The 57,289-nt window shown below is 41.6% G+C and overlaps 4 protein-coding genes across 4 annotated transcripts; 2 read left to right on the top strand and 2 right to left on the bottom strand.

Annotated features, from left to right (window-relative positions):
- Positions 1–16,545: 16,545 nt before the first annotated feature.
- LOC306696836 (retinol dehydrogenase 13) lies at positions 16,546–21,115 on the bottom strand. Its single transcript, XM_079160546.1, has 7 exons — positions 20,863–21,115; positions 20,195–20,335; positions 19,810–20,001; positions 19,351–19,512; positions 19,048–19,164; positions 18,610–18,814; positions 16,546–18,372 (listed from the first exon to the last, which is right to left on the bottom strand). Exons 1-7 carry the CDS (start codon positions 20,936–20,938, stop codon positions 18,276–18,278), a joined length of 990 nt encoding a protein of 329 aa, XP_079016672.1. The 5' UTR covers positions 20,939–21,115; the 3' UTR covers positions 16,546–18,275.
- Positions 21,116–22,286: 1,171 nt separating this feature from the next.
- Positions 22,287–25,337, top strand: tmed3 (transmembrane p24 trafficking protein 3). Its single transcript, XM_079163484.1, has 3 exons — positions 22,287–22,652; positions 23,057–23,302; positions 24,171–25,337. Exons 1-3 carry the CDS (start codon positions 22,509–22,511, stop codon positions 24,402–24,404), a joined length of 624 nt encoding a protein of 207 aa, XP_079019610.1. The 5' UTR covers positions 22,287–22,508; the 3' UTR covers positions 24,405–25,337.
- A 1,029-nt stretch (positions 25,338–26,366) lies between these two features.
- Positions 26,367–31,239, top strand: LOC306694278 (isocitrate dehydrogenase [NADP], mitochondrial-like). The gene is made up of 11 exons (XM_079157051.1): positions 26,367–26,553; positions 27,620–27,711; positions 27,870–28,035; positions 28,603–28,763; positions 28,866–29,009; positions 29,107–29,243; positions 29,451–29,602; positions 29,793–29,905; positions 30,361–30,458; positions 30,549–30,641; positions 30,781–31,239. The coding sequence occupies exons 1-11, from the start codon at positions 26,433–26,435 to the stop codon at positions 30,863–30,865; spliced, it is 1,362 nt and encodes a 453-aa protein (XP_079013177.1). The 5' UTR covers positions 26,367–26,432; the 3' UTR covers positions 30,866–31,239.
- A 1,797-nt stretch (positions 31,240–33,036) lies between these two features.
- On the bottom strand, positions 33,037–56,442 carry znf710b (zinc finger protein 710b). Its single transcript, XM_079165143.1, has 5 exons — positions 56,328–56,442; positions 39,098–40,672; positions 36,384–36,575; positions 35,824–35,995; positions 33,037–34,698 (listed from the first exon to the last, which is right to left on the bottom strand). Exons 2-5 carry the CDS (start codon positions 40,628–40,630, stop codon positions 34,517–34,519), a joined length of 2,079 nt encoding a protein of 692 aa, XP_079021269.1. The 5' UTR covers positions 40,631–40,672; positions 56,328–56,442; the 3' UTR covers positions 33,037–34,516.
- Between the last annotated feature and the right edge of the window lie 847 nt (positions 56,443–57,289).

The following is a 57,289-nucleotide window of genomic DNA, read 5'->3' as shown; positions in this document are numbered from 1 at the left end:
ATGAGCTGCAATTCAACCCATGCAGCCATTACCAGACTGAGCCACCAGGACGCCCCAGGCTCAGCTCTGTTGGTGGGTTCCTTCCATCCCATAATCAGCCCCTCAGACAGGGGTGGTAATGAGGTGGTGATTCTCCTCTCTGACTGGCAATGATAGTAAAGATTATTTTTATGGCTTCCTTTTATAGACGGTATAAAATGGAAAGTGACGCAGAAGATTGGAGAGACAGAGCGGTGATGACATTTGACAAAGGTCATGATGGGGATTCAAACCTGTGAAACTTTAGCCAATCAGAAAATAGCAGAGCCCACAGCTGGAGGTGATTTTGGACATATTGTGCAACATGATTTTCAAGCATTCTTTCTGGGTTTCTAGGTTGCTGTGTATCAATAAACACATTATTCATCAACAAAGCTGGGATGAAAGGGGGGTTAATGCAAGCTGACAATCTCCAGCTCGGACATATTATTGCCTTATACAATTATGTTATGTCATGGTGTGTTAGAAAAACAGTTGCAACACATTCAGCAAACAGAGTAAAATGCCTGACACATATAAATCCAATATTCACTCTTTCTAGCTTCGTTTTGGTCTCCACCTGAGAAAAATGTCAGGCTATTTAACTGCTCGATGCTAGACTTTCTTCACCAGCAAATGTCTGTCATGCTTTGTTGGCGGCAAAGGTAGTGCCTCAAAGCTTTCAACAGATTCTCTGTTTCATAACACATTTTGTTGTGTGCAGTATATTGCATCTGGAAAGTTAATTGTATGACGGATGTTCACATACTCCAGCTTTAGTTTCCTGAATGAATTATGAAGGTGGTATCTGGATTAATATTTCTGTACAAAAACAATGTCTAGCCAAAAATTATCCCAAAATATGAATCTTGAAATGTTTATTCAGGTCAGTTTTTTTTATGTAAACTGGCCTATATGAATTCCTGTGTGCACTTGCTTTTTGTAAATGTCTCCAAACATGTCAGTAAGTCAGTTTCGAGACTGTGAAGACCACTAATCTTGTCACGTTTGGCAACCATTCAACCACAGTAATTGTCTGAAGTCACATCCCGTTCGGGACGCTGTCAGTCTTCACAGGACATTGAAGTAATGAAAAGACTTGCTGGATTAGGGAAGCAGCCTTGACACTCAACTAACATTTGTAAATGAAAAGCCAATTTACAGTAGATGCATGTTAAGACCAGCTAACCACATATATATTTCTACTGCGGTTTGACATCTGAAAAATAAGTTCTGTTTGAATTATTACTAATAAATAATCACTGAATGTAAGCAACATTTGAGATTGGCCGAATGTTGCTAATTGAGACTAAACAATAGTTATTAAGTAGGCTGACTCTGTCTCTGTCTGACAGAAGTTGGCACCATGCAAAGAAAATTACGTTTGTTTCTTCTAAAACATTTTTTTAAGAAAGCAGTGAGTGTAGACTGTGATTTTTAGGGAACATCACAATTCAAATCCTTTCACATAAAATACAAAAATGAAAATGACAACTTTTATTCAACAAGGTGAAAGGGTAGCCCAAGTTATTGGATTATTATATATAAGCAATAACATAGCAATAACATAGCATTGAAAATGAGCTTTCAATAGTCCTACCAGAGTGTTTGTATGAGTGACTGTGTCTACTGCTCATTCCCTCTGATGGCAGATTGGCCAGTGTGGGCAGCTCTTAGACTCCACGCACTCCGCTCTGTGCCAGGTACTGCATGCAGGGTCACCACCTGGCTGCAGCATCCTCAGGCCAAGCAGCATCAGAACTGACCAAAAGCCTGCACTTTAGACAGGAACAAACGCAACGTACAGATCTCACCCACGTATTACCTGAACTGCCCCAACTAAAACAAAAACAAAAAGGAGTTGAATTGATTGGTTAAATGATGACTCAGACCCTCAGAACAGGAATTTAGATTTTTTTTTTTTTTGAGCAATGAGCTATTGGCAGTCTTAAACAGAGGAAGAACGTTTGCTAAAGCATTGGAGCCCTGTCATTGCTGTCCCTTTGTTTATACAATGAGTCATTATTTCAGATGCCGTACTGAATGAGAGAAGGCTTCACAACAATGGGACAAAGATGTGCAACAATTATTTGTTCTTTTTGAGAGAGCGTCATTTCTGGTGCGGATGTCTTTTTTTGCCAGCCAGGCCTCATTTGATAAAAACTATGCTTTCTCACCAGCGGGGAGACCACTGTAATGCCTGAAAATGCTCTCAGGATGAATTTTTGGTGATCCCTTCACTTTTCATGCATCACCATCATCATGTCAAAAGTATAATGTGTAATGCTTTGGTTTATCACCAAAGTAAAGAAAAACTGCATTCCCATCAGCTTCAGTTGCATATTACATTCAGTGTCAGCATTAAGCTCACAGGACCAGTGTGCCTTCTGTTCTGCTGCAGCAGGTTGGCTTAACGTTTTGGAAAAAAACAGTACCCACAATCTCTGGATAACCATCTATTTCATATATCATCTGAACTTCTAAAAAAAAAAAAATGTTTTATGCAATGTGTCACCATTTAAGAAAACTGCACCCAGATCCTTGGAAATATTTTTGTTATGGATTTGAGATCAGAGAAACTTTAACAAAACTAGAAAAAATCAAAGCAAAATGAACAGTGGAGTCATTTCTATTTGAATGTGAACTCCATGGTAACAAATAGAACTGCAACCAGTCCTAAATTATGTCTGCACATGTTCCCTTACGCCCCAAGAACTGTCTACACTCCCCTTGTCTTCCACCCTCTTCACCCAAACATCCACTGTGTGATCCTGCTAGAGTGGCACCTGCCTCTCTGTCTAACAAGTGTCACTCCCACAAGCTCCGCACACTGCAGCGTCAAACAGCTGGCCCAAAGATGTATGCTAAAGTCAAGCAAATGCCATGTAGCAGATCTGGAGGTGAGGCATATTAATGAAAGGCAAAGCATGATCATCAGCCAGAGAAGTGCACTGTCCTTGACAAGCGGGCCGTCGCATCTTCAAATGTTACTGAAGGTCAGCGGACAGCACATCACTGGAGAGACTGCTGAGGCTTTAGGCAACATCTGCTGTGACACGTGGCTGCACGGACACACGCGTGGGGTCATGTTTGCCCGTGAACATGCACACATTTGCGCTTACAGACACCGTCCACCATCACATGCACACACAGTCTTGGCTGTGGGATGAAGGAGGCTGACTCATGTAGGCATGTGTTCATTATTATAATGTAGTCAGTGTGGAAGCATCTTAAACTGATCATAATTCGGATCAGATGCAATATGTGACTGAGCGGTAGATTTGTACAGACTCTCACGGCTTCTTAAATGTGATGTCTGGATTGCACTGTTATCGATTCACCAGTCGACAAAAGACTTCTTCGGGATTTGTGTTCCACCGACATGCTCAGTGCCCACAGTGTGTGAAACACAAAGTCAGAGCAAAAGGTCAACTGCAGGTCAGTATGGCGCATTGCAGCACTACGGCATGCGAGGAACCAACAGGAAGAGGGTCCTCAGTTCAGCAGACAAAATGTCATTGAGTCACTCAACCTCCTTCTGCTCCAGGGGTCACGTATGGTGAAACTGCTCCTTAATCACAACTGCTTGAAATTTGTAACAATTGCTCAAAACTCCTAAAGAAATGTATATAAACTGGTGTGTGAGACTTTGGCTAAAAGTGGAGCTTTAAAGCAGCTAGAATTAATATTCTTGTGTCAACAACGCATCATATGACTATTTGTATGTGAACAGAAGGAGCATTTAGCAGCCAAAAAGCCAAATATTTATCGCAGGGGTTGAGGAGGAGACAAAAAAAAGAGCCATAAGAGAGTGAACATTTTACTTATATTTATCAGGTTGAGAAAAAGACGACTTCAAATGAATGGTAATGTTGCTCCCTATCAACTTAATGTGTAAATGGCCAACTGTTTCCTAAAAATGTGTGTTTCACAGCTTGTGGCCAAAATGTTTCATAGGCCTTATAATGATCAATAAAGCAATGGCGCTGAAAACGGGTGATTGTTTTGTTGCTGGAATCTAGTTAGCATGCAGATAAATTGGTAATGGGACTTTCCCATTCATATTTATTTCATCTTTGAACATGCAATCGCGACACCCTGATACTGCCGTGGTGGAGACATCAGAGCCTGTAAATTCTGCATTATCATTATTATGAGACAACATTTATCTGAGATCTGCCACACAAGCACAGATGATGCACATTTACTGTAGATACACACACAGTTGTAAGCAGGCACATGCCCACACTAAGACTCAGCTACAAACACTCAAAACATACACAAAGTGTCATCAACCATTCAGCCTCTCTTCTGTCTTGTTCCTTTTATAGAAGCTGTTTGGTGGAGAGGCCCAAAATTCGATCATGCATTCTCTCTTGACTGAAGCCCTCCATATTTAGAGAGTCTATTTGTGGCAATGTCTCTCCACAGTTGCCTTTGCCATGCCCTGAGGAGAGAGAGAGAGGGGGACTAATAAACCTCCCAGAGTATGCCTCTATTAGTTTCAAAACTGCAGCAGAACTGGCACTCACCGCCTGCAGTGCACAACAGTGCATGAACACACTGATAAACTGGAATAGGAACAGTGCTAAGGGCCGACATAACTGAAGGAATTGTTAGTCTGATCTGTGCAGATTGTTAAAATCCCTCCTTCTTGCTGTGTCATAGCAAGTTTAAGGCTATATACCTATATAATTAATAATATGCTTATAGTACAGTAGTTTTTTTTATTTTTAACAATGCATGAGGTAACTCATTTGTGTCTATAATTAGATTACTTCTGGGGGCATGCTGAATTAATCTTTCATATCATTCTCCTCCTTCGGGGTCATTTTTTCTATTGTGAAACTGAATTTAACAAGCTATATAGAGCACTGAATATATAATAATCCATGTTTTTCATTTTGCTGAGGAAGAACATAATTCATTGACAGAAAATAACCTTTTGACTTTAACTCCTTTTGACAGGACTTGTCTTAGCTGATATACAGCCATGTCAAACTAGTTCAAACAAATAAAGTTGCCGACAATTCACATTGTCACTTTTTTCAGAAAATAGGGATAACCTCTATACATCCCAGATCAGCATCTAGTCCCAGCAGATCAACAAGTAGAACAGGCTGATGGAAAACAAGGGCATGAAATAGCCTACTTTGTATTGGCCAGCTGTGATACAACTGGACAAATAAAACAAAATATAGCTCAACACTTGTGGGAAATGAGTCACAGCCAACTTACTGCTGTGTCTTCAAGCTGTAGTTTAATATGCAGCTGTTTACCCTTATCTCATCTGTTGTGTCTTGTAGCAATTAGTATTGACACTAGAGGTCACTGTTTATAAGGTAGAGGTAACACCTATACCAAACACGCAGTTGAACTGAGGTTTAAAGCAGTGTGTAGTGTGCGGTATAAGTCTAAGTTAACTGCACAGATCACATTAAAATAAAAATGTAAGATCTGACACATTTGTAAAATCTATACAGTAAGTACATGGGACGAAGACTAGAGGTTAAGGAATAAGGAGTTAACAATATTGTGTTTAAGAGGGACTTAATAAATTACACACAGTATGAGTAACGAAACAGGAACAATGGGGGGAAAGGAATAATAGTGTTAATATTCTAATTCATATTTTTAAATGATAAAATATTTACAAATAAATACTTTAGGAAATTATAACGTAAAGGTATTTTTAATATGTAGTATAATTACTATCTATATCATAAGTACAATACTAAGAAAATGAAGTGAACAATGTATAATATCAGAGAGAAAAGAAGCAGAAAACATGTGGTTCAAGAAAAGATACAGAAATGTTTGTGTTGCTGCTTAAAGACATAAATAAAAGTCAACTTTCTGGGTTAACCACAGAATTTGTCAACGGTTTTCACAGGGTCTACTTCCTTCAAAAGCAATACTTGCATTGTTTCTTGGATGACACATTGGTCCTGAATTTTCTGTTACAGAAATGCATTTCTTTCAATGCTACAAGCCCCACAAAACAAAATGCCATTAACACACACTGTATTAGGATGGAGTCATAGATTTCAGAGACAGATGTCTCAAAATATTAGCAAATTAAAGCAAACCTTATGAAAGTGCCTAAAGCAGGAACACTGAGAGGTCAATGTGTGTTGTCTTTGAAATGTGGATGAGGCAAAATGTTTGAAAATTAAAAAAGTTAGAAAAATGTATACTCAGATATTGTCATTTTTATATTTTAATATAAAATGTGATCTAATTTAGATTTTTTTTTAAAATGTTTCCAAAATGTTGAAAGAAAACTTATTTACACCATTAAAATATATACAAACCAGGCTGAAGATAATTTTAGAAAAAGCAAGAAAATCACTGGCAAGGTCTTTAAGGCCAAGCAATAAAACAAAAGACGGTAGATTTGCAATATTACTCTACATTTGTTACTGTGGCACCACTGACCAGGTGTCTCCAGCTCAAGCTTTAAGTGGATTCAACACAACTATTCTGCAGAGCCTGTAAAATTATTACGGTATTACATATTTCATATACACGGCAGACGATTGGGGCCACATGTGAAAAATGAGTTCAAAGTGAAAATTTTGCCCAAACTTCAGTTTTATTTCCCAGTTCTGTACCTCATTTTCTAAATGTCACCTGGTGACTATTAATCTGTTCTAAGGACTATTCTGGTCATTCATTCTTATTGTATATTTGAGGGTGCAAATGGTAGGGGTGCAAAATTAACTTGTAAAAAAAAAAAAAAGACAAGTCTCTCAAAACTTGTGGACATGAGGACTTATTGAACAAAGACTGTGTGCCAGATTCAAATACAACATGTTGAGCGTCTCTCCTGCTGGACAACCGGCCTGTTTCTTATTGTTGACTCTTGTAGACTGTGGAGACTTTTTTTATCACTTCAAAAGCTTTGAGGACTGAAAATTACCAGTTGATTTTTTCAGTTCCTATGTTTTTATGCAAGATGTGTCTTCACTGCTGGGCCCGACAGAATCCATTATCAAAGTAGATGCAGTGCTTGCCCTCTAGTGTTCATAGGCTGACAGTGACTGTGGAGACGCGTTAGATCTCAGTTTGCTGGCCTTGCCATTTCAACTGCCAGGTCCTGATGTGTGCTGGCAGCCCTCCATGATCACATTTCACCCTTCAGTGAACAGCAGGGGTGTAGCACAGCACAACAATAGCAGCAGCAGCAGCAGCAGCCCTGGAAGCTCCACCACAGTGTTGCTTCGCATCCGCTCAGGTCCCAGCGAGGTTGATCAGTTACAGATCACTTTCTCTATGCTTAAAACTGGAGCTTGTACTGTGTTGTTTCTCCCACACAGTAACATAATGATAATTAATTCAGTTACCTGGGAATCAACCTGCTATCTTGCTGCTAAGATTGTTATTAGAATCAAAGTTTTTTACAGTGCACATGATAAAAAAATCTAAAATCTAAAGAGTGCAATTGCTATTTTTCTAATCTTGATTTGTATTATATAACTGTCGCCCGTTATCTGTAACTATTTGTAAGCGCCTTGTCTTCTTTTGTAATGCTTTATTTTATAACTTTTGTAACATGGTAATGGTGTGCTCTTGGTCAGGTCTCCCTCAAAAAAGAGATTTTAATCTCAAGGTTGAATAAATATAAACATACAGTATTTCTGCCCAAAGTGTTGTACTGGCTAATGCTCACCTGTGGGTAAATCATGTTATGAGTCACATGAGTGCACACGCCTTGAGAAGCACCAACAAACCTCCACACAGGTACAGTAGGAACACACGTACACACAAACAAACAGAGAGCTGTAGTTTGTTTTCAAGGACACATTATTTCAAAACCCACATGATCTGTGTCCATGGCAACTGAGTGCTGTTTAGCCTGTCAAAGTGGAACGAGGACGGTCTGGAAGTGATAAGAAACTCAAAGATCATATGTGAAAACATGTGTGGAATCAGCCACAGAATTACAACGTTTCAGCCGATAAATCAAGTGCAACTCCACTGGTTCAAGTAAAGTCATCATTGTTTAATGATCTCCTGTATACAGAACTGCATGCTTAATTGTGTGTGATTGTGATATCCAAACACAGACTAAAATGTCCACATGGCTGCTTGTTTGAGGTGTCATAGAATGCATGTCCTTCACATAGAAACAACAATGTCTTATATCGCCATAGACTTTATATCCATCCGGAGATCAGCACCAACTGTACTGAACCACAAGCACAGCATGTATAAGTGTGTTTGTGTATTGTAATCTGTGGGTGTGAATGTGCTGTTTGTCTTTGTACAAAAACCAAACCCTAAGCAAATATGTAGAAATCCCGATTCAAAGTAGTTTGAAAAGTGGCGTGACAAAAGTTGAATCAATCCAATATTCTTTGAAAGTTGTGTTTAACAGTAGAAGATAAGCCATTTGAAATTTAAGTCAATCCTTTCAACTTTCATCAGGTCCGGTTGGTTCTCATCAGGAAATGGATGCATGGATATAAAGATGCAGCAGAGAAAGAGAGATAAGAATGAAATGAAGAGACCCAATGTGTCTCATAAAACAACGGCCTTTCCTTACTTCCCACTTAGTAAACATATTTAGTCAATTAGTAAAATATTTGTACCGTATTTTTCACTGCACACATCATCAGATGATCAAACATCAGGGCTGGTAATGAATGTGTTGAGGGAGTGTCTGAAGTCCAACACGGTCCTTTGTCGAAGCATTTGCTGTCTCTTGTGCCGGTCTCAATCTGTCAGAGCAGAACAACCCATCATCCAAATTACAGCTCTCAGTAAAAGGCACAAAGGAAGATTTAGAGACTCTTTCAAGGCTCAAACTCTTTAGAGGCCATTACTGGCCGTGACGTTGCCAAAAAATGTCTTGTGTCCGATTGCCTTACAGCCTGTGACACACTTTTGGTAATGTGATGGTGTATTTTTGCCAAGTTACCAATAGTGATTCTTCACCTTTTCCATTTTATTTAAAAGTCAAATCTTAGTCTGCTTTGTCAGTTTGCACTTTTGCCCACTAGAAGGCATTGCACCCTTGAAGATGATTCAAGTGATGTGATGTCTTTTTTTATTGCTATCTCTTTATAATACTGAGTTCACTTAAAAAAAATAATAAAATCATTTGCACAGTTTTAACCACATTGGTGCTGTAATGTTGGTAACCTTACGTCCAAAATACATGTTATGCATGCTCCAAAATAAACTCAATGATACAAGATTATGATTAATGTAAAATTTGTCTTTGTGTCTTTGACTATTTTTCATATAAACCTACATTTCATTTCAAAACCCATTATGAATAGGCAAAAGCTAAAGTAGCTTATATTTTGTCATGTACACGTCAATCTCTGTGACACTGAATACAGCCACAAAGCAAATGTTAAGAGAAATCTTATTATAGGAGTTAAAATTGGGACCAACAATATGTCAGTGTGTCCTGGGTAGTTTTGCTTGTACTATAGACACAATCAGACTCTCTTTTGAGAGATAATTGTACATCTGCGTCATCGTGACATGAGGCTTTATCCAGACAAGTTTCATCCAAATTGAACATATAGTAAATAGGGTCCTCAAATAGAAATATAAACACACACAGATTTGGTGCTTGAGACTAAGTTTAATATCAAGTTCATTCAGATGCCTCTCTTACTTTTTAGTTTATTGGAAATGTCTCACAACAGAGGCCACTGTTGAGCGTTATGTGGCTGCACTCTGCCGTTTTCATTGATGGACCATAAATAATTCCAGCAGCCTACTTTTCATTTTGAGGCATCGCCTTCCTTATGTGTCCTTCTCCTTCCAAATGAATAAAAACGCTTTGAATACCGGGAGGACAGTTTCACTCATTTCACCACAGGATGACATGTTGCATCATCGCAAGAGTTTATTGAAAAACTCACTGGTCTGCTCAGGGATCCCAACCGATCTATGTGAGACTGATGTGGATATATTTTCTGATCATTTAAGCACGACAATGTGAAGGATGAGATTAAAGGCCAGTGACAATCTAAATTCAAATCTTTAAACAATGGAAATGTGGGTAAGTGAAGTGCTCTCCTGTCCCAAGTATAGTTTGTGATGACTGTGAATAGAAAACCTGAGTTTGCAGTTCAGCTGGTGAATGTGTGTGTGTGTGTGTGTGTGTTTGTGTTGTTACAACTATCTTTTCTCTTCTGCTGCAACCACACACCAGAGCTTTTTATGTGTTGAGTACATTTCTGCTCCGTCCTGTATCCTTTTGAAATGAGTCCCGTTGCATCATGGTGTCACAAGAAAAGGAAAAGGTGTTACTAATGATGCTTCTGCATTTTCTGCCATGACAAGTCACAATGTCTGCCTTGAAAACAGTCTACTGGGTCAGTGCAAAAAAAATGTTTGCAGCGAGAAAAAGACCATACGAATGTGACAAGGTGATCATGTATACATCCAAAAGACAGCGGCATCGAGAAGGAGAACAAAATGTCTGTTGTCATCTATGTCACAACTTTTTCAATCAATGCCATTTTTTTGCTTTTCCTCACACACTGAAAGTGAATGCTCAGACAAGAGTATCAAAACCTTAACTTTTGTAACCATTTTCTTTGTTTGCACTACACACGGTTTCTTACATTAGACACACGCGTTCAACAAATGAAATATCAGACGCTCAATGGGAAAACACTTATCAAAATGCAAACATACCTGATTTAGCAACACGAACTTAACAGATGGCATATTGTATCGGTTAATGTCATTCTACTCTCTTTTGTGTTTTTTGTTGTTGTAAAAACCTGAATTTACATTAAAAAAAAGCTATTTGTATATATTTTTTCTTTTGAAATGTGAGTAGATGTACTGTACTGGAACAGTCTTACACAGAAGCTTGTATGGGAAAGTGAAAAATGTGTACACAGTACAAAGACAGCAGTGTTTTGTATAAAGTACATCAGTGCGTTGTTGCTGCTTTTGAAATTCAAACCACCCTTGTGTGAATGTGTGTATCATTTTGTTGCAAAAATGCCATTTTGAAAAAGTGATTGTACGGTTTTGATTGCAGTTTCACTTTGAGATAGAAGTGAGATGTTTATATCCAAGTCTTATTTGGCTTGTGTTTACGGTTTGGACCCAATGAGCCAAATTCTGAAAAAAATATTTTCGAAAAAAAAACCGACCTGTGAAATGAATTTCATGATCAAAATTCTCAAATCATTTTAGCAACCATTAAGAATGGTGGTTTCCCAAAAGTATACATTTCCTGCATACAGACTTAAAATCTTTAACATCAACCCTTTAGTCACTGCAGACATTTTGACTTGTCATAGTAGGAAAAGCACAGAAGTTACTGATAACATGAATGATCAGGACTTCTGACTTAACCACATCTGTTCTATTCAATTTCAATAAGTCATGGAACAGTGAGCCAACATGCACAGTATCAGATTAACCTGTTTTAACATCATTGATGTCAATATCTAAATTTGAGCTTTACCAACAGTGACATGTGAAATGTGTTTTCTGAAACCAGCCTATACCTCCATTAACGCAGATTGTAGCATGACGTGTTCATCCAGCAAGCACTGCCATTTAGGACAATTAACTTAAGCCATCACACCTGAACTTAATTAGCAGTCCATTCTCCAGGTCCAAACACAAACACGTTTTGTTTTTATTCTGGCCTGGTGTAGAAGGTGGAATCCCTGCAAGTTGGAAAACCTCATGCAATGCTGGAGGAAGCATGCGGTGACATTCCACTGGAGTCCACCCAGGGGAGGATTCGACACGCCAGGGGGTACTTCCCCCGCTGCCAGGCCCAACCTAACATTGCGTGTGATGAGTGGATGACATTTTATGGCAGAACCTTGAAGATGAGGAAAACAATTTGATGTGAATGAATATTTACAGTATTGTTTGCACTACTGCAGTTATGTGCTCTTTGGTGTTTTCTCTCATTTACTAAGTTTTAACCCAACATCAGTTTAGTGTACAGCAGTCATGAAATAAAGATTTTTAAATCTGGATTGACTGTTTTTGTTTTCTGTCATGCTAACTCGTGGATTGCAGATATATACAGTACAATGAACATATTTTTTATGGCAACTGGGTTGTGTAATTTCTATTGATTGCAGTAGAATGTTATTTTAAAGCACATCTGGTTTATTATAGTAACTTTAGGATGTGTTTTAAACTAAACATATTAGTGTGTTTTCTGATGGACTTGCCATTTGGAACAATGTGTGATTTTGATGTTTGACTTATGCAAGTACTTTTTTGCAAGTGATTTTGTCAGGTTGACTTTTGAATCACAAGTCATTGTCTTTGAATGCATGCTTACATATCTGAGTGTTCCTGTGTGAATGCGCACACATGGACACTAATACGTGTGAGCAGCGTGAAGCAGAGTGGTGGGAGCCGCAGAGCAGAGGGCCCAGGAATGTGTGCGCACTAATCCCAGTGAGGGACAGAAGATGTTTTAGCAGATCTCCTCTGGTCCACATGAGTGGCCCCTGCGTCGGATTTTTCCACAAACTCCGGAACTGGATAAAGAGAGGCAGACGCCTGTTTACTTAGCACCAGATTTTCACACTGACAAGAGGAACTCAACTAAATAATCGACAACAATGCCAGCAGAGATGGCTGCAGCCCTTCCTCTCCGGATGGTATGCTAAGACATCACAAAATATCAAGAGTAGAATGTCAAACCATGCGGAAGAGGGCTGCACATTCAGGCTGCATGGCACAATTTGAAGGAATACTTTAAGTAAAAAGTAAAGATTCAACAACTTTAAATGGTGGTAAGACAAACTAAGGGATTGATTCAAAACCTCATTGATTTCCTTTTGAAACTAAACTAAATTAGGTTTTTTATTTGAATCTTGAAATATGAGACGTTTAAGCTGACAAAGCAGTTGTCCTTTTTAACTACACTGCCCCTCAATGACATTTTAGAGGAAACAACTTTTCAAAAGCCTAATTTGTGTCATTTTTAACAGCATTTTCTTCCTAGTGTGCCTATTGATGTGACATATATTCGAATCTAAAATTGTAATTACTGAGTAAGTACTGAGTGTACAACATTATTATAAAGGAGTTTGGGGCCTCGATTCTATCTTTAAAATACATGTAATCAAAGTTCACAGTAGCCAACATTCAAAATCTATCTTTAGTTCCCATCACGCACCAGTCTCTGTATGAAGGAGAACATTTCTTCCATCCCGCTGTGCATTTAAATTTGCCTGTTTAAATAAAGCAGTCAGAATATTAAAATTGGCTTCGTTGAAAAGGAACGTTGTATTCGTGACTCCTGACTTGAGGAGCTGATGGGAACCGTGCGGCGAAGAGTCCGGAGCACCGCAGCGTGTGCTAAACCAGGAGGACAGCTGACTCAGCACCTCCCCTGTTGTCTTTGTGCTCATTCGACAATGTCTTCATCCCTGGCGACAGAATATAGCCGTAGGGCCCTGAACGCCTCAAACAACCCTCTAAAAATCCTCCTCCCATCCCAGGCCCTGGAATTCTTACAGACACCCCTGAACCTGATTCCGATCCGCCATCTCTCTCTCTCTCTCTTAACACTCACAAGCAGAATAAGAGGGCAGGTCTCGAAAATATTCGACTTTTGTTAACGTAGAAAAAATAATGACGGTTCAATGTTAAGTATGTCTTTTGAGCTGTTAAATAGGCCTCGGGGTCTCAAGGACCCCAAGCATAAGATATGTCTTAAAAGAAAAATATAGTCAAAATAAAAAAAAAAATTTTAATAATGGTGTTTGTGTTCGTACATCTACCCTTGAAATGAAGTCGGTTATCTACTTGTAGTTTCTTTCTTTGTTGAACTAAAGCACATTTAATGGTGCGATAGCTTCTAATTTTCCTAATACCATTTCAGAACCAAAATCTCCTCTTACTGATAATGCATAGTTTAATTTCACTACGCTACGCCTCTGCTTTTGGATATTTCTTTTCTTTTTCATATTTATTCACCTTTTCCTTACTTTGCACTGCAAACAAAATCTGTGTACCAACCGTAAAAACCATACTCTGGTTCGTAGTGTCACAGGAACATAACTCAGGAAATAATGAAAGCCAACATGGGACATGTCAGCATATCAAAATATATATATATATCAGTGACAAAAACAATATTTTTCTCAGTCTGCACACAATTTAAGCGACAGCTGTACAACTGGCGGGTATTTCGCACTTTGTTACTAAACTCCTGCATCACTTGGATTCCACGACAATTATCAGAAGTAAATATTGTGATATCATTATCATTATTATTGGTTGTAGTAGCAGCAGTATTATTTTAATAGTTTGATGCTACTATTAGAATATATTAAAGACACTCACTATATACCAGTTTCTTCTTGTCAAAGGGCACAACATGGGTTACAGGCCTGTTCCTGAGTTGAGTATTCTTTTGAAATAAAACAAGCAGCATCTGATGCGAGCTACAGCTAGATTATACTGCAGGTAAGTGATTGGCGACACAAAGGAGCATAGTCACTGTGGCTGCTCTGATACGGCTCAACACATGCACAGACTCGTCCAAAAGGTAATCACGGCATGGGCTGCACTGCACCCCTCTGCTCTGCTTTAGGCTTGCGAATGCTGCAAACCTGCATTCCCGCACCTGCCTGAGGCATACACTGTTCGTCTCTGTACTCTGAAAGAAAGAAATTGAGAGAGTGAGGGATACACCGCAAGATGAAGAAGGTGAAAGAGGGAAAGAGAGAGAGATGAAGACCGAGAAAGAAGTACAGAAAATGGACAGAGAAAGAAACAGAGAAAGAGACAGAGGGAGCAAACAACACAACTCTCCACTTCACACATTCTCGTTAAGGCTTTACGATCTCCAGAGGGAGAAAACAGGCACAGATGATCTGATGTTCTCTGCTGGGGGGGGGGGGGGGGGTACATGCCACTGCCTGCACCTGTGCGCTAACTGACTCCACATATCAGGGTGTTTCATGAAATGAGATATGACTATGTAAGTCTGTGGTTCCTGCAATACACTTTATTTACTGTGTCTTCTCACATAGTCCCATGAGTTTACACTCCAAACATCCTTCAAGCACAAAGGGAGCCTTTACTTTACCGATACATTGGCTGTATCATTGGTGGTATACATGTTGCTCATGAGCAATGATGTAGTAAAACAATGGGTTTGCTCCAGAATGGGACATCACTTTAAATGAAGTGCTTTCAGAATGACTTGAAGATACACACAGCATTTGTTTGTGCAACTAAAACAGGAGCTATTTCCTTCTCCCTCTGCATGGGCCCCCATGAGGAGGAGAGGGGAGAGCGAGTGGTCAACAGAGGACCTTCTAGGAGCAGCTGAATACCAGAGGAGCCGACGGGTATGTACATATTGGAATGTGCTTCTCAGACACACCTGTGGGGAACACACCCGCCTGGCCTCTCTCATCCCACTGGCTGATCTCCACATGATTGACAGCTGGAATAACTATTTGGCTCCAGTCCACAAGAGCCAGGGGGCAGGTATGGCGAGTCGTGAGCGTTAACCAATGGCAGCAGAGAAATCCCTCCGAGCCAGGCGGGGCTGCAGTGAAATAAAACTCATCAATGGGGTGTGTCTCAAAAGTTTGTCAGCAGTCAAACAGCGAGGGGCCACTGCTGCAGGAACCCACTCTGACTGGTTAAAGCTTAACTAGTTCCTCGCTGCGTGAGGATCTGAGCAGTTTTCAGCTGGCAGAGATGGTAGAAAAAGAGACGGGTTTACCTCTTCTGTGACCGTAGGATGGAAGTGAAAAGAATACAGATCTCATCTGCTCCGACTTCGAAACTCCTCTCTTTGGACCAGGACCTCGAGGGAAGGGACGGCAGTTCCAGGCTCTCCATGGATGGCGGCTTTTTAAACCGTTCAGGACTCTTCACTTTTGTCCCTGATCAATAGGTCCTCCATCACGGTTTGCTAGAGACTGTAACTATTGTTGTGGTACTCTGGTCGCTCACATCTCCTTATCACTTTTCCAGCCCAGCTATAGATTCTGTATCCGTTGGACGGAGAACTGATAAGGGCATGTGCATGACATTACCTACAGACACTGCAAGGGACAACATCTGAGTCAGAGAGCCTTGGGGTAATTCAGTCATTCAATGTATAATTGTTGATCGTGTTAAAGGCTGTTATTAGCTTTTGTGCTTTAGTCGTTTGCTTTTGCTACTATTTTCATTTTCAGAGGGAATTTTGAAGAGCTGTTAAGAAAATAAGAGCTGTATATGAAGTAAGTGAATAACACTAACATTTAGGTTGCATTGCAATCTTCTGATTTGTTTATAATGAAATGATCTTAAGTCCTTTTTAGATGATTTAGCGCTGGATACATTGGGTTGTACTTTACACCCATGGACTGAAAAGAGTAAAGTTGGTTTTGCGCTTCTGTCCCATAAAATGAGAGACTATTAACATAGATTCCCTTCGGGCAGCTCTGAGCACACCTGGTTTTCAGTCATATTTATGACAGAAATATGACAGAAAGCGACCATCTTTGTCAGGTTCGGCTTCAGGCAAGATCTATTTATTTTTTATTTTAAAAAGTTAGTGAAAGTGTTTTGACATTATCAGTTTGATCCATATAGATTAAAGACAGTTATTGTGCACAAACACAGTTTATACGTCAGGGGGGAGTATGTAGCATGTAAAATCAGTTCTCCTGACAGTCATTTTAGAAACCAGCGAGATAAAAGTGAACTTGAACACCCTGACATGATACAGCATGACATAATGATATGTGAACTCGAATACAGAAATTAGGTGAATCATTTATGATGCATGCAAACTTACTGACATGATTTTCACACCTAAACATGCTGCCTTGGCATTTCTGTTCTTACTTTCCGCTCACTGAATGGATAGTTCCAAATTGTTGTGGATATTTTTTTTCCTCCCCATTTACAGCCATCAATATGCCATAGATATATATCTAAGAGTTTAAGTTACTGCACCTACTAGTAAATAACTGCCATAAAGTAATAATTTCAGACATTAAATCACACATTTATTGCAGAAACGATTACATTGCTGATGGTTCCCTGTTGTACACTTTGTTCTTTTTGAGTTTGTTCGGATAACCATAGGTACAAAGTTGAATTCTGTCCTCAAAGAATAAAAGCAACAAACAACAAGCAACATACGCGCACGCGCACACACACACACACACACACACACACACACACACACACACACACACACACACACACACACACACACACACACACACACACACACACACACACACTCACTCAGTAAGCTGACGAGTCTTCTGGATCTACTGGCTGCTTCCTAACTGCTCTCCCCTGAGGCGTCCACTCCCTCTCTACACCTGGTGGAGGATCCTCTCTCTTCTGAAGTGCAACAATCTTTTCACCTTTGCCAACACAAAAGGTCACTTCCAAGCCTTCATACAGAACTTCACTACTACGACGACAGTCTAACGCTTCAAACTGTACGCAAATAGGCTGTCTTCTACCTTTCCTTGTAGTTCTTAGGAAAATGTAGTATTGCTTTACATGTTGTCTATTAATGTTCTGCATTGAATTTGACACCGAATTAATCATAAAAACTATCCTTTTACTGTATGTCGGCAATTGTTGCAATGAATAAAAGCAGCAGTTTGAAGTCTTAAAATTCTAGACATTTTAGAATTCCAAATAAAAAATAAAATAAAAATGTTTAAAAAAGCAATTGCTCATCCTTTCTACTTTACTGGACAACACGCTTTAACATTTGCTGCTCATTCGCCCATTCACACACTGATGAGAGTGGAGCTGCCATGCAAGGCCTTGGCCTGCTCATCAGGAGCAACTTGGGGTTCAGTGTCTTGCTCACTTCGATATACAAACAGAGAGAGCCGGGGATCGAACAATCAGCCTTGTGATTAAAGGACAACCCGCTCTTTCTCCTGTGCCACAGCCGCCCCCAAATGCATACAACCAGATGACAATCAGCCAAAATGGTCAATTAAAAAGCAAGCAAGGACATAGCAGCATAACACAGATATACAATAGAACTCAACATAATAATGCATAATTTGCATAATATAATGATAAAGCAGTAAGCCTTAATTTAAATATCCACACAACTGACTGGAGTCTGAGATTAAATAGTGCAAAACTTTGGCAGCAAATCTTTCAGACCCAAAACAGGTCAAATCATTATTAATGCAATGCCCCTACCCAACAGAATAGATAATCAAATAATTTGCTGTGGTTAATTCACCCGTGTAAACAGGGCAGCTGACTCCAGCAGTAGGAGCAGGCTGTTGTGTTTAAGCCAGACCAACCATGGAAGCACTGAGGTCCCAGAGCTTCTTGGCTGCAGCATCATCCAGGGCCTGTGGTGCCGGCTTTTTGGGGGCACAGTCACTGCATGAGGAAATAAAGTAGGGAGAGAAGAGTCTGATACAGCGTTCTGATAATCTAAACTGATGAGGCACAATTGCTAATAGCCATAAATTATTATTTAATTAGCATTCTCTGCAATTGTACAATGGGCAGAGAAAAAACAGACAAGGTCGACTGAATTCCAGACAAATGCAAAATGAACTCAGTTAATAAAGTTTATCTTCACAGTCCGGGGGGTGTTATTGCAGATGTACTTGCCTGTAATAGAGGCCACTGGAGTTGGCCTGGCTCTCGTCCACAGCACAGTAGATGCTGGTCTGAGCTCCAGCATAGGGACTTTTGATCAGCATGAGGAGTGGCATTAATATGATCCTCTGCCACAGAGCTAAAGTAGGGAACAAGTGGCGGCCCAACTCGGTGCGGATGACACCAGGGTGAAGACTGTACACTGTCACACCAGTGTCTAATGAGAGGGAGAGAGATCCATCAAATCAAATACAAAGCATGACACCAAAGCAAAAACAAAAGATACAGAGATTTAGACTTTATGTTAATTCTAGAAAATTAAAAAACTGGGACAGTGTGAGGTGATTTTTCCCCATCAACTTAACCCTCTACTGTATCTGATTGATAATAACTTTGAACTTTTTTTGATCAACAACGTATCAGTGTGGAGTAGCATGCACTGGGCCCTACCTTGCATTCTCGAAGCCAGTTCTCTGCAGAAGAGCACATTGGCTAGCTTGCTCTGCCTGTAGCTTTCCTCGCGATGGTAGTCTTTATCAAGGTTGATGTCATCAAAGTTTATGCTGCCTGCAAGAAACAATCCAGTGTAGTCCTTAAGCAGAAATTACATTTTGAAATCCAGTCATGTAAGTTGTATCTGTCATATCCAACCAAAGTGTAATATCATTAAGAGTGGTGTAAAATGTCAGAGATACAATTTCTCACCATAAAGTAGATTTGATGGACAAAAACTACAAAGTACATCATCTTTACCTTTCTCGTGTGCCAGACTGGAGACGATGACAATGCGACTTGGAGTTGACTTCTTCAGCAGGTCAAGAAGACAGTTGGTGAGAAGAAAATGTCCCAAGTGGTTGACACCAAACTGCATTTCAAAGCCATCCTCAGTCTTCCACTTAGGACACATCATGACACCTAAAAATCAACAGATAAACGTAACATAAAAACTCAATATACAACCTCTTGGTCCACCATCAGTTGACTCAATTTCAGCCATAAAAATCAGCTGCTCATATGAAACATATAGGACGCTTTTTTCGTTCCACTTCATCTTGATACAGGTTGTTAGGCTGTGATGTGTTTTTTAAAAGTGCAAAATCAAACAGTATGTCATGAAGTTCGCACTTATTCTGCCCCCACCCCAAGAAGTTCCGCTTGCACCTCTATATGTATTAGTACTGTATTACTTTTCCTGCAGTGAATTCAACATACCTGCGTTGTTGATGAGGATGTCCAAACGTTGCTCATTCTCCTGGACATCTCTGGCCAGGTCCCTGACAGACTGCAGTGACGTGAGGTCCAGTTTCTTTACCACCACGTTGCCGTTGCCACTCTGCTGCCGGATCTCATCAGCCGCAATGCAGGCTCTGGTCATGTCTCTGCAGGCTAGGATCACTCTGGCTCCTTGACATAATAAGAAACAACGTCAGTGTGTTCAAGAGTTAAACAGTACCAGTGGAAGTAGTAAGGCATTAGTAGTCAAGGTAGCAAGGAATTTAGGTCAATCCAAAGCCACTCTAAAGATAGTAACAAAGTGCTGCACAAAAAACGACAAAACACAACAACTGGCAACATTTACAGAAGGTGAGGGTCTTACCTCGCTTGGCCATATCCAGGGCCGTCTCCTTCCCAATGCCAGTGTTGGCTCCTGTGATCAGGACTGTTTTCCCATCCAGTCTGACCTTGCTCCGACATACTCCCCCAGCCAGCCACCTGCGCAAGGCCAGTATGCCTGCCCCTGACAGACAAATAAACGTTAACTTTAATATCAAATGCAGTGTGATATACCTTGTTGTGGTTATCAATTTTTTTATTTCCCCCATGGTTTAATTTATTTCTTTATATTCTTAGTTCTTGTTAATGGGACATGAAAAGCTGTCGGTAAAACACAGATCCCTTGCAGGAGAATACATATATTGACTTTAACTCCTGCTTTGGTATTTCAGATATGGCTAGACATCCAAAGAGATGATAATAGGCGTATTTATAGATTTATGACAATAATACTAAAATTATCTTTATATTTGTGAAATACTTCACTATGCTGATTCAAGTAGCTATTTCACTGACAATTCACAAACTGAGCAGCAGCCACAATGAATGCCTCTGTCATGATGAAATAAACTGGTTCTGCCTGAACGATGGGTTACAGAGTTTATACCATTACTTACATTATCAGCAGCTAGTAATGATCACCTGCCCTTGCGCTGACATTTAAGGAAACTTAGCATTCACAATATCCTTCTGATAAAATAATGTATTTACCTGCAACAAAAGTAACAGCGAGACCGGTCGCATGCCTCTCTAAAAAGTACCAGCTTGTCTCTGCGTAGTTTTGCATACTCTAGCCTGTTAATTATTAACCAACTTAAATAACTGCAAGCTTCAGTGGGAAAATAATCACAATAATCACAAATTAATAGTAAAAACCGTCTCGTTTAGAATAACACCACGCTGGATGAAATCACAGCAAATGCTATCAAACTGTATAAAAAGGTTACAATTCTTCCTAAAGACAACTCCCTGTGCGGAAGTGGAGGCGTGGTGTGCACCTACTGGGACTTTCAGAATAAGACTTTTGTTTACTGTGTTGTAGTTCATGACATAAGCTGCTGCTGCTTTGTCTCTGTTCACAATGAAAAGAACATGACAGGCCCAAGGAAATGAAAGCAGCCTATCGTCACCCGCAGTGTTCACTTCTACAGTGATCTGGGTTGAGGACATATTTTTGATTTTCAGTCATTTTATCAAATAAATTACAGGAGATCATTCCTGCCCACTGCAATAAGAGTTTACAATAAATCACCTCTGGCCAAATCAATCCCACAACTATAACACTGTTACACTGTTGTTGTTTGTTTGTTAAATCCTTCACTCTTGTTTATTTAGTTAATTTAATATTATTCTATTCTATTGCATATATTGTTTATTTTTGTATTTTTGTATTTTTTTTACTCTGTTATTTGTATTGCTTTGCTTTGCCTGAACCTATAAATGCTGCTGTAGCAAAACAAATCTATCTAATCTAAAATGAATCATATTGTAATCATTGTTCTTTATTTTATACGACTGGGAAATTGAATTTGTCAAAACAACAGTGGTGGAAAGTAACCATTTACTCAAGTACTGTACCCAAATACAATGTCGAGGTACTTTTGCTTCACTTCAGTATTTCAATGTTGTGCTACTTTATACTTCCACTCCACTACTAATGCAAATACTCTTCACTAAAATGATTGAACTGCTTTACTGTTTCAATGTAAGACTACATGCAAAACATGATCAGTTTGTGAATTAAAATGTAATTTGATTTCATTCATTTTATAGGTTAAACTAACCAACAGCATGTGTATCTGTAAATGCATTACATATATTTCTGTATTTTTAGTTAAATGGATATTAAATGCAGGATACATTTATCTGAATCCTTGAAAATAGCATTGCTAAACAAATAACTCATAAATAGACTTTAAAAAACGTTTTACTTCATAAAATTCGGTGTGTTCTTTTTTGTAAAAGCAAAAGTAATGTGTGCTGCCTTACTTGAAAACAAATTGGCTTTTATTTTGAAAACTGAACTTCATGACGGTTGGTGCTCTGGTGCTCTGATTGGATTAGATAAACGGCTCTGACTCTGACGCCAGTGTAGATGTATCGCAACAATGTCTCGTCTCGTGGCTTTAACTTGTTTAAAAACAGGCTGACTCACATTTAGAGTTACAGAGCGTCGTGTTTGACAATATTTTTAAGTGTGATAACATTGAGCTTATTTATTTTCACATAAAATAAACAAACCTGCCCCGGAAGTTCTTCGTGCTCGTGCCACGTCAGAGCTACAAACCTGTTAGCATCACTGCTAACCTAGTGCTACACTGTCTGCAGCTTTTCAGCTGTTTCTTCTCGCTCTCACGATGCTGTGCCTGGGACTGAGCTGTCTGCTGCTGCATGTGTTTGTGGTGTTTGGGACCGAGCTCACCTTTGAGCTCTCTGACAACGAAAAGCAATGTTTTTACGAGGAACTAGACAAAGACGTGAAGTTTGAAATAGACTTCCAAGTAAGTTACTCTGAAAAAAGCCTCATCACTTCCTCAAGTGTGTGTTTACAAGATGCTGCCAACGTTATATGTATATTTTAAGCTAGTAAATTGTTCTGTCTCTCGTTCTGGTTCTTATCATTTCAAAATGTCCATTTGACAACTAAAGTTGAGTCCTCATTAATTCCTTTAGCTGTAGTTTATCACACACTTAAATTTAGGAAAAATTGTTTTGGTGAAATGTGTTTTCTTACCAAAAGTAACCCACCTAACTGGTTTGCTCTATTTGCTGCATAACCAGTATAAGCCAGTTCAATCTTGCACAATCCATATATCACAACGAAACATCATGTTACAATGGCTATAACTGTATTGGCATGCATATGTTCTGTCATCCACATGTTTACATGAGTGTTTTCTTTCAGGTCATTGCAGGAGGCAACTATGATGTGGACTGCTTCGTCACCGATCCTCTAAACAATGTCTTGTATAGTGAGAAGAAGAAGCAGTATGACAGCTTCTCTCACACCACAGCTATGGTGGGGGTCTACAAGGTCTGCTTCAGCAACGAGTTCTCCACTTTTACACATAAAACTGTGTACCTGGATTTCCGCCACGGAGATGAGGAACCTCTCATTCAGACCATGACTGGAACTACAGCGCTGACTCAGGTAAGCCTGAGGAACAAGGTGCTCACACTCTGTCTGCTGCAGTGGAAACCCTTCAAAGGGGCCACGCTTAAACACTTAAAGTGTTCAGAGAACAACAAAAACACGTGGTTTGCCTTAAAGTTAGTGTTCTGGATTTGATTTTATACTGTGTAGTCTTATTTCCTGATTTTGAAACACTTGAAAACACTTCCTGGTAGGCAAGCGCACAGAAAACACACAAAGATAGAAAGAAAACTACAATCCATATGTCCACATTTAGAGTATGAGCCAGGTTAAAGAGACATTATTTGCCAGTAATGTTGTCTTTTGTAAGTAATCAGCTGTTGAGCAAAACCTTTGCTGTTTCACTGTCAGTTTAGTTTCAGAGGTGGGACAGTTTAAAGTCCACTAGGTGGAGCCAGAGATGTTCTAACTTAAGATGAAACTTAATTTATCCTGAGGGACATTGCTGTGTTGCAATACAAAGTCGGAAGAGTATAAGATGACAAGTATCGCCGTGTGCTGCAAATATTGCATTAACCATGGCTGAATGTTATTTGCAAGTATTTAAATGTACTCTCCTTACCCCACAATACCTAAAACACCCAGGTTTGTTAACGCCCCCCTTTCAGTCTGTTTCAATTTTACACAAACTGGAGTCAGAAATGTCAAACATTTTCATAAATATTGCAGTTTCTATGCTTGACATCATTACAGTTTATCAGAATACAACTCAGATTCCTCTTATCGGCCCACATTTGTAGATCCCTAGTTATAGTGTATTTAATGCTTTACTACATACAGGATTGTTTGAAGTGAATCTGTTCAGGAGCAGTTTTGGCCATTTCCTGTGCTCTCGATTGATTTGCGTTGATCTTTCTACTTTCAGTTGGAGTCGTCTTGCGTCGCCATTCATGAGGTCCTGAAGGTGGTGGCTGACTCGCAGACATGGTACAGGCTAAGAGAGGCACACGACCGCACAAAAGCCGACCATCTCCTCGAGCGGGTCACCTACTGGTCCGTCGGAGAAACCGTCCTGCTGTTTGTTATCGGCGTCGGTCAAGTCATGTTGCTCAAGAGCTTCTTCAGTGAGAGGAAGGGCTCCGTGGCAGCCGCCACTTAGAACTCGTAGTGTTGATGTGCCCTCAGAAAGACAGGATGAACCTTGTCAATGTGAACACATAAGTGCGTCTGGAGATTAGCACACATCTTGTTGTATTTTCAGCAGACCTTTTTGTTATAAGGGATAGTTTGGGAAGCCTTTTTTATTTTTTTTCCTGCTCACCAAGTGTCATACAAACTTGTGAGTGCCTTTTTTATGTCTGTGCTGATTTGTCTCCTGTACCTGTTTTGAAAACGAGATTGACACCTTTCAACCTTGCGCAGATTATTTATTATATTTTTCTAGTGCAACACAAAGCAGGTTTAGTTTGATATGTCTGTTAATAATAAGGACAGTCACGGGTTTTCTTCTGGATACTCAGTAATTACACAAGATGTTGTGGCAAATCAGTTGTTACTGAATGTAGGTTGTTTTATAATGTGTATTGAGTTTATTATTACCTTAATTTATGTGCGAAGAAATGTGAGGCGTAAGAGCTCTGTCTCCCTTATCCCCTTGTGTGCCTTAAGAAATCTTCTTTTAGTTTCCCACCAAATTGAAAGTTTACTATTTTTTGGTTAATTGGTCTGTTACATGCCATCCTGTTGCTGATTGGATTCTCAGTTTTCACTCTTGTGAATTATACAACCGTTATTTTATGAAGAGATATGTTTAATGAACACTGTTAAGAGTTATCATGGCTTTTCTTTTTCAACAACAAAATTATGCATGCAGTCCTATTTGTTTATCTGTAAAACCAGTCAACAGGTTTCAATAAAATTGGGAGGAAAGCCATTTTTGAAAGAAATCCAGTTTAACATTGTCATATTGTGATTCGTATTTTGAGCAATTTTGTTATTTTCTGGCACAATGTGTATGGAGGTGCCAACTTAGATCCAGCTTCACGTAAAGTGTATTTTTAATTTAAATTGTGTAATTAAAATAAGATTGTTGGCCCTAGATATGAATATCTTCTCTCTTTCCATACATTCACACACCTCATGCAACAGTTTGCAGTGATATAAAGTACATTTATTCGAGTACTGTACGTGAGTACAATTTTGAGCTATTTGTACTTAAAATTAGTATTTCCATTTTCTGCTACTATATACTTAACTCCACTCCTTTATTGATGGAAATATTGTACTTTTTACTACATTCATTTCATTATTTCGGCAGTAGCTCAGTCCGTGGAGACTTCGCTTGGGAACCGGAGGTTTGCTGGTTCAAGTTCCTGCACAGAAGGTATGGAGTGTGGATTGGTAGCTAACAAAAGTTGCCAGTTTACCCCCTGGGCACTGCCGAGGTGCCCTTGAGCAAGGTACCAAACATCCAAACTGCTCCTCGAGTTCTGCATAGTGGCTTCTACTAGGATCGGTTAAATGCAGTGGCTTAATTTCATTGTGTGCTGGGGTGTACAATGTGTGACAATTAAAGATAATTTACTCTTCTTTTTTTACATTTAACATAATTTAAGATACTAATTACTTTGCAAGTTAATATTCCAAAAATATAATCAACAAATAAATGAGGTATTAAAGATTGATGATACAACTGTATTGATCTCCAGGGGGAAATACACAAGCTATCCAGCAGTATATTAATTAAAATGAGCTCCACCATTACCAGCTGCAACATGAGCACTTTTACTTTTGGTACCTTAAGTATGCCAGTATTTAGAATATTTAGATAATTGCTATTTTTACCCAAGTAAAAATATTTAAGTAGGTTACTTCTTCCACCACTGAGTGTGAGAAAAGAAGCATACTTCCACCTTTACAGGCTGCTGTGAGGGTTCGGAAAAGCGGAAGAAGGAAGAAGAGTTGAAGTGACCTTAAACCCACGCTGAACTCACCGTCGGCTACGTCAACGAGCATACTTCATTCTGATTGGCTCGGAGCCGTTTTTGCTGGCCAATCCGAGTAAAGTGTGCTCTATCCCAAGCTGACGTGTAGTTTTCACTACCGGGCTCTACCTGTCTGTCGTTCATTCATAAGTGTTAGAGGGTACTGTCACTGTAGCTGCGACACTAATCAGTTCCTAGTAACCATGGCGGGTTACCTCAAAGCTCTGACGGCTGTGACCAGAAGTACAGCCGCTGCACTGTCGCAAACCCCCGCTGTGCTCTCACCGGCCGCCGTCTGTCATTATCGGCTTCAACAGAGGAACTGTAAGTCTTTTTAAGACATTTTCGGTCAGGTTGACAGCATTAATGTGGTCACCTGTCTGTGTAACACAGAGTGCGTGTTTTATTTCATGAGCACTACTAAATAAATGGTAGGCACCAGTGGAAACCGGCAGCCTACGTAGTCGATCTTGCTGATTGGCAAAGTGCCATCACTGAATCATACATAAGATCCTGAAAACAGACTCAGTGTTTTTGATTTGGCACCAAATTGCAAAACTCAAGGCAGAACAGAAAGTTAAAACAACACAATAGTTGTTGTAAGAAACCTACAACAAGCTTTATCATGCTGAATACTGATTACAATGTGAAGAATAGAAGAGCAATTAGTTGTATAAATCTGTATTTAGGCCTCAGGACATGTGCACTGCAAACACAAAGTAGTTTTATGAAGCCTATAACAAATCTTGACATGTGAGTTCACGTGTGTGTCGGGTACTAAAGGGCTTTGGCAGGTAAAACCTGCTATCAAAGCAGTCATAAAATCCCAAGGACACAATACCTGGCAGAGTTCTCAGTAACTGCGTGACTACAGTCACATAAGTAATGAAAGGGATGTGAAACCGAATGCAGGTGTGTTGTGTGTCATCAATTGGTTCTCTGGTGATCAGACAGTGTCACATGTGTAGAGATAGTCTCCACTCGTTGAGTTTTCCCGCTGGGATGTGAGTTTAAAGGCTCCTTCTCAAATTGCAAAAGCCACAATTAATTCAGGAACCAAGAAGTGTACACAAGGCAATAAAAACATGCAAATTCTGACAGTTTGAAAGTAATCCTCCAGCTAAGTGAATGTTAGATAAACAACGGAGCAGCAGTTTCGACTGAGACAAACTTTAAATCTTTTTTGTAATTATGTTTTTGTCAAGGATATATGTGTTCATGCTGGGTCAACATTTCAAGAAAATGTTTGATGTTTAATTTGACCAAATGTGTATGTTGATTTCCTGACTGTTTTTGTTGTTCAAACACACAAAAAATAAAGTTATCAAAATAAAAAAAAACGTATTTTCTTTCTAACATTGTAAAACATGAATAACTGTGAACTTTTCAGATGCCACAAAGCGCATCAAGGCGGACCAGCCGGTGGTGGAGATGGACGGCGATGAGATGACTCGCATCATCTGGGAGTTCATCAAAGACAAGGTAAATCAAATGATTTATGACACTGTAGGTCACCTTTGAATGTGTTTTAATGTGTTTTAATCATCAGAAAGACTGCATATGTGCACGTTTTTTTGTGTGGTTTCTGTGCAGTGTGTTGCCCTGGTGCAAATAACACATCAACATCTCTTCATGTGCAGCTCATCCTGCCCAATGTGGATGTTGAGCTGAAGTACTTTGACCTGGGTCTGCCCTACCGTGACCAGACAGACGACCAGGTCACCATCGACTCCGCTCTGGCAACGAAGAAATACAATGTGGCTATCAAGTGTGCCACCATCACCCCCGACGAGGACCGAGTTGAGGGTGAGGTTCACTCATTGTGTTTAATTATACGCTACCTGTGCTATCTACACTAATTAGTGTAGAACAACAGTTGTCGTGGCTTCCTTCTACTTGCCTTCTGAAAGCCACTTTTGTATAAATATATTTATATTCTCAACCTTCTTTCAGGTTATTTTGGAACATCTCGTGCGGTTAATCAAGATAAATAAAGGTTGAAAGTAGGCCTCACAAAGATTAAATCCAAATAAAATGATAAGCAAACTTAAATTGTCTCGAGGGTTTACGTTACACGGATGAGAACTGTCCCTCAGCTGCGTCTTCAGCTTCAAATTGTTCACACCCAACTCCATTAATTGGCTAGACTGCAAGGGAATTGTAGTCCTGTAGTTTGGTCACCACAATTATTTTGCATTGCAGTATAGTCCATTTTCAACCAATCGCTGCATTAGTATTACAACCAGTTCTATGTTAATAGGAATACATGTAATGATACTTTTCCTTTCGGTTCTTTAGGACTTCTTAGCTGTTCTGGATCCGTTCTTTGGGTCTTCAAATGGTAAACACTTTTCAATGCATATTTCTTTTCAGAGTTTAAGCTAAAGAAGATGTGGAAGAGTCCTAATGGAACCATCAGGAACATCTTGGGTGGCACCGTTTTCCGTGAGCCAATCCTCTGTAATAACATCCCTCGTCTTGTGACCGGTTGGACACAAGGCATAACAATCGGCAGACACGCTTTCGGCGATCAGGTAAGGGATGCGAATGTGTGTTTTTTTGCTCTTTCCAAAGATGCCCCCAAACTGACAGAGGAACAATCTCACAGCCCAGGTTTGATATGTTTAATCTCACAGTACAGGGCCACAGACTTTGTTGTCGACCAGCCCGGCAAGTTCAAGATGGTGTTCAGCCCAGCCGATGGAAGCAAGCCAAAGGAGTGGGTGGTGTATGATTTTCCCGCTGGGGGCTGTGGGCTGGGAATGTACAACACTGATGAGGTAAGAAAGGGCTTGTTTCATTTATTTACATGAATTAGTATACAACAAATTAAATTTATATTTATATACATTTTTCTTATTCATTTTCATTGCTCAGTCCATCAGTGGATTTGCTCACAGCTGCTTCCAGTATGCGATCCAGAAAAAGTGGCCTCTGTACATGAGCACCAAGAACACCATCCTCAAGGCCTACGACGGGCGCTTCAAAGACATTTTCCAAAACATCTTCGAGAAGTAAGATACTGGACGTATGAGAAATCAGACGTAATGCATTGGGTTGTTCGGTTACGTTGCTTAAGGAATTAACTATTTAGCTGACTCTTCATAATTTCATGTGGTGATTAAACTGTGTACAGTCTCCAATTTGAATATGGAATGGTCCGGCCGCTTAATTTAACAGTCACTGTGAAGGAGACATAAGCATTATTCTGTCTTTTTCAGGGACTACCAGCCAGAGTTTGACAAGCTGAAGATCTGGTATGAGCACCGTCTTATTGACGACATGGTGGCACAGGTCCTGAAGTCTTCTGGGGGATTTGTTTGGGCCTGCAAGAATTACGATGGAGATGTGCAGTCAGACATTCTGGCTCAGGGTGAGTGCACCTTTCCCTTTTTAACGGTGGGACGGCAGTTGTTGTATTCCCTGCTCGCTCAGCGAAGGCCACGCAGTCACAATGACACATTATTTTATTATTATTCATGCCTCATGTTTTGTGTGTGGGCTTGTTTTTGTCAGTAGCGATTTGCCTGGTGATGTCAGGTTTGTCCGTGTGTTGTGTCCAGGTTTTGGTTCTCTAGGTCTCATGACATCAGTGCTCGTGTGCCCTGACGGAAAGACTATCGAGGCCGAGGCCGCCCACGGCACTGTGACCAGGCACTACCGCGAACACCAGAGGGTAAGAGCCACCGGGTCACACCGCTGGGACGGTTTTTACTTTAGGACTCATTCGGGGCTGGGACTTGGTGTAAGCTTCGAGGTTAGTTTTAGGACAACTGTTGTAGTTGAAGTTGTGATTCTCCGCATATATTACGAACTCTCTTTAAATGTCAGAAGCCAGTGGACAGAAGTCATTTTGTGATGTTTTCAGCAGAGCTACAATGAGTTTGAAAGCAGAAGTGATCAATGTCATTAATAGTAAATGCTGGTGCAGGTCATGTTGCAAGTCCTTTAGAATCAAACAGACGAGACTCGCCATATTAAACCTTTTATATACCCAGGAAATCCATTCCTTAAATCCACGGTGGGAGAGGCAGCGACGTCCCTATCCACAGTGGCATCAATGAACCTGAATGCAAAGCAACCACAAGACATGTTTCTGTAACTAAACGTAACCGTGTCCTCGCTTTGCAGGGAAAATCAACCAGCACCAACCCCATCGCGAGCATCTTTGCTTGGACCAGAGGACTGGAGCACCGAGGCAAACTGGACGGAAATCCTGATTTGATAAAGTGCGCTATCTAATGTAATTTACTCATGCAGCATATGTTTACGTAATTTTACAGCGAAATAATGTGTCACTCTGCATTGTTGCTGTCCAGGTTCTGCCAGACGTTGGAACAAGTCTGTGTGACAACTGTGGAGAATGGTGTGATGACCAAGGACCTTGCAGGCTGCATCCATGGCTTGACCAAGTAGGTTTACATTTTTAGATTCCTCAGTAATGTTATGTGTGTGTGGTTTGCGTTTAGGCAACCTTTACCATGTTTTAAAATAAGGACAGATTTTCATAATTCATTACAAATGTAAACCCCTGCACTGTTTATCTTGCAGCTGCAAGCTGAATGAACATTATGTGAACACATCGGACTTCCTGGATGCTATCAGGACCAACTTGGACAAAGTTCTGAGCAAATGAGGAGCAATTGGAACGTTTTTAGCCACTTTTTATCCTTCGTTTGTATAAATCTTTGTATCCAATTTTGAAGGAACTAATTTTGCTATTTTCGTGCAATTTCTGTATTTGTATAGCTCACTGATGCGTAACTCGTGGTCCTCTGCCTTTCCTGTTGCCAAATGTCCAGCTATGCATTTCACAATTTAAGTGATTCTACTGAATCAATATCAATGCTATTGTCAACAGTGTTCCCTGAAGATACCGTCCCATTTAATTAGAAGGTATCTTCAGGGACTAGTGTGAACAATCATGCCATGTTTTGCACCATCAGCATGAATATTACAAAAATAAATGGTGACTCAATAACACCCAGTGTATGGAGTTACCTAATTCTGCTTGGTTGTAATTGTGTTCTTATCTTCATCAGCAACACTGTTCGGTGCTGTTAACCTGAACATAGGCGCAGAAAATGCACAATTATTCATATCTACTCACCAATTTAATTAGTCAGTTATTGATGGGTGCAGAACAGCTGAGGCTTGCTGCAGTAGGACAATTCAGATTGTGTCAGGTAAATTGTCAATCACCTGAATTTACCTTCAAACTGTGCATCTGTTAATCTAGGTTACCTGGTTTTCACTGTTATCCCAGATAACAATCAAGTAGACTTAAGCAAGACATACCTTCAGGAGGTAAATGTGAATCGGATGTCATCAGGCCTGGCTGGTCATCTAGTCAAAGGACAAACACTGACAGAACGGTTAGTTTGATATTGTGTTATTCTTGCCGTTCATTCTCGATCTACGGCATTTAGTACTCAAACATCTTGACAGAAGTTAACTTTATAACTGAACCACTGACCAGGGAATATGCTTGTCTCTTCCTCTCAGTCACTAAAATGTCAAAGAAAATAGTCAAGGTGTCTATCAAAAAAATTACCATTTAGATTAGCTCTTTTTCGCTTCTATTTTAATTTCCTCCTGGTGGAACATTCCATTGCAACTATGAAGTGCTAAAGAACCTCCCACTTAATATGATCTGCAGCCATAAAAGAGTTATATCTGAGCAAATTGTTCAATCCCGTCCTGGGAAATGCTTTCCTATAGAAGTATAATTGCTGCAAAATGCAAAGCATCCGTGAAACAGTTTAGAACCAATGCATTTTACAGAGGGTGGGTCTGCACTGGAGTTGACTGAGGCTTCAGAGACCACAGACAAAACCCAAAAGTTAGATCTCAGTTCCCACAACAGGCAACATGTACGAAGGCAAGACACTAACCTCCTGCCAGCTGACTGCATAACATAAATTAAGAGTGATTACCAGTTAATATTAAGGGATTTATTTACAGTTAATAAATAAATCAAATGTGTGATCTGCCTTGTTTATTTATATTCTGTATATGCTAACATGTTGATGTTTAGCATGTTAGCCGGCTAACATTTGCTAATTAGCACAAAAGACAGCATCAGCAGAGGCTGTTAGTTTTAAAAGTTAGAGAAGTCGTGTACACGTCCACTAAACCTCAGTGGGATGGGTGCTGGATACTAAAATCTATACAATTGCAGTAAGAGTACCTACACAGTGGAATCAATGCTCCCTTTAATTGTATTAGCAACGTTTGAACCAGACACAGCTGTCAAATATCCACAGGATGCAAAAGAGGGATCACATTCATATGAATGTATTAGTTGATGTCACTGGCCGTCTTGCTACGTAGTTAAAATCCCTCATTTTCTTCTGCGGGTACTCTTTGTTAGTCATTAGTTTTGTAAGTGTTCAATCATAAACAAAATTATTGGACGAATTGTATTTTTATTTACTGATAATGGCTCGAGAGGGAAAGTCAGGGGATCGCTAAAGGGATCATTCATCCTGAAGAGGAACATCAATGTGTGAACCAAATGTTTGGGCAATCCATCCAATAGTTGTGGAGAGGTATCACTTAAAACCACTAATGTGAGCCTCATGGTGGAGCTACAGGAAGTCAGAGGATCGTGAAAGTCAGTAGGATACATCCACGGGGACAATGAGTGACTGTACTAAATGTTATGACAATTCATTCAATAGTTGTTGAGATATTTCTGCCTGGACCATCCCTAGAGCTGCTAGCATGGCTAAAAATACCCAACTCTGAGGATCCCATCCCCCCCCAAACAGTGACAGATTAAAACACCAGTCTCCATCATTTAAACTAGAGAACCTTTATTAAATAATTCATGGTCAATTTCCATGAGGTCTCCGTTTGATATTCCTCATCTCAAAGAAGAACTAGTACTGCAGACCGTTCCTCTGGTTTAATGTGCATATCAAGGCTGACCTGCATGGCAGGACAGGGGGAGCTGACTGTCTTCCCCAAAACAGAATTATGAATAACAGAACTAGTGTCAGTCCACTTTCAATTCAATCATACAACATGTAATCTGGACCTTTTCTTTTAAATCTACAGATTGGATTAGATATCCACTCTCAGTGCTTTGTTCCCCATTGAGTGGGGAAATATCTTTCTGAATTGAAAGTGAAGTGAAAACAGCCCGGAATTAAAGAGTGCTGAAACTACACACAACAACAAAAAAAACCATACTGCTGATTCTCCATACAAACTGCTCATTCTTCACTTCGCATTTAAACTGACAACTGTGAAATATCCATATCAAGGAAGCTGAGAACGCAAAATCTGTTTAATAATATTGCCATTAATGAGGGTTTGGAAGGTACTGAAGACAGTCTTCACAGAAAAATGACAGGTCTCAGTAAAAAAAGTGCTTTGTATTGTTCACTCGGTAATTCGAAAACTTTGAGCAGTCTATTCACTACACGGGATAGATTATTAATGTTATGCTAAAAAACGGTGGGTAAACACACTGTCTGTTGCAGAACCGAATCATTTGTACAGTGGCGGGGCTTCACATGTCGCCAACATTGTTTTTTTCTGGTATCAGCTGACATGGGACAGTCGCAACTTTGGTAGTAAAGTGCCCCGGTAAGATAAAAGCTACAACGACCTGTGCAAAAAGCACACACGCATTTAAAGAGCGACCTGTTTGAACTGAGGGGGCCGGGAAGGAATGGGTAACTACAATTAGGAACCGTTTAGTAAGAGCATTCAAACCTGTGAATATGTTGTGACTATGTATCAAAGGTTCGATATACAGTGAGTAAATAGCTGACACGGTGGAAGCTTAGTTGCAAAAGTATCTAGCTGGCACTTTCAGACAAAAATATAAGAGCATACATTGGTTGTGAATGACAAAAATGGCAAAATGGTAAACAGATTTCTATCACATCAAATGTAACTGATGGCTCTGCAACTTTTTTTTCTTTTTCTTTTTTCAAATAACTGACACATACACACAACATACAGATTCGACTGTCCGCCGGCGAGAGTCTTTGAGTCGCTTAGCGTAATAATCCCCCAAAAAAAAGGAGCTCCAGACCAGCGTCAACAGCTTCCGTGTCTCTGCGATCAGCAACAGAAACGTCTCCGTTGAAGTGCGTCTCCTTCCTGGCCTCCCATCAGAGGCGGTTCAGTTCTGGCTCTTCTGGAAGGAGGCCAAACCAAAAAAGAAAACCCCGTCCCCAGTGTCTCCCAAAGCTTTGACAACAACTCTGTAATTTCCTTCTGCCTTCAAAAAAAAACAAACCCCGAAGCATGTTCTCCGGTTCGTCACCACTCAAGGTGTTGTGTAGCTGCTTGTATCCTTCCCGAAATTGTAATACTCCTCCATGTCGTCCATGTTTGCCGTAGTGAGTTTAGTGAGGTTTTGGGAGCCACCATTGTCCATATTGTCTTGTGATGTAAAGCTGAAGTTCTGTCCTTCATACTCCCCCTGGTTATCCATTTCTGGAAGAACTTCTGGAAAAAAACAAAAAACAAAAGCATTATAAAAGTGCATTTCCAAAGCTACCTTTCCTTACACCAAGTACAATCAGTGTCACCATGCTGAAGAACCTCCTGGGACAACATTGTTTATTAGGGTTACACATTGTTCTATTACTGTACTGTTAAAAGCTATGGGTTCTTGCATTGAATGAAAAACATTAAGGAATTATTAATTTCACGATTGTGCTACAAAACAAAAACCTTTGTCTTTTAAATATGTCTCTTCCCTCATCAACTTAAATGTTATCTCACATCCTAAGCCATTCTCTTTACCATTAGATATGTGTGATTTAAAAAGAAAGAAATAATATCATGTCATTCTTAGTCATAGAAACTTAGTCTAACACTTAAAAACTCAGCTAACCTGCTTCATCAGAACTGCGCGGGTGAGAATTGCTCAGATTTGATTGACAGTGGCCTGGCACCGTAAGCAGGCAATCCCAAAACTGTCATCAGATTCTGATTGAAAAGTTGATACATCACCTTTTCGTCCACCTCAAAACTAGTGAGATGATCATAAAGAAAACATAAAGAAATACAGAAATCTCTCATGCTTGGCAGAAAGTTGTGCGACCATGTTCGGATCGCAATCGCACATACGAGAAGCTGATTGAGAAAATAGTTTCTTAAGGCCTTTAACACATTCCTGCAAGACTTAATGTCGTAGTAATCGCAAACATATTACATCCTGATGTGGACCACACAACACAACAACAAAAGAGCCTTTGGTACTATTGTTGCCCGTAGACAAAGCAAGAAAATGGATCCTGAAAAATTACAACTGGGATTCATCTGTGAAGTTTAGTCTTCTTGCATATCGGGGAAAATAATGCGCATGACGGGGTCCAAGGATATTAAATATTCTGTTACTATCGAAGCAGAACATTTATCACAAACGATGTTAATTACTTATATTTGTGGGCGTGTGTGTATACGTTCTACAGCTCAGACCAGGCCGGTAGCAGGTAGCGGGTGTATATTCAGAGGGTCACTGGCGAGGATTGTGGATTGAAGAGGAGCACATGCTATACGATCAACCTTCACTGGATGAATAACCAGTGAAAGAAAATGTGTGACGACATGTGCAGCGGGCCTCACCTTGTCCTTCTGGTGAGACTTCCATGCCATGCTTCACCTTCATGTGCCTGCTGAGGTTTCCCTTCAGGTTGAACTTACTGGTGCAGTAAGGACACTTGAAGGGCTTACTGCCAGCATGGAGATGCATGTGGCCCAGCAGGTTGTACATTCTGTTGAAAGACTTGCCACATACCTGGGGGGAAAAAAATATATATATTGACATTGATGAACACAGTTAAGAATCTAATTTAAAAGCTATGCGTCTAGGTAGCTACTCGTAGATGGCAGTTAGTGATGAAAAACATCCTGCCTGACGACAGTTGCCTCAAAGCTTAGTGGGCTTTTCTTCCACGGTAAGAATTTGAATTTCATTGAAGCAAACCCGCTGATATCAAAGCGTATTATCCCTGAGAAAACGTTCTCCTCCTCACATAATCCTGTTACATTAAATTGAACTTCAAATGCATCATCACATCTCATTTCACACTGAAATTAATTAGAAAAAAAAAGTCTTCCACTTGCTGCTATCACCCAGAATATTATTTCTTTATGAATAAAGCGAATCAAGTTCAAATACTCACCTTGCATTTGAATGGCTTCACGGGCAGGTGGACGATCATGTGGGTCTTGAGGGTCTGTTTCTGGATGAAGCTCTTGAAGCAGACGTGACACTGGAAGGGTCGGACGCTGTTATGGATGAGCATGTGCCTCTTCAGGTTGGCAGACAGGGTGAACTCCCGCGAGCACACGTCACACTTGTGGCCTTTCATTCCCTGCCGGAGTCCAAACAGAAGGAACGGGTCAATCGTGCAAATATAGCGACGTGCACTGCATTTCTTTCCCCTGTGATATTGAGACTGAAGTGGATTAACTTTAAAGCATTTGGAACTGTGAGCGGGAGCTGCGAGAGGGTTTGAAAGGAGGAAGCTGAGGCAAAGTAGGTGAAAGGGAGAAGTGCATTCTGGTGATATCTGAGAACAACGGGATGCTATTTACTGTAGTTTGGCTGCTGATTTGGCTCATCAACAATCTCCGCACACAGCTCATGGAGTCAATTAACTTAAGGTACTTTAAAACCCTTAGCAGCAGAGTGCCACAATAAGGGTCATAAGTCAAATCTGAACACACAGACATGAAACTTATTTTCAGATTCAGTGCAGCTTAACGCTTTCCAAAAATATCTCCGTCTCTGATGTTCATTAATCCGCTTGTAGATCATAAACGTATGCTCATCACAACTCCAGCTTTTAAGTTTTCTTCATTATCAATCTTCTGTACACCCATGAGCATTTTGCAAAGAAGAACTGCTAATTCAGCAAATGTCTAATGATGCCAAAATGTAAACAAATGTAGGCTAACGTAGTTCACTCACTGAATTCATGGCGTTAAACTTCCTTTTTACATCCCCCACAGCATTATGGGAGCTGTAGTTCCAAAACAGTGAGAGATGGTTATCCTTCATAGAAGTATAAGAATGATAGGAGTGACAAAATCCATGAACCCTATTGTGTCACCAATATGGCCCCATCAACATGCCTATATCCCTGGAACAGTGACACTCATCTATCTAACTTGGGTATATTTAATTTAATGTTGGGGAGCCCGCAGTGTCAAACTTTCACAACTAATTTGTGCTATTGTGACTTAATATCTAATGTCATCCACAGAACAACAGGAGAGGTGTAACAGAGGGCTGTGATGGCAAAGCAAGCGTTTGTCTGGGACGTCAGTTTGGTAACGTGACGATATTCACATCCTGCCTGCGAGATGTTGCCCATCAGTTTGACCATATCAAAATCCGCAGCAGCCATTTTGGGTGTACCAAAAGAGATTACAACAGTACAGGAAAAAAAAAAAATCCCTTGCCGCCCGTCTTTCTTCTGTTCCAGTAATATCCTCAACCACATGCGACAGGAAATGTGTAGTCATCGAGAAGCAGGTCACAAGAGCAGACAATTCACAACATCCAAGGCCTTGAGGCTTGTCTAAATGAATGTGCTGCTGCATTACGCACTTCACTCCGCAGTCTATGTCGGCCTGAATAGCTGATTCCTGGTTTATTGAGAAGAACTAATATGTATTAAAAGGTCCCCAGTGGGTCGAGAGACTGCGTTTGTAAAAGCAGACAAATCTGTCTGACTGTCACTGTCTGCACAACAAATGTGTGTCGTGCTGCGGTCGTCCACCAGGGGGAGCAGTGAACAGACAGCAGGCTGAAATACAACAGAGAACATTCGACTGCTCTCTCATTTACATGAGGAGTGTGGCTTAGGGTTATTGTTCCCCTGGAAGTAATCAAATTTAGGTAAATCCTCAGGAATTCAGCATTTCAACTCGAAGTAAAAGTCTGGCAATTTGCAAACAGGGAAATGTCAAGATCTCACGTGTGGCGTATTTTAGAACGACAACTAATAATCAAGGCCTCAAACTGAGGGAGAATAGAGGAGAGGACGGTCCTGTGGTAATATCTAATCTATTGTGTTTTCATCTCTCTCTTCCTCACCCGTGTGTGTGTGTGTGTGTGTGTGTGTGTGTGTGTGTGTGTGAGAGAGAGTAGTCAGGGGGCACTGAGCAATTACAGACATTTCTTTCAGATGAAGACTACGAGGACTCCATGGCTCCGTATTGTGGATGTTCAGAATCAAATCTGTGTGACAGACGTATCTATTCTCATTTCCTTGATTAAAACATATTTTTAAGTGAGAGGGATTTCTTTTCACAGCTTATAGGAGAATTATCCTGCAACAGATCTGTCCTCTTTTTTTGTTGTGAACATGAATAATCATTTTTTTAAAGCTGGAAAACTCAATTCCCCCGAGAACACACATCCTGGAGCTTGTTCTAGGGAATGGCTGATTAACTGTACGCAGGGTGACCGCATGCATAAAACGGTCATATACCGTGCATAGCCTTTTCCAGTCTAAAAATAAAACATTTTGCTGTTTTTACTTGCTTCTATTCTGACCTCAGAAATGCCAAAGAAGTTTTAGTCACGACAAAAGTCAGACGAAGACACAAAAGGACAGTAAGAGTCCAGAGTATGGATGCCTGCCAGGGTAAGTGCTCTTACCCGTCTACTTCACACAGATCTCAGTGGGTGAAGGACAGAAGATCAGATCAGCAGAGGGAGGCTACCGCACCTCTGCTGATCCGACAGCATTTGCTTTTGCTCTCTACTCTCATTTTCTTTTACGTGACAAAAGAAAAATCCTTAACGGTCTAATTCATGCAGGTAATATCTATAGCGTGTTTGTAACTAGAGCATTCAGGAAGTCCGGGGTGGAAGTGTCCGTACCTTATGAGTGAGCGAGTGCTGACGCAGGTGGTGGAGCTGCACAAACTCCAGGCCGCACTGGGAGCAGGTGTAAGGCCTCGGGCTCTGGTGCTTCAGCAGGTGGTTCTGGAGCTGGCTGCGGTAGGCGAACGACTTGTTGCACTCGGTGCACTGGAAGGTGTGTGGCCCCTGGTGGCTGGTCTGGTGGCGTTTCAGGTGCGCGTAGGTGGGGAACTCCATGCCGCACTGCGAGCAGACGTGGCAACGCCCGCGCTCGTGCTTCACCTCGTGGGCTCGCAGCTCGCTGGGATAGGCGAAGCCGCGGCGGCAGAAGCGGCAGCTGTAGGGCTTCACGTCGGTGTGCTGGAGCATGTGCCGCTTCAGGTGGCTGGTCTGGGTGAAGCCCTTCTTGCAGACGGTGCACTTGTGGGGCCGCGTGCCTTGGTGGGTCAGCAGGTGGGTTTGGAGATGACTGGGCTGCTTGAAGAGTTTCCCGCAGTGCGGACAGGCGTGCGGTTTGATGCCGTTGTGGCCCAGGATGTGCGTGACCAGGTTGTACTTGGAGGTGTACGATTTGTCACACATGCGGCACTTCCAGCGCTTCAGACCGTCTCCCACATCCACACAGTAAGATTCATCGATCTGGATGTTGATATCCAGCCGGTCCACTCGGCGGCCGCCGTGCCGGCGGGGAGGCTGGGGGTGCGGAGGCTGCTGGTGCGGCGCTCCCGCGCTCCCGTCGGTCCACATCATGTTCTGGCTGCTGTCCTCGTACTCGCTCGCCATGCCCATTTCCGCCGAATCATAGCTGCCCACTTCGCTGGTCTGGAAGTAGCTGCTGATGGCTTCCTCCTGCTGTGTGGGCTTCATCATGTTGTTCCCCTGGTGTTCTACCTCTTCTTCCGCCTCTCTGCCACCTCGACCGTGGCCCCCCATGGGGCGCTGGCCTTGCAGTCCCCGGTGGCCCTGCTCCCCTCCTCTGTGACCGACCTGGGGGGGAGGAGGAGGGTGAACGTGTGTGTTGGCTTGCGGCTGGCTGGAGGCTTCCCGCTCACACTCTGTACAGTTCTTGCTGGCGCTTCTGAGGGTGGCTGGATCCACTTGCACTAAACCACCTCTGGGAGCCAAATTGTTAAGCATGTGGACACAGGAGGACATCCCAGAGTTCACCACTTCCCCTTTCACGTGGGATGAGGACACGTCACCGCCCTGAAGGCTGTGACGATCGGGGCCGACCATTTTTGTGTCCGGATGGTGAGGGGGCCCCTGCTGCCACCTCCTCTGACTGCAGCTGGGTTGCATCTGTCCGTCTTCGCCCAAGTTGTCTCCTAGGTAATCTCCGTTGGCTCCGATAAGCTGGTCTGCGTACTCGTAGTCGACTCCCTCTACTTGTGGTGCGGGGGACTCTTTGGGTTCGCCGGTGTAGAAGCCGTTGGGTGCAATGGTAGCGCCGAACACTTCATTCTGGGAGATGAGACCTAGCACGGCAGCCTGGGCCAGGGACAGCACGACTACTGGATCTGTCTGTGTGCCTATGTCCACCAGCCTGGCCATTACCTTGGGCTCACATCTACCCAGGCGCCGGCTCGCCTCCTCCTGGAACAGAAAGAGACACACAGACACAGACATCAGCATTGCAAGGAAGCAATCATCAAATATACACCACGTCTGACTAAAGAGATATAGTCAGCAAAGTGAGTTTGTTACGACTCACTCTACTCTGCGATATTGGGGGGGGGGGGGGGGGGGGGGATAAGTGGAACTCAGGACTTTTCCTCTCTCATCGTCTTCAGTTTAGGTAAAGGTCTGTTTGTTGTTTCACAATTGAGAACACAACATGGTTTGCTCAAGAGGAGTTGAAACAGCATGCGTTTGTCAATACGGGAAACTCGGGCTACAAAACAAATGGTCTCTATTCTAAACTAAAGGCAGAAAGGCAATGACAATCATTTAGCAAGAGCCAAACTACAGCACACTGTCCTCAGATAAAAAGTGTCTTTTATTGACACATGAGCCGGTTGTCGAGAGAGATAGGAGGAGAAAGAGACAGAGATAAACAGGTATTCATATTTTAAGGAGCCCTTTATAGCATCCCTATGAAGGATACACACATAAAAACATTTCCTGCTACAGAGACTAGCCTCATCACAAATCAATGTTTCTGGGACAAGAAGTCAACCTGAATCAAGGCTGTCCAAAGGCAAACCTTTAGATCTGGTGACTGGGACACGGGAGCTATGAAAGACACCATCCTAATCCAGCGGGCTAACCATGTATGGCTTGTGTGCTTGTGTGTGTTATGAGGGATAAGATGGCCTACTGATCATACACACAAACACACATTCAAGTACAAGAGGGGGAGAAAGAGGAAGACAAAACTGAGCAAGATTAAGACATTTCTTAAAAGAATGGAAAAGCAGTAGAGGAGACAAAAACAGAGCAGAGAGAGAATATAGGGGGCAAAAGAGGAAAAAGCAGAGACAGAGAGAGAGGGAGGGAAGTAGGGAGAGAGAGAGAGAGAGAGAGAGAGAGAGAGAGAGAGAGAGAGAGAGAGAGAGTAGAGCAGGCAAGAGTCTAGTGGAGGGGAGGGGGGAGAGGGAGAGAAAAGAGAAAATGAAAGGTAGAGGGAGAGTGAAGGAGAGATAAGAAGAAGAGGGGTGGGGAGGAGAGGAGGAGGAAGGCTGACACAGAGAGAGAGAGACAGACAGACAGACAGATAGACAGGAGTGGGAGGGGGGAGAGCTGAGTGAAAGAGTGAGAGGGTGAGTGTAAGGCAGCAGTCAAAAGAGAGCAAGAGGAAGAAAGAGAAAGATATGTGGAGACAGAGGGAGGGAGGGAGGGAGAGAGAGAGGGAGGGAGGGAGAGAGGGAGGGAGGGAGACAGAGAGAGGGAGGGAGGGAGAGAGGGAGGGAGGGAGACAGAGAGAGGGAGGGAGGGAGATGCAGTGAGCAACCAGGAGACAGAAGGAGAAAGAAAATGACAAAATGAAAGCCGGACAGAATGAAAGATAAAGAAAATTGTGAAGTGGAAACAGAGCGAGCGAGAGAAAAGGAGGAACGAAGAAGAGTTGAAAAGAGCTCAAAAGAGGGCGAACGGAGTTAACGCCAGACACAAGTCTTAATTAGTGAGAGACGAAGAAATCTGCAAAAGGCAACTTTAAAAACAAAGAAAACCTACCAAGAACCAAAAAGCACCCCTGAAGGCAGCTCTCTACCTGTCTTTCAGCTGCGAGTGGGATCAAGCCATGTTGCCCACCACCTCACTAAACTACCACTTAACATGCTACGAGGGAGAGCCAATGAACTCACCACGCTCCTCTTGCTGTGAGGTTTCAGGTGCTTTAAGGATCTCATTCTTCAGTGCGAGTGTGTTGAGTGAGAACAGGCTACGTTCCCTTCCTTTTTATACGTGAGGGACGAGGGGAGGCGGGGCTAATATCGCCTGCCTCCACCCCTCTTCTTCCAACACAGTTTTGATAGTGACTCTGGTCACACCATCACAAACGCAGACCAGACACAAACAAACATTCGTCCAACAAATCAGCGTGAGGCCGGTGGGTTTAAAAAACAAACAAACAAATAAAAAAATGCACGGCTCATATATCACTGGCTCCTCGATAGTCTGATGATAAATGGGCTAAGTCACCTCAAAGTCACAAGACACACACCAACAAAATAAAATCAACATCATATCAGTCTGAAATTATGGATCCACCAGGCTGCCTCCTGCCTCACTCTCCCTCCTTTCTTCCATCTCCGTCTGTCATTCTCTGTCTTTGTTTCTGCCTATCCCTGTCCGTCTCCCTTTCTTTATCTGCTTATTCCTGTAGCTCCATCTATTGCAGTCCTTTTCTGTGTATCTCTCTCTATCTCTCTCTCTATCACTCTCTCATTTATCAAGTAAGGTTTATGAGTACGAAAAAAGTGTTGGAAGATTGTTTTGTGCAGACTTGGATGCAAGTATGTGATGTAGGGAGAGGGGAAGAGGGGGGGGGAGGAGAGAGAGAGAGAGAGAGAGAGAGAGAGAGAGAGAGAGAGAGAGAGAGAGAGAGAGAGAGAGAGAGAGAGAGAGAGAGAGAGAGAAGGAAAAGAACGGGGAGGGCTGGAGGGGAGAGACAGAAAGAGAGAGAGAAAGAGAGAGAGAGAAAGAGACAGAGGGGGATGGGAAGAGTGGAGCAGAATGCGGTAAAAGAATAAAATGGAAGATAGATGGAGGGAGAGAAAAGGATAAAATGAGAGTAAAAGGGAGAGAATAAAAAGATACTATGCTTCTTTTAATGATGCAGCAAACAGGCCAATGTATCCCTCTCTCCTCGAATCAATCACACACACACACACAAATTGGGCCATTGATTGACACCAACCTGTCCAAAGTTCGAGTGTGAAGAAGAACTTTCATCTTTTTTCTCGCGTGAAAATTAGGGGAGCGTGGAGAGACGAGACAGCCGCGGAGCTGTGAGACGGTGCCAACGGTGGCCCGAGAGGGTCATGACAGTCAAAGCTCATGCACATCCTGAATCATGAAACGGAGACAGAACACAAGAGGGCAAACTATGGAGGCAAATGAGAAAACGGGAATCAGGAGCCCGACCAGCACTTCCTCCAAAGAAAGGAGTAACAGTACGTTACATACACAAAGTACATTTAAGATGCCTTGTATGCATTTTGCAGTGTATGTTGAAGGTGTGTTCCCTCTACAACATTCATTTGTGACAATCGTGCATCCTCCCACATCACAACTACAGTCAACACAGTCTGAGCTCTCGGTTTTTAATTGCCATGTGAAGAACAGCCGTGTTTAAAATGCGCTAGACAGCTAATGTCTCTTTTAGCATTGCTCCTTCTCAAGCTATGATTTGAAATGGCTATCATGGGAGATACAGTGAAACACTTTTGACACTGGGAGTTAAAGAAGAACCGACACGAGCGAATTGACACGACTGACAATCATTTACATTTCATTTAGAAGGAATAAGAAGTAGATCCTGAGAGTCTCATGTGTATATGATTCCTGCTTTAAATGTAAAAAAAAAAACATCAATTAGGTTTGCTTAATTACAATTAGAGCTAAAACCATCTGTTGATCGAATGATTGTTCAATTCTTGGATGAATGATTCCAAAGCATTCCATAATATTCTGACATTTCATAAACTAAATGTGTATTTGATTACTCGAGAATATAATCAGCATTATGTTTCTAATAATTTAGAAACCCTCCAGCATTCACGTTGTTTGTGCTTTGTTAAGGTGGACTACACTAGTAGTGTTTTTTATATCATCTCAAAATAAAACTTTACACAAATAGTTAACTTCCTCTGGGGTTATGCTGCTAGCACCAACCCACCTCCGGCCAATCACAACCCAGACGAGCAGCATTTAGTCTGTAAAGTGAGGAAATTAAACTCATAATGCTTTTTTAAAATTGGTCTGTTGCATTGTTCAGCTTTAAACTCCCAATCATATCTTAAAGGTTTTATCGTTTTGCTTTACTGTTGCAAAAGGTTTTCCATCTTCTAGCTCTAGAGTGAAGCTCATTTTATTTCTGTTTCGCAGCAGTCACAGTTTCCCACGGATAAAATCAAATGGGAGAGGGAAGTGAAACCTGACTAAACGTAGCTGCTCGAGATGCATTCTGATGGCAGCTGTAAACTGCTGTCTGTCTCGGCTGTATCCAGACTCCCTCTGGATCCATCGGGATTAAAAAAGGCACTGAGGTGGGACACAACCCGACATGGTCCACACAGAGCTGGCTGAAGACAGTTTGGCCATCGCCGTCTTTGCAGGATCCATGTTCGCGCCACATTATGTCTAGAACTTCTGATTCAAAGTCATAAGGCATCTTGCCATGGCTATTAAAAAACAATCAATTGTTGATTTATCGAGCAAAATGGCAAACATTCACTGGTTCCAGCTTCTGAAATGTGAGGATTTGCTGCTTTCCCCTACTTTGCATCATCATACTGTCAATTTGTTTGGCTTTTCAAACGTTTGGTAGAACAAAACAAGATATTAGAAGACTTCACCGTGGACTTGATTTTGTAATAACAAGTAAACAGTACCACTCCCAACAGCAAGGGCAGAAACTGTGCTCAATACATTTCGGTACCGACTGAAATGTATTGAAAACAGTCACCCACCAAAAGCGAGCAGCCAGCGTCTGCTCGGATTTGAGCTCAATGTTGTGAGTGACATAGAAAATAAATACACTGAAACAAAAAGAGAACTGACTGAAACAGTAGATTGTAAAGAATAACCGTAAGCTCTGTGATGTGGGTGTTTCTCGCCAAAATGCACCTTGGGGGTTGTAGTTAACTTCTTGCCCCGTGTTTTTATGTACTCGGGCCTGTGACTTTCTATCAAAGAACTACATAACATGTAACGTTGTCTTTGGGAAACATGAATGGGACTTTGAATAACTCTCCTCTCCTCTTGCAACTCCGCAGAGCGCTGCAGGAATGAGTCCTACAACCTGGAGAGGAGTTAGCATTTTAGCACTTTCAGTTCCCTCGTCTAGTTAGATGACTGAAATAAGGTCTGTGGTTTACTCAAGTTTAAGAGGTTTCAAAGTGTTGTCCTACGGTACAAAATACGTCAGTTAACACACCACTCATGAATGTTAAAAGCTGTTATCGTGTCGTTAAACAGGCGTTTGCTAACAAGTGGCTAAATGAGACTACTAAACGTCATCACAGTGACTTACTTATGCCGATTGCATTCGCGCTTTAAACAATGATAAAAGTGGTGTTCACCTGTGAAGATCATCTTGCTGAACAAAACTTGCAAGTATCATAAACTTGTGTTTCCCATCGGCGTTTTGTCGAGGGAACCAGTCCGATGCTAATCTCCAGGGTTGGCCTACAACACTTTTGTACCTGCAGTAAAACCTCAGCAAACTTCCAGCTCTGGTTTACGAGGCCATCGTCTCTGTTCACCTGAGCGGTGAGGCAGTCACCTGGTCCGTCTAGTTTACGGTCCCGCAAGGACGATTACGGTCATTTGTGGTTGTTTTGTAGGCCGGAAAGTTAGCCACTTGTTGAACAGAGACCAACCGAAGCCACCGCTGTGTTGGGGCCGATTGTTACGGTTGTGTTTGAGTTAACACGAATAACAGAGGAGAGTAAATAGCATCACAGATGGACGGGTTAAATAAGAAACAAATATTTCGTGATGGGGAGAGAAACTTTTAGTCAAAATACAGATTTTATTGTAGAATTCTAACGGTTTCTACCCCTGACGTGTTTGTTTTTTCTGTAACAGAAAACATTTTTTTAATAAAGTTTGCGACATAAATGTCATGGGGGAGTGTGGTAAACAACAGGATAGAGAGAACATGGAGGAAAGAGAGAGAAAGGGAAACGGCAGAGGACAAAATGGGGGCGTAATAGAGGAAGCAGAGAGAGAGAACAGATGATTGCATGGAATGAAAGAGGGATTGAAGGGGGAGGGAGGGGAGGAGATAAAGAGAACAGGGAGGGGAGGGGGAGTGAGTGAGTGAGTGAGTGAGCGAGTGAGTGAAATGGTGGAGTGAGAGAGGAAAGGAGAGAGAGAAAATGAGAGGCAGCAGTGGGGGAGGGGAGGATGTAGAGGGAGAGCAAGAGAAGCAAGAGAAAGAGAGAGAGGTAGAAAAGAGAGAAAAAAGGAGAGAGGGAGAGCAAGCAAGGGAGAGAGAGAGAGAGAGAGAGAGAGAGAGAGAGATGGGGCAGGGAGCAACGTGAGAGCAAGACAGAGAGAGGGAGGGAGGGGCAGTGTGCAACGTGAGAGAGGAAGAGAGAGAGAGGGTGAGAGAGAGAGAGAGAGAGAGAGAGAGGGGTAAAGCGTGATGGAAGCCGAGAGCAAGAGAGGAATAAAATGAGAGAGAGAGAGAGAGAGAGAGAGAGAGAGAGAGAGAGAGAGAGAGAGAGAGAGAGAGAGAGAGAGAGAGAGAGAGAGAGAGAGAGAGAGAGAGAGAGAGAGAGAGAGAGAAGGAAGGAGGGAGGGAGGGAGGGAGGGAGGGAGAATGAAAGAGGGTGAGAGGAGGATAGATGAACAGAGAGGGAGGGGGAGGGGAAGAGAGCTGAAGAGAGAAAAACAGAAAGAGCGAGCAGAAAGAAAAATGAGGGAGTGAGCAAGGGAGAAAGAGAGAAAGAGAGCACAAAACCCATTTTGTGGTTTCACAAACATGGCTGCAGCAAAAGAAGAAGAAGAAGAAGAAGAAGAAGGGTTGTGTTGGTTTTTACAAGTCCTCTCTATGTAACACAAACACCCGACCAGTAACATTACAATGAACCAGCATCAGATGTAATCACCCATGTTAATCATTGTAGGGTGAAAACAGCTCAGGTGTGTCGTGATGTGGTCCTTCCTAAAAGGAAACATTTTATTCTCCTCAACTGCTGAAATGCCAAACAGTGGCGGACAACAAGCATATCGTGATATATAAATCAAGACTACTGTGTCCTCCCAACACCTCCATCACCTCTTGTAAGTCGCTATGGATTCAGTGCAGTGCATTGTGGGCTACAAAGTAAGTCTTTGTTGTCTACATTTGTTTACATTTTGCCCATTATTAGCTATTAGCAGTTCATGTTTGCATAAGTACTCATGTATGAACAGACAACCATCACTGGGTTATGTTGGTACTACAGAAAACTTAAAAAACTGATGATTGTCAGGTAAGATGATCTATGGTTCTTATAAGATTCAAACACATTTATGGATGTGTATTTGCGATGGAGATCAGAGATAACGACATCCTTGGAAATAGTGTCGGACAAAGTTGTTGTTGTCATTGTGATCAGCAGAAATATGTTTGAAATACATTCGTTTGGATGCTAGAGCACAAAAAAACAACATAACCATTATGATCCTGTAACAGCACTGATACGTCTCCGGCTAAATCTATGGCAGTTGCGCCGAGCCATCCCATGAAGAGCAGCGAGCAGGCGAGACGCCGCTGGCACAAATACACGGTAGGCCCAGTACAGCTAAAGCTAGCAAGCAGGTTTGTCCAGCGATGGTTCAGGTTTGCACTAAGTATGAAAATGGGCGGGGCTCCAGGGGCTCCAAGGGGTCCAGGTGGTCCAGGTGCTGGCCGCTAGAGTTGCTCAGCTTTTTACGGCTTCCGTATATTTTGCACAGACGCTCGGTACACCTCAACGTTTACGCTTACAAGGACGAACGTGAGTGCTTGTTTTTTATTTTTATAATAATACTGAAACCATTTTGCAGTTTATTGCAAATGTTTTTTTTATATTATTACACATTTAAAAACTACTTTTACCCAACAAAGGTAAATTTACTGTAATTTGACATTTTGTCCAATTAAAAAGGAACAAAGTTTGAACTTGTTTTTGCCCTTGTGGTTACATGTTAAAAGGTCACTTTTCACACACACACAAATAACATGAAAACATATGTGAAGCGTACTCTGCTTCAGAAGGTATAGCATTGTTTATAGTCATAATAAAGCAGGTTAATAGAAGTGGTTGCCACAGAGATGTAGCTACAGTGTACTCATGTACTATTTATAGTAATAGTAAAGACTTGTAATTAAATATTGGACTCTAGTGCTCGCCACCATTAACAGTTGTGGGGCATGAGAGAATTCAAAGTTCTGCACTTTGACGCACTCACATTATACTGGGTTGAAATGAAAATTCATAAATAAGTGAACCCTGATAATAAAGTTCATACAAGAGACAGATTAAAAGGAAAAAACCTGAATAAATTAGTAGAGGACGATAACAATGTCATGCAGGGCTCGACGGGTCGCTCAACGGTTTACTGTCGGCTGCTGCTCTCAGTCGGCTGCTCGACTAATCTGTGGTTTTGGTCTCAGTCGACTAAGATTAGTCGTTTTGTCCAAAGCTGAATGACTTAGTTTTAAGAAACGTATATATATATGAGCACATCTCTAAACACAAGATTAAAAGTTAATTATTATCAATTTGGTTGAGGACAGCCCTAGTGTGTGTGCGTGTGTGTATCATATGCATATAACCTGATCTCAAGCTAGTTGAACACCTATAGGAGATTTTGGCCCGTCGTGTTTGAGAGCAACTGACTGTTCAGGAGGTTCTCGTGTTTTCCTTTAACTTGTCAGCCATCTTTATATCCTACAAAATGTTGCTCCTCTAAAATGAATGACTTCTGGTCCGAAAGCCCTTCAAACCAGAAACACGGTATTTAAAGTATTTGAACCCAATGCAAACCCAAAGAAACAATAGAAATAACAACAGGCTGGATCTGACACTAATCAGCACTGTGGAGGGAGGACACCTCCTCCTCGACTGCAGCACAGACGAAGCCATTTCAAACTGTCGAGGGTCCAGCACCACCGGCCATGAGTCAAACTGCAGTTCAGTGACACATAAGCCTCTCACTCGTTTCTAGAGATTCCCCTGGATTAAATAAATACAATGAAGTCTTAAGTATAAGGGCAGAGAGTTGGAAGTGCTCCCGTACTTGTGCCACTCTTCTTCTCATTTCTTCTCAACAATTAAATGCTGATGAGGTTTCGGCCTTGAATTTCAGATTTGATCTTAAATCAAACATTAAACTGCAGTCTATGAATATGCCATCAAGTCTTACAGCAGGTGTGAATGACAGATTTACGGGAGCCTATTTGCAGTGCTTGAGGCCAGTACACAGTATAACATATTTATGAAGAGCTGTCCTTTGGGAATAAAGTCCCAAACACATGATGTGTTTGCCGTCTCATCTTTGCTCTCCTTAAATGTGAGTGAAAAATGGCGACATGACTTATGAGCTACACATTCAAACACTGTTTGATTTGTAATTTTTCATGTAGATATCAAATATTAGAAGAGTTGAGTCTGGGTTTGTATGGTGTTTACGAGGACATCGATCCAAACTAACCTAGCAGCATTTAAATGTCAGTCCCAGACTAAATGTATTCCCACCATGTTTCATACTTATGTTAAAAATTCACTAACCCCTTTTTCATCCCTTCCTTTTTAACTTCCAGTACATCCCCATCACTCTTCTATTGCTTTTTTTAATCCCCAACCGCTTTTTCTCTTACAGATTGAGTTTTAATGCACATGTGGTTACAGCATGATGATCCCCCCCGGGATACATGTGAAAATACAAAATAGGACATACAAAGAACAATAACGCCCTTTAAACAACAGGATTAATGTTCTGGTATAATATGGATCCCTGGAGGGGAAATTCTCATTTCACTTGTTCTTTGGAGATCAGCTACACAACAGCACCCCCACAGACGAGGTGGAGATTCAGGGTCTTGCTCAAGGGCTCTTCAGCAGGGCAGACATTTGTTGAAATGGAGATTAAAATGTTCCCTGTTCAACATTTGCCTTTGTAACCTTATGGTGCAGTCATGTCTTTTTCTCCTATATATGGTTGCATACAGGGGAACATATAGAGGGGAAGATATTTATAGCGTGACAGTCGGTTGTTCACATTGAAAATGTGTATTGTGTCATGAATTTTCAAGTTCAAACCGTGGCTCCCTTTCTCACTCACGGACAGCTGGCCAATCACACATCGTGATGTAGATTTGAAAGTGGGATTTCGGAAAATTACAGATACGGTCGGACAAAATCCCTCTTAATCCAGTTTCCGAAGCTGTTCGACCATCCGACAAGATGAAGCATACTGGCAGCCTAAAAAGGAAATGCTGCACTACACCCATTGAATGTTTGTTTAGTGAGATTTAATCTCTCTAACATCAGTCTCGATTTTAAACAATTCTACACCTCGCTACATCTTTTGGATTAAATGTCTGCATCCCATTCTTGGGCTGGAAGCTCCTTCCTCACATGTACGGCTGATTCTCAGCATCTTGTATGCACGTTGTGAGGACATAACTACTTACGACAGTAACATAAACACATGACATATTTAAAACAACCTGATATGGATACCTTAGATTTTTTTTCTCCTCACTTTGTCACCAAGATACACACTCAATGGGACATTTTACAGTGTAAAAATAAACTTGTCAGCGCTCTCTGGAGGATTATGTAATGGTCACACTGTTACTGGTGCAAACTGGTAATTCATTCTTCAAGTTTTACCACCTGAATATTCCTTAAGGCCCCATATTCATTTTAATCTGCAACAGACATTTAACTAGCGACTTCATCGTGTAATTCTTCAGTACGGCTACTCCATCCCCCCCCCCCACCCCATTCACAGCCTCAGTGTAAACCCGCTATCAGAGCAACAGAAGGCGTCAATCAAACCAACAGTGTAAAATGGCTGTACTGTCTCGGACTCCCTCGAGAATAACATCATCCGTCCACACAAGAGGTGCAACTACCGGGGTAACTATTCCGAGCGTCGCCGGCCCGAGTTCTGCACGCCGACAGTGTCACGACGAAAGCCTCATCACTGACGGAGACAGAAACAGTGTGAGAGGACGGAGAGGGAACGAGAGGACGGGAAACAAGAGACGATAAGAGAAGGAGACAAAACAGAGAGGCGTCCACGTGCACGGATACACACAATGCATGCACTCAGACACACACACACACACACACAGCTAAAATTACATTCAAGAGGGCATGAACTAGGCCACTGCGCTGCACTATGCAGGAAAGTGGTAGTTAGCTAAGGGAACAGAGGCTTGCAGAGACATAAAGGCTGAAGGCTAACACTGAATGTGCTAACATATAGCGCTAAAGAGATTCATCGATTAATTGTCAACTTTTATATTAATCACCTACTATTTTAATGAATAATTAATCGATTTGAGTAAAAACACTGATTCCAGCTTCCTTGATGTGAATGTTTTCTGGTTTCTTTACTGCTTTATGACAGAAAACTGAATAACTTTAAGTTGGGGATAAAACAAGACATTAGAAATACGATTATTATTCGACAATGAAAACAGCCCAAGTTATACCTTTGTGACTGAACCGTTAGCTTACTACACACACTACCATTATTGTGAGCCCAGATGATATGGTGAGAGGATAAAAAATAGGATGCATCAGATTGAAAGAGAAAAAGGCTTAAACGATAAAGAGCAAACTGTCATGTTTTCACTCGAGAACAGGAAAGTCCAATTTTTAACTACAAATAATTTGAGCTGTGAAGAAATCAAACAGCTTGTACGATATCACGTTATGTTGAACTTCAGCAAAATAAGTTCAGCAGCTAATTTTTTTCACACAGAGAATTTGGCAGGATTTGGGAGGACTGAATAACAAACCGACTCACCAGACAACTAGTAACAACTTCACACAGTAAAAGCTGGCAAGGACAGAATTTAACCAGACCAGCAGCGAGACCCAAGCTGACAGACATGACTCGCACCTAATAAGCAGTACATACTGCAGTTGTCTATTAGAAACGCCTTCTGCATCCACTCCATGGAGCAGAACAAATATTTTACATTGTGCACTAAAACGGTGTATTTATAGTGGCATTTTTCAATTCCTCACTTGTTTATCAGCAGCGAACAGATACAGTTATTTGCCAGTTGTCTGGATTCTAACAGAAAATGAACACAACTTAATTTGAAGCTTTTAAATTTCAGGACTAAGAGACATAGCCATGCTAGCAGCTCAGAGAGTGCAGTGCTTTGAGCTGTATTCTAACATGATTACAACTGTTCAAGATCTTTGTCTAGCCATTAGCAGGCCAACATTTGCAAAGTACAGCTGAAGCTGATTTTACATCAGTTTAGCAGGTATTTGGTATTTGAAGTATTTGGCATGATGATGGCGCTTGATGTAAACTTAAGGGATCACCAAAGTTATTACAGTTTATGAATAAAAGCACCAAAGTTCGTGGCAATCCATCCAATACTTGAGGAAAAGTGACTCATCCTCTGAGGACCATGAATGTCTGCACTAAATGTTATGCCAATCCATCCCATAGATGTTGAGATATTCCACAGAATAAGTGAAAACTTGAACCCGCTGTTGGCACTGGAGAGAGAATCAGAGTATCACCAAAGATATTAGGGTTCATCCACTGAGGACAATGAATGTCAAATATCACAGCAATCGATAGTTGTGAGATATTTCAGTCTGAACCGAAGTGGTGGACCGACTACTGGCATGCCGAAAACACAGTATCCCTGACTATTAGCTACAGATATTAGGTGAAATACAGGTGACACAGATGAGTCTAGATTAGTTCAAGGTCCTATTTTGCCCATTGTCTCTAAAAACCAACACTTGCCTCTCTCAAAAGTGACAACAGCGAACAAGATTGTTTTTGCTTTGAATCACAATTATATTACTTCACATGTTCTAAGATTATGAGCACTGGCAGTTATGTTATTAGCGAACATTCAAACATGCCGAAGCTTCAGCCAACCCTCATCTGTTATGCAACGAGAAAATAGCAAGCTGCATTTATTATTAATGACGCCATACAGAGTAAGCAGTTAGCCAACTTAACGACACAAAGCAACATTTTGATGTAATTTATGAACAATTCAATGTTGCGGGCATCGTTTTCCCAGAAGGACCTGAAGTATTGTGGCTTTCCGATAGGACTACACAATACACATTACACTCATACAGCGCAAACAAACAAAGTGGCCTTACGCTCTGGAGGTCGTTCAGCACGGCTGTAACAAACAGGCCCTACACATTAGGCCTTTGTGCTTCGAGAAACATCAGCCTCTTTTTTTTTTTTAAACCGTGCCTGCAGCACTGCCGAGCGCTGCAATGTGCTGACACCATCATCAGCTATTCTAAACCTTTTACCACAGCTTTAGCCCCACATCCTGACAAAGAAAGGAGGGAGAGGGGGGAAAAAAAGAGAGAGAACAGCTAATTTTCGTTTTTCTTCATTTGTGTGTCTAATTGTCAGTTAAGATGATTGGTTCGGTTTTTTCAATGCATATTGTGGATGTCCTGATGGGCTTTCTGTTTGGCTCTGCTGGACCTCTTTCAACTCAGCCAACCTGCCGCTGATGATCCACGGACGAGTGGCTTATGATCCCCCGGGTAGCATACAGATTGTGTAGTAGCAGCTTGCAGCAGCAGTGTAATAACACATTATCGATTTAAACTTGGGGAAATTCATTCATCACCGCACAATTCAAGCTGTCCAAGCAATACAAAAAAAAAAAAGCATACTGTTAAACTTGGAGGCATTAATTCAAAAACAAAAGCACAAGTCTGAATTGTTGAGAACTCAACGGTGCTTTTTTGTTGAGCTTGGCATTTTTTTTCCCCACTAGACTATTATTTACTCAAGTTATTGGATCATCGTACGTAACATCAAAAAATACTATTATAATCATCGATCAAACATTCAACACCACAGATTAAGTAAGTCTGGTCCACATACCGGCATCATTCATCACCGAGCACAATACATGAAAATCACAAGATCTTCTATGTGCCGAGCCGATTAGACACATCATTAACACAAGGTTAACACCGAAGACAACAAATATAGCAGCCAGTGGAGAGACAGCAAGTTTGCAAATTAATATTTGGCAAGATGCCTTTGAGCAAAAACAGACAGGAGAGGTTATCGTCAAACAGTGAAAGTCAGAGAGGCTCAAAGCGGCATTCAGGGAGGCAGAGAACTCCAGAACGTGGTCAGTCACTGGAGCTGCTTGACAAATCCAGGGTAAAAGTAAATAAATGCACTCTTTAGAAGACATATGGAGGTGGAGTCTACATAGAGAACACACCGGGCCAGCACCACTTGACCAACACTCATACTCAAAAAGGACTGGGGATGCTCAATCATAGAGCTGCAATGAAATACGATCTCCTGACAAAAGGTTACTGTAACACTAGAGAATGGGTGAGTTGGACAAAGATTGTTGACACCCTTCACTCCCTCGAGCACTGAGATGATTAAATCAGTTTAGCCACGGTGTCATTTCAGGATGCAACCGACAGCAGAAATGGGTCAACTTTTAAAAACTGCAATCAGTGAGATCTGCAGCGTGAATTAAGATCTGCATGGCGGCGATTACTCCGGTCGAACCATGCTGAGTCACTCAAATATTTCCATCTAAATGACCATCAATCAGATGACCACAAGGGTAGGACGTCTTTTTAATTACTGCCAGCCACTGAAGTGCACTGACACCGAACTGCATCGGAGCACATCTATAGACTGCCACCCCTCCGGCTGCCAACTGGTATGCACACAGTATGCAGCTGCCTTGCTGCATGCAGCCAGTGCACCATCAAGACACTGCATGGCAGGTATGCGAGGGGAGGTCAGCAGTGTTATCACCCATTCTGGCCTTGAACTTAAATACACAGAATGTCACCGAAGCAGTGTACGTATATATATATATATATATATATATATATATATATGCAGACCCAGACAGCCATAGCACCTTCACTTCCCTTGACAGCCAGTGGGAGATGCAGTGCCCTCATTAGTGCAGTGCAGGATACCTGTGGCCTATCAATGATCTCTGACAGCCCAGTGAGGAGTCAGCCAACTGGTGGTGGCTTGTCTCCCTCACAGGAGCACGCATGCCGGGTTACAGGTTATCTACTGCAGTGCATCTTTCTGGTGCTTTGAGGTGTCAAACACCCCCCCCCCCCCCCCTCTACCCTCTGCACTGGGCTGTGACCAAAATGTGGTTCTCGGACTGAACGCTGTAAGCACCGAAGCAGCTTTATCTTCACATTGGGGTTGTGTTCACTTCCCGCCTGCGCAAAATAAACCATTATTCCGACCGAAACTCGCGCGGTATCTTTTAAAAGAAAAGGCCCGACAACTTAACAGCGAAAACTTTTGTTTCGAGACAGGCCTACGCAAGACATCTCGGCCTGCCCGCGTCCTGGCATGAGGAGGTGGGTTAGTTACGCTGTGTGTGTGCAGGGCAGCCCGGGATTAGTGATGGGCAGACCCGGGCTAACGTGGCCTGGTGTAGCCCCCTTACTCCCTTTATGCGTCTCTTTCCCCATTCTCTCTACCCCCCCCATCTCGACGCCATCTGTTTGTGGCATGAGAGAGAATGTGGAAGTAAAAAAAGAAAAGACGACATTTTGACTGTAGTTGCTGACCTACATCGACCAATTTGTTTCTGGTATAGCGTTACAATATAACAAACAACGCACCGAGAGACGCCAGATCGAAACGCTCAGGCTGTAAAATCGCCAGACATTACGCGCATACATGTTCTAGCCTGGTCGGGGGGAATTTAATAAGTTACGGTTGAAGCACTCCTCCGCCTCGCCGGGCCGGACAAGTCAACGCTCCGGCGGCGCAAACGTTTCCTCTATCATCGTCAAGAAAAAAAAAAAAAAAAAGGAAGAGAAACATCAAAATCGCAACTCACCTGATTCCAAAATCGGTTTATGGTGGCGGCGTGATTGTGGTTAATTTCGATATGTGGAAAAACAGTTGGTGGGTCCCCGTTGTGTGTGTAGCAGGAAGGAGGGAAGGGAAGGCGAGAGGGGCTGACGTGAATGAATAAACAACTGAGCTCCTCCTCAACGCCACAAGTAAAGGCGGAATGTGGCTCCCTAAGTGGAATTCACCACCAGCCATCAAACGTCCCCTCTACGTGGTCTTTATCGGGGAATACTTGTGTTTTAAACAAGCTTTACAACATTTGATATGGACTATTATAGCCTACCGATGCCACCGCAAGTGGCTGATTTAAACACGCCCACTTTTTAGGTAATCCATCCGACAATTCTATTATTGCATCATTTTTATTTTTATTTTAAATAACACAAAATTAGGAGTCATTTTTTTTACTGTAAAACACATATTTTGTATGGCTTTATCAAAATCCACCAGGTGGCGCTATCTCTGCACCCTAACAACAGGACTTCATTTGGCATGGTGACTAGACTCCATTAAGATCCCCTGCAGACATGTTTTAAGACATGTAAAAAATACTTTGCTTTGAATGATAGTAATTCTATTCAATAAAGACTTCTTATTCAATCTTATTCAACAACAACAACAAATCATTTATAAATCCAGATGCAAAAGGTGTATGTGGACCCGGCACTTCAAGTATCCACGGCACATTTGTGTGAATTGCATGTTGGACCATGAGTGGCCTCCAAAGCAGTTGGTGTCACAAAATCCTGCTCGTGTACAAACGCTGAGCACAGAGAAACTCCCCAGATGTCCTCTGCTGTCAAACTCTGCTCTCACATCATTCTGAAGCTCAAACATCCAAATGAACAATACGCAAAGCACATTTTTGAGTGGAGGGGCACTTTCATAGAATAAGCCTTAACACTAAAATATAATGGTAAACAGTATTGAGGACCAGCTGTTTGT

Source organism: Pholis gunnellus (assembly GCF_910591455.1).
Source record: "Pholis gunnellus genome assembly, chromosome: 1".
Classification (NCBI taxonomy): domain Eukaryota; kingdom Metazoa; phylum Chordata; class Actinopteri; order Perciformes; family Pholidae; genus Pholis; species Pholis gunnellus.
This window is presented reverse-complemented; position numbering and strand designations above follow the sequence as displayed.

What these genes read in the sequence shown, in the direction of transcription:
- LOC306694278 (XM_079157051.1), top strand. Translation starts at nt 26,433, where the DNA reads ATGGCGGGTTACCTCAAAGCTCTGACGGCTGTGACCAGAAGTACAGCC. An exon ending in CGACGAGGACCGAGTTGAGG is followed by an intron (nt 28,036 to 28,602) that starts GTGAGGTTCACT and finishes ATTTCTTTTCAG; the next exon opens with AGTTTAAGCTAAAGAAGATG. An exon ending in TGCATCCATGGCTTGACCAA is followed by an intron (nt 30,642 to 30,780) that starts GTAGGTTTACAT and finishes TTTATCTTGCAG; the next exon opens with CTGCAAGCTGAATGAACATT.
- LOC306696836 (XM_079160546.1), bottom strand. Translation starts at nt 20,938, where the DNA reads ATGCAAAACTACGCAGAGACAAGCTGGTACTTTTTAGAGAGGCATGCG. An exon ending in CCTGGATATGGCCAAGCGAG is followed by an intron (nt 20,002 to 20,194) that starts GTAAGACCCTCA and finishes TATTATGTCAAG; the next exon opens with GAGCCAGAGTGATCCTAGCC. An exon ending in CAGTCTGGCACACGAGAAAG is followed by an intron (nt 19,165 to 19,350) that starts GTAAAGATGATG and finishes TGTTTCTTGCAG; the next exon opens with GCAGCATAAACTTTGATGAC.
- znf710b (XM_079165143.1), bottom strand. Translation starts at nt 40,630, where the DNA reads ATGGCCAGGCTGGTGGACATAGGCACACAGACAGATCCAGTAGTCGTG. An exon ending in TGAAGCCATTCAAATGCAAG is followed by an intron (nt 35,996 to 36,383) that starts GTGAGTATTTGA and finishes TTTTCCCCCCAG; the next exon opens with GTATGTGGCAAGTCTTTCAA. An exon ending in AGTCTCACCAGAAGGACAAG is followed by an intron (nt 34,699 to 35,823) that starts GTGAGGCCCGCT and finishes GTTTTTTTCCAG; the next exon opens with AAGTTCTTCCAGAAATGGAT.
- tmed3 (XM_079163484.1), top strand. Translation starts at nt 22,509, where the DNA reads ATGCTGTGCCTGGGACTGAGCTGTCTGCTGCTGCATGTGTTTGTGGTG. An exon ending in AGTTTGAAATAGACTTCCAA is followed by an intron (nt 22,653 to 23,056) that starts GTAAGTTACTCT and finishes GTTTTCTTTCAG; the next exon opens with GTCATTGCAGGAGGCAACTA. An exon ending in GAACTACAGCGCTGACTCAG is followed by an intron (nt 23,303 to 24,170) that starts GTAAGCCTGAGG and finishes TTCTACTTTCAG; the next exon opens with TTGGAGTCGTCTTGCGTCGC.